Below are 72,089 nucleotides of genomic sequence, written 5' to 3' on the forward strand. Positions count from 1 at the left end.
ATCAATTAAAAGAAATAACAAGGTACAACAGTCCGTTATCATTCACTATATATACAAGCAAGTAAGCCAAAATGAAAGGTATGAAAATTTTGGATCCTCACAAAATGAATGGCCAGGCATCACCAAGAGCATTAAGCGACAAAGAAACTTGACGTCAGATTTGGCTAGGAGATGCTCTACTGTTCTCATAGATGGCTTTATTTCTCACCTTCCACATCTCCCAACTTATTAGTTAAGGTAATACGTGTGCTAAAGTGGCCGTCAACTATCCCTCCAATGGAGTGCAGCCACCAGCCTTGGAGATTCTGTATGAGCGAGTCTGCAGCAGCCATTCAAAGGTCGAGCATTTGCTAAAACCACTCCCAAACCTGGATCGCTACCAAGCAGTCAACAAAGCAATGCTGTAGAGTCTCTTCATTGTCACAAAAGGAGCATTTAGAAGGTAGATGAAACCCATAGCGCTGTGCAGAGGCCCCGTCCTGGGCCCACACACGTGGCAACCCAGGGGTGCCTGAGCTGGGCTTAGACCCTCAGGCCCACGGGAACCATCCCGTGACCCCCCGTCGCTAGGGCTCCAAGGGGCTCCAGAGAACAATCCCGCCTAGGTCGGGATTGCTCCCCCTCAGTGCGGGATTGAGGCAATTCTGGGCAGGTCCCGAAACGTACGAAGGTCGGACTCCCAAGCAAGTATAAATGGTAACACACATCAACTGCAGAAGGTACGCTCACTATTAGACAATTACTCCCGACCGTTTTTATTTCCCGTGGATCTCCCTCACCGGAAAACTAACTTGACCGTCGGAGTGCCCTCGGGGACGACCTCGGAACCCCCATGTCAGATCACATCCTTGTTCGTTTTTCAGGCTGAGGACGCGCCCTTCTCGCCAGCACGCCGAGCTCATCAGGTTAGCTCGGTCCGGGGAAGTACCGTGCTTCTTCAGTTGGCGCCGTCTGTGGGAACGAAGGTACGAGTAGTTGTGTTGATGGCGAGAACGCGTTCAAAGCGAACCATAGAGAACACCGATCCCGGAGCCGGCGAGGGGTCCCGGCGGGTGGAGACCGAGGCGGCTCGGGGCGCCGGGGGCCCAGCCCTTTCAGGGGAACGGAGACAGTAGATTTTTCAGTTCGTGACGGAGAACCTTCCCATGCTAGAAGACATAATTCGGCAAGCAAAGGAGGGGGGTGAAGCCGGGGGCGCCCAAATCTCCAAGGCGAAGAGGAAGGAGAGGGAATCACCTCCCGTTCCCTCGGAGGACGAGTCACGGGACCAGCCCCCCAGGAGGAAAAGACAACGAACTCCCTCTCGGCCGCGGGCCTCGGTGGTCGGGGACAGCGAGGGGTACTCTCGCGATCGGTCCGCTGGGGGCCGACCAAGGAATCCCTCCTCGTGGAAGCTTGCGCGGAAGGAGCCTGAGCGCTCCCCCGCCCGATCTATCAAGAGCCGGCCGCGGGACCACCCCCAGTGGAAGCCTGTCCGGGCCGTGCTTGAGCAGAATTTGCGGCCGCAGTTGTACGAGGACAACTCCACCACCTCGCCCTTTACCCGGGAGATAAAGGACTACCCACTACCCCGGAGGTTCAAGATCCCGAACATCGAACTGTACGACGGCTCGACCGATCCGGAGGATCACCTTTCGGTCTTCCTGACGCATATGCGCCTACAAACCGCCGCGAATGGGCTCCGCTGCAAAACCTTCCCCATGTTCCTGAAGGGAAAGGCCCGGCTCTGGTTCCAAGGTCTGGCGCCGGGGTCCATTCGGAGTTTCCCCGAGCTGGCCAGACAGTTCTCCGCCCAGTTTGTCTCCTCGAAGACTTACTCGAAAAACGCGACTCATCTGATGGCAATCAGGCAGAAGCCGGACGAGTCCCTGAGGAACTTCATGACCCGCTTCAACACGGAGAGCTTGCAGATCAGGGATAAGGATGAGAAGGTGGTCATGGCCGCCTTCATGAACGGGCTCAGGGTGGAAGAGCTCTTTTTCAAGCTCGCCGAAAAGCCTCCCGGAGACCTGGAGGAGCTCTTGACTAGGGCGCACGCAGCCGCTAATGCGGAGGAGGCTGCACGCCTGAAGAGAGAGTCAGATCGGGAGCTCGGAGATCGGAGAGAACGGGTAAACCCGTCCGAGAATAAGGACGGCCCGGTCAAGAAAAATGTGTTCGACCGGCTCGCGAAGAATAAAGCCCCCGCTCGGCCGCCGCTTCCAGAAAAGGACTACACCCCAATAACTCGGCCCAGAGCCCAAGTTCTGGCCGTCATGGAGGCGGAGGGCCTAGTGGGGCGGCCCCCTAAGATGGGGACACCCCGGAACAAGAGGAACCAGGACCGGTACTGTGCCTTCCACCGTGATGTTGGGCATGATACGAAGGGGTGCTGGGCCCTACGAAAGGAGATAGAGGATCTGATCCAGCGCGGCTTCCTGGGGCGATTCGTGCAGCAAGGTCGACCAGGCCAGGAGCCGGGGCGCACCTACCGCGGAGACAGGGGCGAGGGCCAGCGTCGCGACCGCCCCGAGCGGCGTGACGTCCCTCGGGCCCACTCCCCCGACCAAGACACCAGAACTTGGCAGGGGTAATAAACATCATCGCTGGGGGCCCCACGGGAGGAGACAGCCATACAGCTCGGAAGAACAGGCGACCTCCTCCGGAGGGGGATGACTCCTTGAAGCGCCTGCGTATAGACGAAAAAATCACCTTCGGACCAAGGGACGCGTTTCCCCTGGCGTCTGGAAACCACGAGGCCATCGTGATAGATGTCGTGACTAACAACTACCGGGTGAAAAAAGTGTACGTTGACCAGGGGAGCGCGGTGGACATCATGTTTTACCGGGTGTTCAAGGAGCTCGGCTTGGAGGACGGACAGCTAACCCCAGTTCGGACACCCCTGGTGGGCTTCACCGGACCGCCCATCACTCCGGAGGGGATGATCACTCTGATGGTCACGGTATGGCAGGCGCTCAAATGCCGGACCATTCCCGTCAACTTCGTGGTGATCAAACAACAATCCCCGTACAACGTGTTCTTGGGACGGCCCGCCTTGAATGCCCTCCGAGCTATCCCCTCGTCTCTACACCTCAGCGTCAAATTTTCCACCCCGGGAGGAATAGCTGAGGTGCGTAGGGATCTAGAGGTGGCCAGAGCCTGCTACCTGGCCGTGCTCCGGGGACATGAGAAGGTGGTCGCCCAGACGACCAGATTGAAGCCTTACATCCCGAGGGAGGAGGCCCGGCAGCTGGGCACCCAGGACCAGATCGAGGAGTTCCCATTGAGAGAGGACAGGCCTGACCAGGTCCTCCGCGTCGGTGCGTCGCTACCCCCCGAAGAGAAGGAGGGCTTGAAGGCTCTACTAAGGGAGTACGCCCAGGTTTTCGCGTGGACGGTAGAGGACATGCCTGGGATTCCGACCGACCTGACTGTCCACCACCTCAACGTACACCCCAGCTTCAAGCCAGTGAAGCAGAAGAAGAGGAGTTTCGCCCCAGAGAGGAATGAGGTGATCCGGAAGGAGGTGGGCAAGCTGTTGGAATCCAAAATCATCCTGGAGGTACACTACTCGACCTGGTTAGCCAACCCCGTTCTGGTGAAGAAGGAGGACCAGTCCTGGAGGATGTGCGTGGACTTCACGGATCTCAATAAAGCCTGCCCGAAGGACTGCTTCCCCCTGCCGAGGATCGACAGGTTAATAGACTCTACTGTTAGTTTTGACGTTTTGTGTTTCCTGGATGCTTTCAAGGAATACCATCAGATAGAAATGGCCGAAGAAAATCGGGAGAAGACCTCCTTCATCATCGAGGAAGGAACTTACTGCTACCGGACCATGCCGTTTGGGCTAAAGAACGCTGGAGCTACCTACCAACGTCTGGTCAACAAACTGTTCCAGAATCAGATCGGCAAGAGTATGGAGGTCTACGTGGACGATATGATCGTCAAGAGCCGGACTAGTCGGCAGCTCGTCCCCGACCTTAGGGGAATCTTGAACATTCTGCGGGAAAGCCGGATGCGGCTGAACCAAAAGAAATGTATTTTCGAGGTTAGGTCGGGAAAGTTCCTGGGCTTCCAGGTCTCCCGAGAGGGGATCCGGGCCAATCCGGATAAGCTCCAGGCCATCATGGACATGGCCCCCCCAAGGAGCGTGAATGAGGTCCAACGGCTCGCGGGGAGAATGGCCGCCCTGAACAGGTTCCTTTCGCGCTCCGCGATGAGGGGGCTGCCATTCTTTCGAATCCTGAAAGCACCAAAGGACTTCCAATGGACGGAGGAGTGCCAGACAGCCTTCACCGACCTAAAAGCATACTTGGCCGAGCCGCCAGCTCTGACCGCCCCGGAGCAGGGAGAGACCCTGTTCCTATACTTGTCTGCTTGCAACGAGGCCGTTAGCGCGGTTTTGGAGCGGGAGGACAGGGAGGGCTCAACGGCCAATATACTATGTTAGCCGAGCTTTAAAAGGGCCGGAGACGCGGTACACGCCGGCGGAAAAATTGGTCCTCGCCTTCGGAAGCTCCGACCTTACTTCCAGGCCCACAGCATTACTGTCCCGACAGATCAACCCTTGCGGCAGATACTCACAAAATCCGAGGTCTCGGGCCGAATGACCAAATGGGCCGTCGAACTAGCCGAGCACGGCATCGGCTATCAGCCTCGCACCGCTCAGGTCCTGGCAGACTTCCTCGCCGAGGGCGCCAGTTTGTCAGTGACTGAGCCGAGCTCTTTGACCAAGGAGGCACGGCCGGAAGAGCCGTGGGTACTATTCGTAGACGGGGGCCTCAAGTAAGGAAGGGAGCGGAGCTGGCTTGCTGCTCATCTCGCCCACCGGGGAGGAACTGACCTATGCTCTCAGATTTGACTTCCCAGCATCCAATAATGAGGCTGAATGCGAAGCGCTATTGACAGGGTTGCGGATAGCCCACCAGATGGGTATAACAGCGATCAGAGTACGGAGCGATTCTCAACTCGTAGTCTACCAAGTCCGCGGAGAGTACGAGGCTAAGGAAGAGGTCATGAAAAAGTATTTGGCTAAGGTGCAGGAGGCGATAAAGCTGTTCGACCTCTTCGAGATCAAACGGGTACCAAGGTCACAAAACAAGCGAGCGGACGCTCTGTCGAAACTGGCGTCCTCCTCGTTTGCCCACCTGAGCAAAGAAGTCTTAGTGGAGGTAGTTAAGCAGAAGAGCATTGGCCAGGCCCAGGTTCTGGCTATAGACAGCCCGGCCACTTGGATGACTCCCCTCGTGGACTTCCTCAGCTTGGGTGCCCTCCCAGTGAACAAGACCGAGGCTCGCGGACTCCAGCTCAGGGCTGCAAGGTACGCCTACGCTGGGGGGACCCTATACAGGAGGTCGTACTTATCCCCCTGGCTAAAGTGCGTAACTCCCGAGGAGGGTGACTATGTCCTCCGAGAAGTTCACGAAGGCCTGTGCGAGGCACATGTGGGGTCTCGAGTGTTGGCCAAAAAATGCCTGCTCCTAGGCTACTACTGGCCCTCAGTGTTTCGGGATGCCGCAACTCTAGTCCAGAAATGCCGAGCCTGCCAGGTGCACGCCCCGCTGCGCCACCAACCCACTCGGGAGATGGTCCCCATCCATAGCCCTTGGCCCTTTGCCCAGTGGGGGATTGACCTCCTGGGTCCCTTCCCCCGAGCTCCTGGAAGGTACGAACACCTCGTGGTAGCCATCGATTATTTCACAAAGTGGATGGAGGCCGAACCCCTGGCCACTATTTCCGGAAGGGCGATTCAAAAGTTCTTCTGGAAGAACATAGTCTGCCGCTTCGGGATCCCGCGTGTCTTGATATCTGACAACGGGCGACAGTTTGCTGAAAATCCCTTCAGGAGCTGGTGCGCCGAGCTCGGGATTAGCCAACACTTCACCTCGGTCGGACATCCCCAGGCCAACGGTCAAGCAGAGAATGCTAATCGAACCATTCTGCAAGGGCTTAAGACTAGGTTGGAATTAGCCCAGTCTAACTGGCTAGATGAACTCCCTAGCGTCCTCTGGGCTTACCGCACCACGCCAAGGACAGCCACTCATGAGACCCCGTTCTCCCTGACTTACGGGGCGGAGGCGGTGGTGCCCGCGGAGGTCGGTCTCCCCTCGCCTTGGACACAGAACTTCGTGGCGTCAGCCAACGAAGAAGAACTGAGGTGCAACTTAGACATGTTGGAGGCTAAGCGTGAGGAAGCGGCGATACTGATGGCTAGGTATAAAAGCCAACTCGCCCGCTATCATAACGCGAGGGTGAGGAATACGCAGTACCAGTCGGGAGACCTCGTCCTAAGAAAGAACTCAGTCAGCCAAGCTCATAGCTCCAACAAGCTTGGCCCGAACTGGGAGGGGCCGTACAGGGTCCTCGAGGCAAGCCGGGCTGGGTACTGTAAGCTGGCCAAATTAGATGGTGTAAAGGTACCCCGCACTTGGCACTTCTCGAATTTGCGATTGTTTGTAGGATAGATTGGTCCAGGGTGTCTTCCTGTATTCTTTGGAATCTTCGTACCAGTTCATTATTAAATAAATGTTCGGCTTTCCAGTTTTAAGTCCATTCTCATTATCAATGCCGTTTAACTTTTCACTTTTACACTAGCACACTCAGATAATGCTAAGTGTCCTAGTGGGGGGCCCTGAGAGATCGACGCTCGACCCAGGAGGTTGGCATGATTACATGACTACCTTCAAATTTGACGCTCGGCCCAGGAGGTCGGCATGAATGCTAACGGATGGAATGCCCTTCAAATCTGAGAAATCGGCGCTCGACCCAGGAGGTCGGCACGATTGTCTTTCCAATTTTGGTGCTCGACCCGGGAGGTCGGCGGCTAAGGGATGAATTCAGATGATGAATCAGTGGAAGGCCTTTGGAGTGTGAGAATTGACGCTCGACCCAGGAGGTCGGTAGGGATTAAAACCTTAAAAGTCTGAGAGTCCGATGCTCGGCCCAGGAGGTCGGCGGGACTGGCTTTAGAATTTTACTGCTCGACCCAGGAGGTCGGCGAGCTTAAAAAGAGCCTTGCGTCCGGTGCTCGACCCAAGAGGTCGGCACGCCGCCCAGGCTGGTGGAATTTGGTTGTTAGTTTAGCTTGGTCATCTGATGGGACCCCAGTTTGTCGCCCTTTGGCAAACTGTTTGTTGGCTTATGGTTAGGCGGATGCTCGACCCAAGAAACCGGCACGCTGCTCCAGTAAATCAGGACCGACGTTCGATCCAGGAGGTCGGCGTAACTTAAAGCCTAGAGGTGTGGTGTTTGGCCCAGGAGGTCGGCGCGTCACTCCGGTTATTAGAATTCGATTACTAAATCAGCCTGATGGTTTGGTGTCCCTGACAACTTAGTCGTTAGCTTAAAGGGCGATAGATGCTCGACCCAAGAGGTCGGCACGCCGCTCTGGTGGACCAATTTGGAGCTCGACCCGGGAGGTCGGCGTTCCTTTTCGGTTACTAGAGTTCGCTGCTAACAAGGAATTGAAAGTCATAATAGATAGCTTCATTCAAACTTCATCTCATGTATTCATTCAGACCCTATCTATTACAAAGCCTACCGAGCTATACAAGGAAGGGGAACCTAGCTATGCTTTCATCTTGCTGGCGACCTGCTTGAGGCAGGAGCTGAAGGTACACCTTAAGCATGTTGAGGGGCGTATGGTGAAGGCTATACTTTCATCTTGCTGGCGACCTGCTTGAGGCAGGAGCTGAAGGTACACCTTAATCATGTTGGGAGGTGGAGAAGGCTGTTAAAAGGGATCTGTGGAGATCATGAACGGCGGGGCATGGCCACATCCTTATAAGAGGATGGAAAGGGTTTCTGGAGTGGCCGCTGCCCTAAGCCACTGGCTCCTTCCCGGAAGCCCTGCCAGGAGTCTCCTCCTCCTCCAGGGGAAGCTCCGCCAGCTCGGTCCCCACATCGCTCCTGCCCACCAGGTCCTTCAGGGCATGCCCTTTGCAGTACCCTTCGAAGAGCCAGTCCAGCTTCCCCTCTGTTGCGGGGTTGTAGTCCTTGAAGTCAGCCAAGTTGAAGCCGGGCAGGTTGAGGCCCTTCACCTGGTCCAGGGCCCGCTTGACGCCGACCTGGAGGATGGGCTGGTTGAGGAAGGCCACGTCCTCGGCGAACTGGTCAGAGGAGATGAACTCCCGAACAGCCTTCTTGCGCTCCCGGCTGATGGTGCCGGAGAGTTCAATGGCGTGGCCCTCCCTCAGCTTCGCCGCGCCCTTCTTCTCCTGGTCCAGCTCGGACCGGGTGGCGGCAAGCTGGACTTGGGCCTCCTCTAGCCCCTTTTCGGCCTTGCCCAGTTTGGCCTTAAGGGAGTCCGCCCCCTTAAGGGCCTGGGCAAGCTTCTGCTCGGTCTCCCGATGCTTCTTCTACAACTTCTCCAAATCGGGAGACAACTCGGAGAAGCGGGTCAACAGGGCAGCACCGGCGGCGTTGGCCTAAGGAAAAGAAAGTAAGCATGAGCACTTAATCAAGGGAAAGAACAGGGGCCCAAGGGGCCTAAACGGAAAAGGGGCTTACTTGGGTCTGGGCGGTACAGTACACGTCCTGGAGCTCAGACGGGCTGGCCAGTTCCATCCACTTTCTGTCGCGTGGAAGGACCGAGCCCGTGACCAGCTCGCGAGGCACCTCGGGGAACTGGGCCCGGCCATTGATGGAGAGCTCCCAGGACGGGCAGAAGTGGCGGGGGTCGTGCATGGTGGGGGCTTGCCCCGGCTTCGTGGGGGCCACGTGGCGGAAGTGACACAATCTCGGGGGAGCGCTCTCTCGGGCGTGCTTCTCCGCGGAGCCAACCCCCAAGTGTACAAGGCCCCCCGACGTCAACAGGAGAGGGTGCTGTGCTGGGGCTGGCGTAGGCTTCTTCCCGGGCTGGGAAGGCTCGTCCTCCCGGCCCCTCTTCTGCCTTGGCGCTTTCTTTTTGCCGGCTGCCTGCTTGGAGGGGGATTGAGACTGGGAGGCCTCCTTCTGGGGGGCCGAGCTGCCCCCAGGGGTCGGGGAGGCCTCGGAGGCCTTCTTCGCTGCCTCAGGCTACTTGGTGGGAGTTACCTCCTCAATTGGCTCGCCCAGTAGCCTGGAGAGCTTCCTCACTGCGACAAACATAGCCAGGTCAGCCAAAAAAAGTCTGTAAGAAAAAAATGCAGTATATATGTAAATACAACGAGCTACAGGGACAGAGTCAGCGTTACAGGCTTCAAGGTCGGTATGGGAGGCCACCACCTCTCCAGGGGACCCGGACAACGTCCCCATCAGCCCGGCCGTAGAGATCTGCTCGATGGAGAACTTGGCGGCGAAGAGCTTCACCTTGGAGCTCATCAGCTGGCCGAGGGCCTCGGGGTCCAGGTCCTCCGGATAGGGGTCGGAGTCGACCTCCCCGATCTTCCACACGTTCGGGGGAAAGCTCGTGGATTTTACAAAGAGGAAGTCCCCCTTCCAATTTTTTATGGAAGAGGGGACCCCATAAAGTAGATCCTGGGTGCCCTTTTCCCCCCGGACTTGGCTAGCCCCTCGGCGGGAGAAGTAGTACCACCCGGGGAGGGATAGCTTGAGGATGTAAGAAGCCCGAAAGAGGGAAAGTGAGTAGGGAATGGAACAGATTTGGCAGTAGATCAGGAATCCAATGATGATCCTGATCGAGTTGGGATGGACTTGGGTGATCCGGAGTCCCCAGTAGCTCAGGATCTCCGCCAGGGCTGGAGGAATGGGGAGCCGGAGCCCAGCGAGCAGCTGCTCCCTATAAATGGCTACAAAACCAGGGGGAGGTCGGCAGGCTCGATCGGTGGGTCCGGCGGCTCGCGGCTCTAAGGCCGGAGGGATGGAAAAAGACCCGGCCAGCTCGGCCACCGCCCCGGGTGAGAGGGTGACCTCCTCCCGATCGGGGTGACCGTAGTTGAACTCAGAATCATCCCCCTGCTCGGAAGCAGGGGTCCCCTCGGAGGAGTCCCTGTCCTCCCCAGCTCCCCCCTGGGCTCCGCCAGGGGAGTCATGTGGAGACTTGGGGGGATAGAAGTGGATTGCTGCTCGATGAGAGCATCAAACTCGGCCACCTCCTCCAGGAGTCGGGCAGAAGGAGAATGGGCAGATGGAGAGCTCATGATGTCAATGGGTTTGAACAGGTCAGGAGTGAAGAAGTTGGGATTGGAAGCAGAGGAAGAAGAGAGAGGGGGAGGAGAAGGTGAAGATGAAGATGAGGACGAAGATGAAGAAGAAATGAGGATTCTGGGTGCTCTACGACGGGCCAAAATTTGGGAGGCGGTGGAAGTAACGCCGGAGCGATCCGACATAAAATTCAGAAAATGGCAAAGGAGGTAAAGAAAATGCGAAGGAGGAGGAAAAGAAGACTTACTGGTAAGTGGGGTGGAACAAAGGATGAAGGAGTCGCCGGAATCTGGGTGCTGGAAGCCGGAAGTCTTGTTGCTAGGAATTGAAAATGCACGAAGGAAGGAAAAATGGCAAATAGAGTCTGAGAAAGTTGGGGAATCCCTATTTATAGGGAGTGGAATGGGGGGAAAACGGTTGCTTGAATTTGAACCGCCTCATGTGAACGCATTTAAGAACGGTACGGAGACCAAGGGGACGCGACAACTGAAGGGACGCGGGCGCAGCTTTCCAATGACAGCACTCTGCCGGAGGTGACCGCGGCAGTGCGGTGCGAAGTTGGGCTCCCACGTGGCAAGGATGTAGATCAGGTCGGCCTGGAAGCCCTACCTAATCTAGGGGACTAGTGCAGAGGCCCCGTCCTGCGCCCACACACGTGGCAGCCCAGGGGTGCCTGAGCTGGGTTTAGACCCTCAGGCCCACAGGAACCATCCCGTGACCCCCCGCCGCTAGGGCTCCAAGGGGCTCCAGAGAGTAATCCCGCCTAGGTCGGGATTGCTCCCCCTCAGTGCGGGATTGAGGCTATTCTGGGCAGGTCCCGAAACGTACGGAGGTCGGACTCCCAAGCAGGTATAAATGGTAACACACATCAACTGCAGAAGGTACGCTCACTATTAGACAATTACTCCCGACCGTTTTTACTTCCCGTGGATCTCCCTCACCAGAAAACTAACTTGACCGTCGGAGTGCTCTCGGGGACGACCTCGGGGCCCCCCTGTCAGATCACATCCTTGTTCGTTTTTCAGGCTGAAGACGCGCTCTTCTCGCCAGAACGCCGAGCTCATCAGGTCAGCTCGGTCCGGGGAAGTTCCGTGCTTCTTCACGCTGCAATAATATATCAGGAAAGGGCAGCAAAGAATTCAACAATCTCCACATGAAGATTGAGATCTTGAGTGGCATGCGCTGGTCCCAAATGATCCTTCATGATATTAAAGGGTTGGCCGCCGGCCAAAGCTTTGCGAGAGCTGACGATAGCATGAAACCACCAATAGCAGAAGGCGTCCAAATTTGAAGATCTCTTCCACTTGACATGTGATTTTGGGAAGCGAGTATTTGCTGCTTTTCAGCCAGTGTGAGCGACTCTTGAACTGGGTTCAAATGCCATTTACCCCTCACAAACAGGTCTGCAATTCTAATTCCTGGCAATGAAACCGTGTCCTTGTCACTTGCCAGGGGGCCAGTCCCCAACCAGTTATCAAACTAGAAGTAGGAGCTGCCATCCCGTATCAATCTCCTCCATAAAGTCCTGTACCTGAAGTGGTTTGTCGAAGGCTGAGCTGGCGCAGTTGTCACATGTTCCTTCCCCCTATGACGTACTTAGATAACATGTACCGGCTCCAAAGTGTGTCACCTGTCCTCAGTTTCCACCACAACTTGCAACCCAAAGCCCTTACTATATCCTTTAGCTTGTTAACCCCGAGGCCGTCTTGCTCAATAGGGAAGCATAATGCACTCCAGTTACGCCAACGCTTTTTCACGCCGCCCTTCACGCATAAGCCACTCAATTTGACTCAATACGCCTTTGGGGGGCTCTAAAACCACGAAAGTGTATAAAGGCATAGCGGCCAATACATGCCTTATCAGTACTGGACGTCCTTCGGCAGTTAACATCCTCTTTTTCCAACCCACGAACTTGCCTTGCATTTTGGCAAGCGTTGGAAATTCTCTCGTTTGCTCTGACCCTTGAAGAGCTGAGTACCTAGATACACGAATGGCAATTTTTTATGCCGGATCCCTGTCAATCTGGTTATCAACCTATCCTTAGCAGTGGGGCACCTAGATGAGAGCACGCAAAAGCTCTTTTCTTTATTTACCTTTTGTCCCGAACCATCTTGATACACCTCTAGAAACTCTATTAATCCCTTCACCGACCGTAGGTCCCCCTGTGTGAAGATGATTATGTCATCTGCAAAGGCCAGACGTGATACCTGCAGAGCTCCTGTCGCCTGAGCATAAGGTTGAACCTTCCCCGAGGCGATGAGATTATTCAACCCACGACTAAGGGTCTCAGAGACCAGTATAAACAAAAGGGGATAAAAGGTCACTCTGCTTTAACCCGCGAGTTGGTTGGAAGAACCCGTTTGGCTTCCCATTAATGAGGACTGAGAACCACGAGGAGGTTAGATTGTTTATGATCAAGGCCACAAACTAGGGATGTAAGCCAAATGTGTGAAGCAACTGAGACAAGAAAACCCACGACACATGATCAAAGGCCTTCATCATATCTAGCTTGAGTACCATATTTTGGCCTCGAACATTTTTTATCTATTGCATGGATCAGCTCTTGTGCGAGAAAGATATTGTCTGAGATCTCGCGACCATTGACAAAAGCTAATTGCTCAGGGGAGATAATTGAAGGCAAAACAGTAAAATATTTTATCACAAAGAAAATTAAAGGCCAAAGTATGCTGACTAGAAAGATATTTTATCATTCAAGAAAGTTTGCTCTAGCATTAGAATAATATCTTTGATAATATCCTTAACCTATTTAAAAGGGAAAAATATGCCATTGATCACTTATCATTCACAACTCATTTTGGTCACTCATTTTTTTCCGTCTTAAGTTAGTTTGTCAATCTAACTTCATAAGTTTCATTTTTTATTCCATTTTGTCCAATTATTACTATTGCTTCCTCTAAATTATGACTTCACATCTACCTAGTACCTACATCAGGGGCATTTTTGTTAATGTAATATGCCCAGATACCCATATCTCACTTATGTGCCCTATTGCTATATAAAAATGGGTAATTTGATGAAGGGAACTACAAAAAATACCTCTAAATCATCATTAAATATTAAGATTGACAAAAGTGTATAAGGGAGGAAATATGATGAAAATAATAGAAGTTGGATGATCAATTTGGAAAGAATAAAAATTTAGTGACCAAGGGTTACCACCAGTGCATTTTGTTCTATACGAATAATCAAATTAAAAACTATAAGGTTTCATTTTGGATTGGTGAACTATAAAGTTCGGGACACTTGACTCACTACCCACTCTAATCTAATTATTAACAAAATATACAAAACAAATGGAATGACTGCCACTCTTTGTCACTCCATTAATGATTAGATTAAAGTGGGATAAGTTTCAAAACATTTCAAACTGAAATCTAAGGACCACAGCGAGACCCATGCAAAATGGAATCAATCTTTGGGGATATTATTGATAAGAACTGTATGAACTTGAGGTAGTCCATTTTTAGTAATACCTTATCAATATTGTACGTTCTGACACGTTAAATCGACAAGAGGATGATTTTTGAGGAAAACTTTCAAAATGAATGATAGCGTACAATTTAGAAGTAAAAAGGGAAAGAGCACACTTTACATTGATAAGATAATTGTTACAAGTAGTAACTGGTTGATCGAACTTTTTTTTTATAAACTCTACAATTTGAATGTTCTATGGCTTGAAAAATATCATACGAAGCATCGAGGTGCTATGCTTTAAGGTTTCAGAGTTTTCAACCTAATGAATTTAGAAAAATAATTCAAATCCATTTATAGGTTTTTAGGACCATAGTGTATGATAGTGTCACGGGTCATGCATTTGCATTGTCTCATAACTATCAACATAGCTTGGAGGCCACCATGCCAAAGGACGCATATAGCTCGCACACACTGAAGCTGGCGCCAAACCTCTACACAAGTTACGGAGTCTATTGATGTAATTCTTAGTTGCTAATTCGTCCCAATCCCTATTCTCCTTTAGTTTTGTTATATAGGTAGCATTGTGTGCATACCCGTTGTATTTTTTTTAGTAGATCTAGTTCTTAGTCGACAATACTAGCTCATATCTGATTGTTACTTTTTACATGAAAACCGTTTGTTATTCTTTTTGAATGCAAGTGCTACTTTCTCTTATTTTGCGGTGCCTCTATGAGCATTTCTTGCATTTAGTTTATTATTTACTTTAAGTATAATTGCAATGAACTCGGTAATTTGACGAAACGACTCTTGAAGAATTTGAGCCATATGATTGAGGCGGCCTGTAAGACACAAGCATGTTAGTTGTATTTTCCAAGATAAGAATTTCATTCCATACTAGTCATACACAACTGATTCAATACATACTCTATATATTTATTTGGATTAATCACATGTCCCCCATGTACTAGGGGATAATCACACTTTGCGCCCTTCAACTAAAACAATATACCGTTTGTAGAAAAAAAAAAAAAACTAAAACAACATACACTTTGCTCCTCTAACAGCCTCAAAACAGTAAAAGAATTTTCTTTCAATTTTCCTCTTAGCTTTGGTCATACTTTACCCACTTGAATTAAGAAAAAATCCCACTAAACAGAAAAATATAAACTTTACTTTAATAATATATTATTATATATAGGTTATAATGCAATTCATAATGCTTAGAACTAATATACTTTATTCCAAAAATTTATTGACCAAAAGAAACTTCCTATAATTTCAACATAGGTTTATGTCTTATGTTTATAATTTTCTTTCAAGTTTGAATTAGTGGTTTTTATAGTTTCTTTTTTTTCACAGTAAATTAGAACTAAAACACATCTATTTTCTTTTGAAATTTTAGCCTTAACTTTAAATCCTTGACCTCAAAGAAGAAAAAGGAAATAAGTTAATAAGAAATCAACAAATTTGCTTAGTTCACGTAAGATTCTGGTGGAGTTGAGTAACGCTTTATGAATTAGTTAGAGCTCTATGTTGAAAACATTAACTACCAACATAAAGCCATTGATAAGTTTCACTAACATTTTGGTAGAGAAAAGTTCGGAAATAGAGAAAGTAGGCCACCACCATTGGAAGCTCGAAACAGGTTTTTTAGAGTGCCTAACAACATTTTAAAAAAGAAAAAGAAAAAGAAACTAAGATTGATGATTATCCATTTCTGATTTGACTAGGTAAAATCTGCAACCTGCCAAAAACATGTAGTTGACTGCAGAAACTACATCATCATCTCTATGCTTAAAAAACTAACTGCAAGTTTGACAATTGTGGAAATTCACTTAGCGGATGAGGTATTAAGGGAGAGAGCTTAGCGATCTCAGTCCGCACTAGTTACAACTTCACCAGTTGTGCTTATAGCATGTACTTGATGTACCTATTACTTAATAGATAGGGATTTGAAATTCATGAAAAAATCGAAAACCCTAACATCCAACTATAATGGTTACTCATGTGAAGTCGCAGATACCCACCTTTAATGCATATTGTCTCTTTCTCAATTATTTCATCCTTTTCATGGTACTTAGCTCTTTTTGTACATTATAAATAGAGGGCGGGAAGGAGACTCTAAATTATCCCTCTTAAAACCTTTCTTCAGATATAGATAGCAAAATAACACTCAACAAATATGAAGTTTAAAGCTTGTCTATTCTTTGGTCTTCTCATTGCTGCAAATGTCCTGGCCGAGGTTGCTCAAGATGAAAAAAAGAGTTAGTATTAGAATTCAGTGCATCTTTCCATATATTTACCCAAAAACATTTTCGAAATGAACAGCTCCTACTCATGCCGGAAAATGAAGGGAGATTGATCAGTTAACCAATGGAAACATGCTACTGTGCTCACAAAACAAGCAAACTATTTTATATTGCACCATGAATATATATTTGCTTTTTGAACTTGTACGTTCCTGATTTGTGCAGATGATGAAGCAAACCAGATCAACAAGCTAAATGATGCAAAAGAAACACACCAGTATGGAGGCCACTGCAGGCATGGCTGCTATCTTGGGGGTCCCTATGGATGCAGAAGGTGCTGCACACCTGGTGAGGCTAAAATATGAAGTTCATCTAAATGCTAGGATGTTGTGATCTCTTATTTGATTTCCTCATTATGATACAGAAGTGCTGTTTTGTTGATATATGCAGTAGAGGCTGCCAGAGAAAACTATCAGGTAGCTGGAGATGGATACAGTGGTGGCTATGGGGGTATAGTTATGGTGGTGGATATGGTGGTGGCTGGGGTGGTCGAGGCGGGGGATGGGGCTGGGGTGGTGGCCGAGGTGGCGGCTGGGGAGGAGGTGGAGGTGGTTGCCGATTCGGCTGCTGCGGAAACAACAGGTGGGGAGGTTGCAGGAGCTGCTGGACCGCTGAAGAAGCCAAAGCCTACAAGGACAATGAAGCCAAACCTTGAAACATGGTTCCAAAAATTTGGTAGCACAAGACCAACCATGTATTTGTGTAGATAGACAAATAATATATACATGGAATAAGCGCCAGAGAAGAGAGAGAATAAAAAAGCTGGCAGGTTTTATTCCCACTTCTGTTCTAGGGTTAGATCCCTAGGTATTTAAGTTCATGAGTCCAACGTATTCCTGCAGTTGTCTGTGTGTATAAATAAAAACCTTTCTTTTCATGCAAAAGGCTTCAAAAAATTGAATGTTTATTTGGTGATAATTTTAGATGGTTTCAAACATACAGTTGAAAGATTTACAAGCCCCAAGCTTGTATATCATTGATACAAGACTACGGCATTATTTAAAAGAATAAGCACAGATTTCAAATGTAGCAACAGTCCCAAGTTCCTTTTAGGCATGGACCGAAGTCCGTATAAACAGACTGCCAGGTGTAAATTTAATGAGCAACATTTTAGCAATTATGGAAAAATCAGAATCCCCATCTCATCTTTGCAAATGCAATGGATGGTATTCTAGATATACAAGTTCCACAAAAGGAACGCACTGAACAGACAAATATCAAGCAGACAGCAAAGGAGTCATATATGATGAAATGACCTTGTTCATGAGAAGGAAACCCCAATGTTGTGTAAAAGGTGAAAATATAATAGGAAAAAACAATTATCACAAATTTCTGAACCCAAAGCAATAAGGGGTTTGCATGAGTTGCAACTGAACGTCGCCCACCTTTGTAGCCCTTAAGTTGCTAAATCAGTTTCGAGATGAATACACAAGAAGGAAATCAACAATGAATCTCCAATTTTTCTAGTTTCAGCAAAAGGCTTTGAAAAACCGTCAAGAACTTTCTTTTGGCGGTAAGTAGTTTGAAAAGGCATCTCATATAAACTATAATACCCTTGACAGCTGTACGTTTGTCGCGCCCCATTTTTTGAATAAAATAAAATTTTAAGTATTTAAATTTAGGTTTAGAAATTATTTAAACAATGATATAAACAAAGACACAATAAAAAATTAACAAAATTTTTTAAAGAAATTTGGTGTCTACAACGTTTATATAGTGATAGAAATAGGTGGCAAAAATCCATTAAGATTTATAGGAGACGTGGAAAGGATGTGTCGAATGCCCAAGCATTGATTTGGCATGCTTTTGATGACAAGAAACCAACTTGAGAGTTGGTTTGAATTCTATGGAGTTTATTTTCTGATTTTCGCCGGCAGCGGTATTTTAGTAATTTGAATTAGCTGCAGGAAATTTATGTTTATAGTAATTTTCTGTTTAGTAGTTATTTTTGGTAATTAGTATTTTAGTTGTTATAGAAAATAAAAAAGCTTAGCTTTCTAGCTTTCTACTAGAATTCTATTCTAGTTAGGAATCCTAATTAGGATTAGAATGAACTTTGTTCTAAGGTCTATAAATAACCACTTCTCCACAAAGAGAAGTCAGTTTTTGGTTATTAATAAAATTTTCCTGCAGACTTAACGTCTTCCTTAGGGCTGAGGCCTAAAGATTCCTAGGAGTGATTCCTAGAATTACCAATCAATTTTCACCTTATTAAACATATTCTACCATCCTATTCCACGTTGCTCTTATAAGTTCGGTGACATTCAATACCTAAGCTTTTCTACAAAGCTGTTGTGCCTACCAAGTTTTTGTGCTGCGTCATATAGTAAGATCATCATAAGAATAATTCTCTTTTTTTTTTCCTTCAAATTCCACTTTCACAACCCGTAGGCAGAAAAAACTAACTTTCAAATTAGTCTTACAGCTCAGAACTTGCAAGCTTAACTTTTAAGATCTAAGATTCTACAGAGTTCAAGGTGCTCGGATTATCAATTCCCCAGCATTCCAAAATGATAGGTTCTTGAGCTAGCAACACACTCAAGCCTGTTTAACTTCAACTGTGAGGGGTCTCATTTCTATTGCAACTCTGGTGTCAAACCATTCATATTTGAAACGAGATTATGAGCTCAGTGTTATCGAAAGCATAATTTAATTTGAGGCTCTAAATAGCTAAGCTTGCTTAGGCAAAAGGCAGAGTCCAACGCTCTCACCTCATTGAGTGAGACTGCAAAACACTTAAATCTACACATTTCCAGTCCAATTGCTCAAGGTGAGATTCATAATTATCCTTTGTCTGGGTGTACTACCTGACCAAACAAATGGAAGAAATTTCTTAAGGTTTGAAAGAAGGCACAGATGATAGAATTGAACAGAGGCTGGAAGACTATACATGTAATTCAAGACATTCACATGCAGAAAAGCCTGACTTAGATCATAGGGACTACTACATCAAACTTAGTTGTGGTAACAAGTCAATTCAGAACCAGAAAAAAAAAATGCCAAATATACATATCCAGGAAATCCAAAAAGGATTCCCAAAGAAGCTTGGGCATGGGCTGACGAGAGGCATTTCTGTCTGAAACCAACTTACCAAAAAACTGAGGTACATTTTAGGTATCTTATATGAACCTTGGTGCATAAGGTGCTTCCTTTAGACTACTGAGCTTGAGTTAATGGATATTCCTCATGAGTATTTCTTTGTTATATGCATCTTCATTTCTCTCAAGTCTTATTATGGATATTGGAGAATACCCCTTAAGCTACAAACTAGATCTGACATTTGTTTTTTAAACATTTTCTCGTCCTGCCTTCAAAAGTAAAGATTCCCAGTTGAAAAGTGTACAGCAGCTGAATGAAACAAAAATTGGAAAACAGAAGGGGACTATTATCAAGCTTGCTAGATGTCACAGATAAGCAAAAACATTTTGTAAATCAAATTTCAGGTGAAATCTGTTCAGAGGCATTAAAATGACGCAGGTGGCTAATCTATATATCACCTATCAATCCACATAAGAACATATTTGTCAGCCAGGGTCAAGGGCGACAATAAAGATTTCATTGTCAGCTCAATCCACTGTTAGATGAAACTCAACTTGCAATCTTCTTCAAATATATGAAATCACCTAGTTTGCTAAAAATTTAGGATAAACAGACGACAAGATGAACAATCATCATATAGACCAGCAAGAAAAATATGAGAAGAAATAAGCAAGAAAGGAACAATAAGGATTTCAGCAATTCTCTAAACAGAAATCTCCTAGTCTAGGGTCCTAGCTCCAACAGAAGCTGGGATCAAGTTTAGAAGGATAACTTAGTCCACTTGGGCGTTTGAAGCTGACTCAGACACCAACATTTCCAAATCACCATCTAAGAAACAAAAATTTGAAAACACAGGGGAGTATCAAGCTTTCCTATAGCCAGGATCCCAACAATTAAAGATTGGCATAATTTGCCTTCGTGACCAGCTTTTAGATTTTGGCTTCAGAGAAATCAACAATTTTATGTTGCAACTACCGTTTCACTCCGGCTTTTGGCTTTTGTGAAGCTAAAACAGCTGAACAGAAGGCGGTGTTGCTAGCTTTTCAGAACAACTTTCCCGCTGTTGTTTTACAACAGATACAGCAAATGTACATATGTCACATGCTAAACTTGAATACCCAGATTACACATAATAACTCCCTGCAAAATAGTTTGCTCGAATGACCAACAAAACCTCGGTACTGCAACTTAGAAAGAAAGACTGATAACCAGCAAAGCTTATCATTTAATAGACGGTAGAAGACCTAATACATAATAATAAAAAATTTCCCTTTGACCAAAAGTCTCTTTTAAGTGAAGTACTTGCTAGTCATAGTGAAGCAGCAACAAGCAGCACAAGAATTTCATAGGGTTTCAGATTTTTTATTGCATAAAAATTTTCTGAATCTGGTTGAAAGCTTTGAGAATCAAAAGATAGGAGAGGAAGAAGTAAGAATGTAGAAGCAAGAAGGAAAGAATGAATTCAGCGATTTTCTCTAAAGATTCAAATCAATAGCACAATTTCTATAATTCCACTCTTCTTCATGATGCTATAACATCAGACATCTGTATACACTTTTAAGGCTAAGATCCTCCTGTATCAAGAAAATTTAAAGATTAAGACAACTTAAAAATCTACAGCATGAAGTGGGAAGTTAAGTTGAATTCTACTACCTTAGGTTCGACAGCCAAAATTTGGATTAATACTAAAAGTTTGACTAATGTAGAAACCCTCACTTCGAGCAGCACCATCCCATTTTATTGATGGAATTTCAAAAATTCCTGCAGCATTGTGAACACCACCAAAATTCACCTTTATTTGACCATGAACACCTTTGTTTGACCAAAATCTTATTTTCAATGACGTGATGTCTTACATTTTCAGTAGGGTTGTGTCTTTCAGTGACGAGCTATACATACATATACATATATAATGATAGGTATCTCTTTCTCCAACACATACATATATGCATATAAATGTTCATCTATACAAGTAATTGGAGAAAGAGAGAGAGATGCAGATGCTCTTTGATTGCAACCACTACTCAGAGTCCCAAAAAGTAAAGTTGGCAACCATTGAGTTCACTGAATACGCAGCCGTTTGGTGGGATCAGATTCGCACCAGACAAATGAGAAATGAAGCACCACTCATTCGCACCTGGGAAGAACTCAAAAGGATCATGAGGAAAGCGCTTCATACCAGCGTATTACCACAGGGATTTGCACCATAAATTGCAAACTCTCACCCAAGGTAGTATGACTGTTGAGGATTACTTCAAGGAGATGGAGATGGCCATGTTGCGGGCTGATGTTCGGGAGGATATAGAGGCAACCATGGCACGTTTCCTGAGAGGACTACACGTTGAAATTGCAGATGTTGTGGAGCTCCAACATTATCTTGACATGGATGAATTATTGGACAAAGCTATCAAGGTGGAAAGGAGACTCAAGAGGAGGGGTATCCCCCACCAAAGCTCCAACGTCCAATCTGGAAATTGGAGAACTCAGTAGTATAAAGGCGAGATTACCCACACGAGTGAGCAAAAGTCAGCCAAGGCAAGTGGGGTTTCGAATGGAGCATGGGTGCCTCGTTCATCATCTTCAACACCGACCCAAAGGGCCGAATTTAAGGCTGATCTAGGGGCATCTAAACCTAGAAACCGCGACACTAAGTGCTTTAAGTGTCAAGGTTTCGGTCACATCGCGTCCCAATGCCCAAACCGAAGGACCATGCTCATGCTTCCAAGTGGTGAAGTGCTAACGGATGAGGAGGATGAGTATGAAGGCATGCCACCATTGGTTGAGGAAGAAGAGATAATTGCCCCTGACCAACCAGTTGGACTAGGCCTTGTTACAAGGTTGGCATTGAGTGCTCAACGCACAAATGAAGAAGAGCAGCGTACCAACATCTTCTATACCCGATGTCTAGTTAACGGGAAAGTGTGTAGCTTGATTATCGACGGAGGAAGTTGTACCAATGTCTCAAGTGCCTTATTTGTCAAGAAGTTACACCTACCTGTCCAAGATCACCCTACACCATATAAGCTTCAATGGTTTAGTGATTGCGGCGAAGTGCGAGTGTCCAAGCAGGTTTCTGTGAAGTTTAACATTGGGAGATATGAGGATGAGTTGGTGTGTGACGTGGTTCCTATGCAAGCTGCCCATCTTATTCTTGGAAGACCTTGGCAATTTGATCGCGAGGTTACTTATGAAGGTCATTCCAACAAATACTCGTTCATGCATAAAGGGATAAGGATCATACTTGTTCCACTCTCACCTACACAAGTTCGAGAGGACCAAAATATTTTACAGAGGGAATGGGAGTTGGATCGATTAGAAGACAAGGAAAAGAAAGGGCGAACATTGATCCTGCTCGCTAAGCCTGAGGACAACATCGGGCACTGGGAGCTGGATCGTTCCACCTTGGTGGTGTTTAACGTGTTTTCATTTGTGCAGGTTGTTCGTGGTCAGATATCCTTCATCTTGCAGTGTGCAATACCCGCAACCATACAGATCTGCGAAGAGAGTGCTGGTCAAGTAATTCCAACCAACACTAGTCGAGTTACATTGGCCTTTGTTGCAGTGTTTGCACGTCTTGATGCGCACAACTCGCAGCCCAACCAAACCTTGGTTAACCGGGCGTCCGCTCACGATCCACCCATAGGGTTGAGACGTCGCTTGTGTGACCATTGTCATGGAAATCTTGCTGTCCGCAACATGTATCTACCACCACCACGAGTTGTCCTTGTTCCACACACGGATGTCATGATCATTCTTCGCTTAAAAAGGCGACATGCAGGCTGCTTGGTGACTATACACATGCTCTCATCACTTTTGTTTTGTAAGAGAGTCATAATTTGGGGACAAATCGCCTTTAAGAGGAGGGGAATGATGAGAATATAAAGACCAAGACCCATTCAAGCACATGGGGAATTGGAAGATTCAAGTGAAAACCAGTTGATTGCACGAATACTTGAGTTTAGTAGGATTATTTGATTTTCCTCGTTGATTTTGGTTATTTCTCGCTTTAGAAAGTCTAGGTAATTAAGCTAGCTTAATTGCGGCCCATTTGTTAGTAAGTGAGGCCCAAAATCTTCCTTAAGTATGTAGGGTAGTTTGGTCAATTTTTGGATTAGGGTTAATGCTTGTAAGGGCTATAAATAGCCCCACTTCCTCTTTGTTTTGGGATCAGTTTTTGGCTATTAAATACAATTAGTGAGTTTTCACTTTCTCTTTGGCAAGAGAGTTTCCTTTGAATACTTGAGAATCTTCTCAAGTTATTCACCCGAACTTATCAATCGAGTATCTCCTTGATTGTGGCGTTCTACTACCTCCAATTTGGTTCGTTAATTCGAGTAGTTACGGGTTGAGATACTATCAAAATTGTTCGTGACTTCTAGGGATTAGTTGGGTCAAATTTTCGCTGCCTAAGCCAAGGTGTTTTGGTTGTCTAGATCGGGGTTTCACATCATGGTCATTGATGGAGAGCTCCCAGGACGGGCAGAAGTGGCGGGGGTCGTGCATGGTGGGGGCTTGCCCCGGCTTCGTGGGGGCCACGTGGCGGAAGTGACACAATCTCGGGGGAGCGCTCTCTCGGGCGTGCTTCTCCGCGGAGCCAACCCCCAAGTGTACAAGGCCCCCCCGACGTCAACAGGAGAGGGTGCTGTGCTGGGGCTGGCGTAGGCTTCTTCCCGGGCTGGGAAGGCTCGTCCTCCCGGCCCCTCTTCTGCCTTGGCGCTTTCTTTTTGCCGGCTGCCTGCTTGGAGGGGGATTGAGACTGGGAGGCCTCCTTCTGGGGGGCCGAGCTGCCCCCAGGGGTCGGGGAGGCCTCGGAGGCCTTCTTCGCTGCCTCAGGCTACTTGGTGGGAGTTACCTCCTCAATTGGCTCGCCCAGTAGCCTGGAGAGCTTCCTCACTGCGACAAACATAGCCAGGTCAGCCAAAAAAAGTCTGTAAGAAAAAAATGCAGTATATATGTAAATACAACGAGCTACAGGGACAGAGTCAGCGTTACAGGCCCAGGGCTGGAGGAATGGGGAGCCGGAGCCCAGCGAGCAGCTGCTCCCTATAAATGGCTACAAAACCAGGGGGAGGTCGGCAGGCTCGATCGGTGGGTCCGGCGGCTCGCGGCTCTAAGGCCGGAGGGATGGAAAAAGACCCGGCCAGCTCGGCCACCGCCCCGGGTGAGAGGGTGACCTCCTCCCGATCGGGGTGACCGTAGTTGAACTCAGAATCATCCCCCTGCTCGGAAGCAGGGGTCCCCTCGGAGGAGTCCCTGTCCTCCCCAGCTCCCCCCTGGGCTCCGCCAGGGGAGTCATGTGGAGACTTGGGGGGATAGAAGTGGATTGCTGCTCGATGAGAGCATCAAACTCGGCCACCTCCTCCAGGAGTCGGGCAGAAGGAGAATGGGCAGATGGAGAGCTCATGATGTCAATGGGTTTGAACAGGTCAGGAGTGAAGAAGTTGGGATTGGAAGCAGAGGAAGAAGAGAGAGGGGGAGGAGAAGGTGAAGATGAAGATGAGGACGAAGATGAAGAAGAAATGAGGATTCTGGGTGCTCTACGACGGGCCAAAATTTGGGAGGCGGTGGAAGTAACGCCGGAGCGATCCGACATAAAATTCAGAAAATGGCAAAGGAGGTAAAGAAAATGCGAAGGAGGAGGAAAAGAAGACTTACTGGTAAGTGGGGTGGAACAAAGGATGAAGGAGTCGCCGGAATCTGGGTGCTGGAAGCCGGAAGTCTTGTTGCTAGGAATTGAAAATGCACGAAGGAAGGAAAAATGGCAAATAGAGTCTGAGAAAGTTGGGGAATCCCTATTTATAGGGAGTGGAATGGGGGGAAAACGGTTGCTTGAATTTGAACCGCCTCATGTGAACGCATTTAAGAACGGTACGGAGACCAAGGGGACGCGACAACTGAAGGGACGCGGGCGCAGCTTTCCAATGACAGCACTCTGCCGGAGGTGACCGCGGCAGTGCGGTGCGAAGTTGGGCTCCCACGTGGCAAGGATGTAGATCAGGTCGGCCTGGAAGCCCTACCTAATCTAGGGGACTAGTGCAGAGGCCCCGTCCTGCGCCCACACACGTGGCAGCCCAGGGGTGCCTGAGCTGGGTTTAGACCCTCAGGCCCACAGGAACCATCCCGTGACCCCCCGCCGCTAGGGCTCCAAGGGGCTCCAGAGAGTAATCCCGCCTAGGTCGGGATTGCTCCCCCTCAGTGCGGGATTGAGGCTATTCTGGGCAGGTCCCGAAACGTACGGAGGTCGGACTCCCAAGCAGGTATAAATGGTAACACACATCAACTGCAGAAGGTACGCTCACTATTAGACAATTACTCCCGACCGTTTTTACTTCCCGTGGATCTCCCTCACCAGAAAACTAACTTGACCGTCGGAGTGCTCTCGGGGACGACCTCGGGGCCCCCCTGTCAGATCACATCCTTGTTCGTTTTTCAGGCTGAAGACGCGCTCTTCTCGCCAGAACGCCGAGCTCATCAGGTCAGCTCGGTCCGGGGAAGTTCCGTGCTTCTTCACGCTGCAATAATATATCAGGAAAGGGCAGCAAAGAATTCAACAATCTCCACATGAAGATTGAGATCTTGAGTGGCATGCGCTGGTCCCAAATGATCCTTCATGATATTAAAGGGTTGGCCGCCGGCCAAAGCTTTGCGAGAGCTGACGATAGCATGAAACCACCAATAGCAGAAGGCGTCCAAATTTGAAGATCTCTTCCACTTGACATGTGATTTTGGGAAGCGAGTATTTGCTGCTTTTCAGCCAGTGTGAGCGACTCTTGAACTGGGTTCAAATGCCATTTACCCCTCACAAACAGGTCTGCAATTCTAATTCCTGGCAATGAAACCGTGTCCTTGTCACTTGCCAGGGGGCCAGTCCCCAACCAGTTATCAAACTAGAAGTAGGAGCTGCCATCCCGTATCAATCTCCTCCATAAAGTCCTGTACCTGAAGTGGTTTGTCGAAGGCTGAGCTGGCGCAGTTGTCACATGTTCCTTCCCCCTATGACGTACTTAGATAACATGTACCGGCTCCAAAGTGTGTCACCTGTCCTCAGTTTCCACCACAACTTGCAACCCAAAGCCCTTACTATATCCTTTAGCTTGTTAACCCCGAGGCCGTCTTGCTCAATAGGGAAGCATAATGCACTCCAGTTACGCCAACGCTTTTTCACGCCGCCCTTCACGCATAAGCCACTCAATTTGACTCAATACGCCTTTGGGGGGCTCTAAAACCACGAAAGTGTATAAAGGCATAGCGGCCAATACATGCCTTATCAGTACTGGACGTCCTTCGGCAGTTAACATCCTCTTTTTCCAACCCACGAACTTGCCTTGCATTTTGGCAAGCGTTGGAAATTCTCTCGTTTGCTCTGACCCTTGAAGAGCTGAGTACCTAGATACACGAATGGCAATTTTTTATGCCGGATCCCTGTCAATCTGGTTATCAACCTATCCTTAGCAGTGGGGCACCTAGATGAGAGCACGCAAAAGCTCTTTTCTTTATTTACCTTTTGTCCCGAACCATCTTGATACACCTCTAGAAACTCTATTAATCCCTTCACCGACCGTAGGTCCCCCTGTGTGAAGATGATTATGTCATCTGCAAAGGCCAGACGTGATACCTGCAGAGCTCCTGTCGCCTGAGCATAAGGTTGAACCTTCCCCGAGGCGATGAGATTATTCAACCCACGACTAAGGGTCTCAGAGACCAGTATAAACAAAAGGGGATAAAAGGTCACTCTGCTTTAACCCGCGAGTTGGTTGGAAGAACCCGTTTGGCTTCCCATTAATGAGGACTGAGAACCACGAGGAGGTTAGATTGTTTATGATCAAGGCCACAAACTAGGGATGTAAGCCAAATGTGTGAAGCAACTGAGACAAGAAAACCCACGACACATGATCAAAGGCCTTCATCATATCTAGCTTGAGTACCATATTTTGGCCTCGAACATTTTTTATCTATTGCATGGATCAGCTCTTGTGCGAGAAAGATATTGTCTGAGATCTCGCGACCATTGACAAAAGCTAATTGCTCAGGGGAGATAATTGAAGGCAAAACAGTAAAATATTTTATCACAAAGAAAATTAAAGGCCAAAGTATGCTGACTAGAAAGATATTTTATCATTCAAGAAAGTTTGCTCTAGCATTAGAATAATATCTTTGATAATATCCTTAACCTATTTAAAAGGGAAAAATATGCCATTGATCACTTATCATTCACAACTCATTTTGGTCACTCATTTTTTTCCGTCTTAAGTTAGTTTGTCAATCTAACTTCATAAGTTTCATTTTTTATTCCATTTTGTCCAATTATTACTATTGCTTCCTCTAAATTATGACTTCACATCTACCTAGTACCTACATCAGGGGCATTTTTGTTAATGTAATATGCCCAGATACCCATATCTCACTTATGTGCCCTATTGCTATATAAAAATGGGTAATTTGATGAAGGGAACTACAAAAAATACCTCTAAATCATCATTAAATATTAAGATTGACAAAAGTGTATAAGGGAGGAAATATGATGAAAATAATAGAAGTTGGATGATCAATTTGGAAAGAATAAAAATTTAGTGACCAAGGGTTACCACCAGTGCATTTTGTTCTATACGAATAATCAAATTAAAAACTATAAGGTTTCATTTTGGATTGGTGAACTATAAAGTTCGGGACACTTGACTCACTACCCACTCTAATCTAATTATTAACAAAATATACAAAACAAATGGAATGACTGCCACTCTTTGTCACTCCATTAATGATTAGATTAAAGTGGGATAAGTTTCAAAACATTTCAAACTGAAATCTAAGGACCACAGCGAGACCCATGCAAAATGGAATCAATCTTTGGGGATATTATTGATAAGAACTGTATGAACTTGAGGTAGTCCATTTTTAGTAATACCTTATCAATATTGTACGTTCTGACACGTTAAATCGACAAGAGGATGATTTTTGAGGAAAACTTTCAAAATGAATGATAGCGTACAATTTAGAAGTAAAAAGGGAAAGAGCACACTTTACATTGATAAGATAATTGTTACAAGTAGTAACTGGTTGATCGAACTTTTTTTTTATAAACTCTACAATTTGAATGTTCTATGGCTTGAAAAATATCATACGAAGCATCGAGGTGCTATGCTTTAAGGTTTCAGAGTTTTCAACCTAATGAATTTAGAAAAATAATTCAAATCCATTTATAGGTTTTTAGGACCATAGTGTATGATAGTGTCACGGGTCATGCATTTGCATTGTCTCATAACTATCAACATAGCTTGGAGGCCACCATGCCAAAGGACGCATATAGCTCGCACACACTGAAGCTGGCGCCAAACCTCTACACAAGTTACGGAGTCTATTGATGTAATTCTTAGTTGCTAATTCGTCCCAATCCCTATTCTCCTTTAGTTTTGTTATATAGGTAGCATTGTGTGCATACCCGTTGTATTTTTTTTAGTAGATCTAGTTCTTAGTCGACAATACTAGCTCATATCTGATTGTTACTTTTTACATGAAAACCGTTTGTTATTCTTTTTGAATGCAAGTGCTACTTTCTCTTATTTTGCGGTGCCTCTATGAGCATTTCTTGCATTTAGTTTATTATTTACTTTAAGTATAATTGCAATGAACTCGGTAATTTGACGAAACGACTCTTGAAGAATTTGAGCCATATGATTGAGGCGGCCTGTAAGACACAAGCATGTTAGTTGTATTTTCCAAGATAAGAATTTCATTCCATACTAGTCATACACAACTGATTCAATACATACTCTATATATTTATTTGGATTAATCACATGTCCCCCATGTACTAGGGGATAATCACACTTTGCGCCCTTCAACTAAAACAATATACCGTTTGTAGAAAAAAAAAAAAAACTAAAACAACATACACTTTGCTCCTCTAACAGCCTCAAAACAGTAAAAGAATTTTCTTTCAATTTTCCTCTTAGCTTTGGTCATACTTTACCCACTTGAATTAAGAAAAAATCCCACTAAACAGAAAAATATAAACTTTACTTTAATAATATATTATTATATATAGGTTATAATGCAATTCATAATGCTTAGAACTAATATACTTTATTCCAAAAATTTATTGACCAAAAGAAACTTCCTATAATTTCAACATAGGTTTATGTCTTATGTTTATAATTTTCTTTCAAGTTTGAATTAGTGGTTTTTATAGTTTCTTTTTTTTCACAGTAAATTAGAACTAAAACACATCTATTTTCTTTTGAAATTTTAGCCTTAACTTTAAATCCTTGACCTCAAAGAAGAAAAAGGAAATAAGTTAATAAGAAATCAACAAATTTGCTTAGTTCACGTAAGATTCTGGTGGAGTTGAGTAACGCTTTATGAATTAGTTAGAGCTCTATGTTGAAAACATTAACTACCAACATAAAGCCATTGATAAGTTTCACTAACATTTTGGTAGAGAAAAGTTCGGAAATAGAGAAAGTAGGCCACCACCATTGGAAGCTCGAAACAGGTTTTTTAGAGTGCCTAACAACATTTTAAAAAAGAAAAAGAAAAAGAAACTAAGATTGATGATTATCCATTTCTGATTTGACTAGGTAAAATCTGCAACCTGCCAAAAACATGTAGTTGACTGCAGAAACTACATCATCATCTCTATGCTTAAAAAACTAACTGCAAGTTTGACAATTGTGGAAATTCACTTAGCGGATGAGGTATTAAGGGAGAGAGCTTAGCGATCTCAGTCCGCACTAGTTACAACTTCACCAGTTGTGCTTATAGCATGTACTTGATGTACCTATTACTTAATAGATAGGGATTTGAAATTCATGAAAAAATCGAAAACCCTAACATCCAACTATAATGGTTACTCATGTGAAGTCGCAGATACCCACCTTTAATGCATATTGTCTCTTTCTCAATTATTTCATCCTTTTCATGGTACTTAGCTCTTTTTGTACATTATAAATAGAGGGCGGGAAGGAGACTCTAAATTATCCCTCTTAAAACCTTTCTTCAGATATAGATAGCAAAATAACACTCAACAAATATGAAGTTTAAAGCTTGTCTATTCTTTGGTCTTCTCATTGCTGCAAATGTCCTGGCCGAGGTTGCTCAAGATGAAAAAAAGAGTTAGTATTAGAATTCAGTGCATCTTTCCATATATTTACCCAAAAACATTTTCGAAATGAACAGCTCCTACTCATGCCGGAAAATGAAGGGAGATTGATCAGTTAACCAATGGAAACATGCTACTGTGCTCACAAAACAAGCAAACTATTTTATATTGCACCATGAATATATATTTGCTTTTTGAACTTGTACGTTCCTGATTTGTGCAGATGATGAAGCAAACCAGATCAACAAGCTAAATGATGCAAAAGAAACACACCAGTATGGAGGCCACTGCAGGCATGGCTGCTATCTTGGGGGTCCCTATGGATGCAGAAGGTGCTGCACACCTGGTGAGGCTAAAATATGAAGTTCATCTAAATGCTAGGATGTTGTGATCTCTTATTTGATTTCCTCATTATGATACAGAAGTGCTGTTTTGTTGATATATGCAGTAGAGGCTGCCAGAGAAAACTATCAGGTAGCTGGAGATGGATACAGTGGTGGCTATGGGGGTATAGTTATGGTGGTGGATATGGTGGTGGCTGGGGTGGTCGAGGCGGGGGATGGGGCTGGGGTGGTGGCCGAGGTGGCGGCTGGGGAGGAGGTGGAGGTGGTTGCCGATTCGGCTGCTGCGGAAACAACAGGTGGGGAGGTTGCAGGAGCTGCTGGACCGCTGAAGAAGCCAAAGCCTACAAGGACAATGAAGCCAAACCTTGAAACATGGTTCCAAAAATTTGGTAGCACAAGACCAACCATGTATTTGTGTAGATAGACAAATAATATATACATGGAATAAGCGCCAGAGAAGAGAGAGAATAAAAAAGCTGGCAGGTTTTATTCCCACTTCTGTTCTAGGGTTAGATCCCTAGGTATTTAAGTTCATGAGTCCAACGTATTCCTGCAGTTGTCTGTGTGTATAAATAAAAACCTTTCTTTTCATGCAAAAGGCTTCAAAAAATTGAATGTTTATTTGGTGATAATTTTAGATGGTTTCAAACATACAGTTGAAAGATTTACAAGCCCCAAGCTTGTATATCATTGATACAAGACTACGGCATTATTTAAAAGAATAAGCACAGATTTCAAATGTAGCAACAGTCCCAAGTTCCTTTTAGGCATGGACCGAAGTCCGTATAAACAGACTGCCAGGTGTAAATTTAATGAGCAACATTTTAGCAATTATGGAAAAATCAGAATCCCCATCTCATCTTTGCAAATGCAATGGATGGTATTCTAGATATACAAGTTCCACAAAAGGAACGCACTGAACAGACAAATATCAAGCAGACAGCAAAGGAGTCATATATGATGAAATGACCTTGTTCATGAGAAGGAAACCCCAATGTTGTGTAAAAGGTGAAAATATAATAGGAAAAAACAATTATCACAAATTTCTGAACCCAAAGCAATAAGGGGTTTGCATGAGTTGCAACTGAACGTCGCCCACCTTTGTAGCCCTTAAGTTGCTAAATCAGTTTCGAGATGAATACACAAGAAGGAAATCAACAATGAATCTCCAATTTTTCTAGTTTCAGCAAAAGGCTTTGAAAAACCGTCAAGAACTTTCTTTTGGCGGTAAGTAGTTTGAAAAGGCATCTCATATAAACTATAATACCCTTGACAGCTGTACGTTTGTCGCGCCCCATTTTTTGAATAAAATAAAATTTTAAGTATTTAAATTTAGGTTTAGAAATTATTTAAACAATGATATAAACAAAGACACAATAAAAAATTAACAAAATTTTTTAAAGAAATTTGGTGTCTACAACGTTTATATAGTGATAGAAATAGGTGGCAAAAATCCATTAAGATTTATAGGAGACGTGGAAAGGATGTGTCGAATGCCCAAGCATTGATTTGGCATGCTTTTGATGACAAGAAACCAACTTGAGAGTTGGTTTGAATTCTATGGAGTTTATTTTCTGATTTTCGCCGGCAGCGGTATTTTAGTAATTTGAATTAGCTGCAGGAAATTTATGTTTATAGTAATTTTCTGTTTAGTAGTTATTTTTGGTAATTAGTATTTTAGTTGTTATAGAAAATAAAAAAGCTTAGCTTTCTAGCTTTCTACTAGAATTCTATTCTAGTTAGGAATCCTAATTAGGATTAGAATGAACTTTGTTCTAAGGTCTATAAATAACCACTTCTCCACAAAGAGAAGTCAGTTTTTGGTTATTAATAAAATTTTCCTGCAGACTTAACGTCTTCCTTAGGGCTGAGGCCTAAAGATTCCTAGGAGTGATTCCTAGAATTACCAATCAATTTTCACCTTATTAAACATATTCTACCATCCTATTCCACGTTGCTCTTATAAGTTCGGTGACATTCAATACCTAAGCTTTTCTACAAAGCTGTTGTGCCTACCAAGTTTTTGTGCTGCGTCATATAGTAAGATCATCATAAGAATAATTCTCTTTTTTTTTTCCTTCAAATTCCACTTTCACAACCCGTAGGCAGAAAAAACTAACTTTCAAATTAGTCTTACAGCTCAGAACTTGCAAGCTTAACTTTTAAGATCTAAGATTCTACAGAGTTCAAGGTGCTCGGATTATCAATTCCCCAGCATTCCAAAATGATAGGTTCTTGAGCTAGCAACACACTCAAGCCTGTTTAACTTCAACTGTGAGGGGTCTCATTTCTATTGCAACTCTGGTGTCAAACCATTCATATTTGAAACGAGATTATGAGCTCAGTGTTATCGAAAGCATAATTTAATTTGAGGCTCTAAATAGCTAAGCTTGCTTAGGCAAAAGGCAGAGTCCAACGCTCTCACCTCATTGAGTGAGACTGCAAAACACTTAAATCTACACATTTCCAGTCCAATTGCTCAAGGTGAGATTCATAATTATCCTTTGTCTGGGTGTACTACCTGACCAAACAAATGGAAGAAATTTCTTAAGGTTTGAAAGAAGGCACAGATGATAGAATTGAACAGAGGCTGGAAGACTATACATGTAATTCAAGACATTCACATGCAGAAAAGCCTGACTTAGATCATAGGGACTACTACATCAAACTTAGTTGTGGTAACAAGTCAATTCAGAACCAGAAAAAAAAAATGCCAAATATACATATCCAGGAAATCCAAAAAGGATTCCCAAAGAAGCTTGGGCATGGGCTGACGAGAGGCATTTCTGTCTGAAACCAACTTACCAAAAAACTGAGGTACATTTTAGGTATCTTATATGAACCTTGGTGCATAAGGTGCTTCCTTTAGACTACTGAGCTTGAGTTAATGGATATTCCTCATGAGTATTTCTTTGTTATATGCATCTTCATTTCTCTCAAGTCTTATTATGGATATTGGAGAATACCCCTTAAGCTACAAACTAGATCTGACATTTGTTTTTTAAACATTTTCTCGTCCTGCCTTCAAAAGTAAAGATTCCCAGTTGAAAAGTGTACAGCAGCTGAATGAAACAAAAATTGGAAAACAGAAGGGGACTATTATCAAGCTTGCTAGATGTCACAGATAAGCAAAAACATTTTGTAAATCAAATTTCAGGTGAAATCTGTTCAGAGGCATTAAAATGACGCAGGTGGCTAATCTATATATCACCTATCAATCCACATAAGAACATATTTGTCAGCCAGGGTCAAGGGCGACAATAAAGATTTCATTGTCAGCTCAATCCACTGTTAGATGAAACTCAACTTGCAATCTTCTTCAAATATATGAAATCACCTAGTTTGCTAAAAATTTAGGATAAACAGACGACAAGATGAACAATCATCATATAGACCAGCAAGAAAAATATGAGAAGAAATAAGCAAGAAAGGAACAATAAGGATTTCAGCAATTCTCTAAACAGAAATCTCCTAGTCTAGGGTCCTAGCTCCAACAGAAGCTGGGATCAAGTTTAGAAGGATAACTTAGTCCACTTGGGCGTTTGAAGCTGACTCAGACACCAACATTTCCAAATCACCATCTAAGAAACAAAAATTTGAAAACACAGGGGAGTATCAAGCTTTCCTATAGCCAGGATCCCAACAATTAAAGATTGGCATAATTTGCCTTCGTGACCAGCTTTTAGATTTTGGCTTCAGAGAAATCAACAATTTTATGTTGCAACTACCGTTTCACTCCGGCTTTTGGCTTTTGTGAAGCTAAAACAGCTGAACAGAAGGCGGTGTTGCTAGCTTTTCAGAACAACTTTCCCGCTGTTGTTTTACAACAGATACAGCAAATGTACATATGTCACATGCTAAACTTGAATACCCAGATTACACATAATAACTCCCTGCAAAATAGTTTGCTCGAATGACCAACAAAACCTCGGTACTGCAACTTAGAAAGAAAGACTGATAACCAGCAAAGCTTATCATTTAATAGACGGTAGAAGACCTAATACATAATAATAAAAAATTTCCCTTTGACCAAAAGTCTCTTTTAAGTGAAGTACTTGCTAGTCATAGTGAAGCAGCAACAAGCAGCACAAGAATTTCATAGGGTTTCAGATTTTTTATTGCATAAAAATTTTCTGAATCTGGTTGAAAGCTTTGAGAATCAAAAGATAGGAGAGGAAGAAGTAAGAATGTAGAAGCAAGAAGGAAAGAATGAATTCAGCGATTTTCTCTAAAGATTCAAATCAATAGCACAATTTCTATAATTCCACTCTTCTTCATGATGCTATAACATCAGACATCTGTATACACTTTTAAGGCTAAGATCCTCCTGTATCAAGAAAATTTAAAGATTAAGACAACTTAAAAATCTACAGCATGAAGTGGGAAGTTAAGTTGAATTCTACTACCTTAGGTTCGACAGCCAAAATTTGGATTAATACTAAAAGTTTGACTAATGTAGAAACCCTCACTTCGAGCAGCACCATCCCATTTTATTGATGGAATTTCAAAAATTCCTGCAGCATTGTGAACACCACCAAAATTCACCTTTATTTGACCATGAACACCTTTGTTTGACCAAAATCTTATTTTCAATGACGTGATGTCTTACATTTTCAGTAGGGTTGTGTCTTTCAGTGACGAGCTATACATACATATACATATATAATGATAGGTATCTCTTTCTCCAACACATACATATATGCATATAAATGTTCATCTATACAAGTAATTGGAGAAAGAGAGAGAGATGCCTATGCATTAATATTAGCATCACGAGTGGTATTCACATAGTACCATAAATCTCAATGCAACAAATTTTGAAGCTATTGCCTCAAAAAAAATACCAGATCTCTTACTTTTTGGGGCTTTCTAACTCCAAGATCAGGAAATACTAAATCTAGAAGTATGGCCCCACATGAGTGAAATTTTATGCTTATCTCAATGTAGTTTACTGGTTTATGTCCAGCCTTATGGAGAACTATGAAGAACTTGTGAAAACTTCAGATGTCTATGCTGCATTTCAATAGCTTGTTTAGCAGCAAATCCTAGTTCTTGTTACAAAAAATAATTGCACAAATGTAACTCACATCGTATCTATAAATTAAAAGTTTCATTCTGGTTAATTATTTGTCATCACTAGCATAAAGCTTTCAGTAAGACATTTATAAAACTAAAGAACAAGGAAGATTTTGCAATCATTGATGATAAGAAAACATGTAATAAATTACTATGATCAACCAAGCATGAGTACAAATCCATGCTTTATTCATCGGCATAGTAAAAGATAAGGATCTGAATCCACTAAGACTGTAAAATTGAGGTGCATCATGTCTATGTATCCACTTTCAGGATTTAAAAAAAAAATAGATAAGAAAATTAAAAAGGAATGACTTGATTTATCACTGAACATACGAGTAAAATGAGGGATGGAAAAATAAAAAAGCTGCACATTAAATCCCAAGATGTGTATTACTTATTCCCTGATTACAGAATAAACACAGAAACATTATTCTGAGCTCTGCATTTCTGCAGCATATTATCTAAAGATCATATGAATTAGGTTTCCAAGGTCAAACTGCTCCTTCTTCGATGGGGGAAAATAACAGACTGCAACTACTGGAAGTACAACTAAGAATTAATTTATTAAATGCAATAATCATTACAATATGTTGTCAAATTAATGAATCTCTGAAATCAAACTCGTAGTATTCTGTTCAGTTTTCTTCATTTTCTTGTGATTTTTTCTGTCACTTTAGATGTTGAAAATGCCAATAGGATGCAGGGTGTAGCCTTTAGACTGATTTCCTAGCCCCGTTGAATGTGATAAAGGTAAGTTTATTGCCAAAATTACGAGTTATACAAATGTCAAGTATAAGACTTTAATTCAATTTGAATTTTATACAGTCTTCACTACCACACACGTTGTACAGTTAAGTTCAATACAGTTACAAGTTTCACAATATCAGATAATTCCAGCTGGAATGACATGTATGCATATGATGAGCTAGGATAAATAGTATGTATCTCTTCATTCTAAAGAAATCACAGTCCTTTTAGTTAGAAAATAAAAGCCAGAGAGCTAGAGGAGACAGGATATTGAAACTGAATAAATTCCACCCGAGGAAACACCTAACATTTGTCCAGTTAAACTTACCACTACAAGTATTCAGTTTATACCAGTCATACTCAAAAATGCATATGGCTTTTTGCAAAACAAATTTATTTTGCTACCTTTTGCTCCTAAGCAAGAAGTATCTCATTTGCTTTTGTTTGTCCACCAGTTTAATTATCAACTCAAATCATCATTTTTGGTGCAATTTCCTCCATATGTATGTTTTGGAGTATAACAAAGAATGAACCAACAAAAACAAGACCATTGCTTAAAACTACCATACCTGTAAATCTCACTTTCACAATGACAATGAGCAATTATAGAATTCTGAAACAAATTGAAAACCAAAGTACATTATGAGCAAAATCACCATGATACATTTCATCACTCGGTTTGTTAAAGCACTCAACAGTTAAACCTTCTTCTGCTCAAAGGATTATGCTATGCTTTCTTTTTCTTTTGCTCCTTTTTATATTGAAGGTTAAAGGTGGTACTGCAATATGGTATGAGTAAACAGGACAATGCAGACTGACAGAAATGCCAAATTGAGTTGTAGATTACTAACCTGGATTTGTTCCTAGCATATATCCCGAACAAAGCCCAGGTTTCAGGCTAAATTGAAGAATTTGAGGCACACGAGCCCTAAATTGAAAAAATTCAATATCCCAGAGACACACGAGCCCAAACTTCAGCAAGCTGCCATGGCCTAGCTTGTAATAATAATGGGGGGAACTCTGGATAAAAAAATGCCTTATCCCATTTTTTCATAACTAAGAGGTAATCTTTTCATACGTCAGCTCAAACATTTCACCAAGAACATATATAAATGTCAAAGTTATGTAATTAATATTCCATAAAAGAAGCCAAAGGATGTCTTTGACGCTTCCTGTATATGTGGCGCCATTCCAGGAGCAAAGCACCCAGGACTCTGCTCCTATTCTACATCGTTGAGTCATCCAGGTCCAGAACTGGAAAGAGCGGTATTTTTTGAAGGAGTTGGGAGTGTCGTACAAGTATTTAGAGAACAAGACCGTGCCCTCTCAAAGAGCAGCACTCTACTAAATGGCCCAATGTCCTCTACATAGCAGATCTGGTTGTTGCAGGAAAAGGGTTGTCCAAGAACTTCATACTTTAAATACTCTGTTCATAACAACCCGGTACACTGATGCCAACTAGCATTTGCATACTAAGATAATCATACATTAAATTTTACATCTTAATCACGCGACATCACATCTGTGCCATATCATGGCCATGCAATCTGTCTATCTTCTTGCTTCTCAAATACTCTTAGCAGAGATAATGTTTCATATCTTTAATTGGAGATCACAAAATTCTTACCTCTACTAAAAAAGTTAAACCATGAGGAACAACAATTAGACCAGACAATCATTGTATTACAGTAAGACAAATGTCAGACTGTTACATGTTGCTTCATCTTCCTTCTGTGAAAAGGCTATTTCGTTGTCAAGGATAAGCAACAGGAATTCCTCAAAATGGAAAGAAAAACAAAAAGTTGAACAAAGACCATTTATGAAAAGAGGAGACAATATATCAGCTTTCAACATATCCAACGGTTTCTCGCTGTTACCAGGATCAAAGTCGAGAGAAAAGGTGTTCACGCAAAACCAAGCAATCAGAACGAGAGACAAGCTGTTTGATTGAAGATTATTCTATTATGCCTTACCTCTTTGGCATCCCAGTAAATTCAACATTATACTTACACCTATTCACTAGGATTGGAGCACTTACAATCTGATTAACTTCAATCCTGTGTAAAAATGATGCACATGCCATAGCCTACTCCTCAAAACTCCCTATGAAAACTATACATTTCAATAGCTCTAACTAACCAATCAATTAAACAGTGGGTGCATCGTAGTAAGATAATGTACATGTCGATAATTAGCAAAATATTAGTTGACAAACAGTAGCCAATCTTAAAAGTTTTGAGCTTTTTGATAACCATCAGTAACTTCCTGTCAAGTTCATCCTTGTCATTGTTATTTAGTCATCCATATAAAATACTTCTCTTCTAAATTAAGCTTTTTAATCTTCAGTAAAGAACAAGTTGTTTTCCTCTCCACAACTGTCCATAAGACCACCTATAAGTATTTTCAGACTAAAGCCCTGTTTGATAACCCAGTTCAGCACTTAAAGTTAATAGATTCAAATCTTAACATATTCAGACTGTTTGATAACCAAAAATTGAACATTTGAATTAATTAAGTGGCACTGAATTTCCTAGGCAAAACTTGCTCCCACAATTAAGTGATAAACTATTCACTTATTACTGAATGTAATATACACTCAAATATATTAGATTTAATACTTAACAACTCAATAACTTGATGGATTCATATTTCAAACTTCAGTTTTCAAACTTCAATTTTATCAAACACACCCTAAATACTAGTACCATCCCATAGTTGAGGTACAATAAGTTAGTTTCTATCCGTATGGGACTAAATTTTGTGGCGATAACTGTTTCTCATGGAAAAGGTAATATAGAAATAAAACAGCCAAAAGCGACAAGAAGAATCAGAAAAACAACTATAGAAATATAGAAAAGTGCTCTTTCTTGCATATTATGCCATACTGAGTCCTTATATGCCGAAATAACAGAATCATGAACTATATTTCAGCAGCAGAAACTAGTTTAGATCAGCTTAGATTACAGATCAAACCTGTAAATTAGTCAATTTACAATTTGGGACATGACTACCACGCTGCAGCAATGCATATCTTCCGTCCAGTCAAAGCTTGACGTGATGAAGTTACTGAAGTTCAAATCCATATATGTTCAGAAAGTAAACTTAAGAAATGATGTCCTAGATTACTACAGAGTTCCTCAATCCTTACAGCTGTCATATCCAAAACCCAAGTACATCAGAACATCATCAGATTTGATGAAGTCCCAACTACAAAGGGCTCCATTAACAACCGCGTCAAAAAGTAAAATATGACCCCCAAAGCAATCGAAATTGGAAGCGCTGGCAAAGCATGACGACAAACAGCCAACAATATCAATGTGCAGCCAAGTCCTGATATAATAGCGAGATAACAAGCATAAACTGTCATCAGATCATACATGGCTGCCCTTCCTACCAATACACTGTAGAACACAAAGTCCCCTAACCCAAGCTTAATTCCCCTACCATTCATTACCTCAATCATCTCATCACCATCTCTTTCCCTACGCGGTCTCATCATTTCTGCAACTGCTACTTCATTCAATCGCCTACTACTGTTATCAGTACTCTCATACATCATTGGAGATCTCGACCTTTCCCTTGAATTACCAGCCATCAAGGGCGAAGTCTCCTCTTGATCTTCTCTCACAACTTCAACCTCCTCCTCATCATCATTGTCCATATTTATAACCATATGCCCACTCTCACTCGCAATCTCATTCTCATAATTCCCAATATTCGTTCTTGGTGATGCTGACACAGCCTGAAGCTCAACTCCATGATCACTACCATCATTCTGCGACATCCCAGCAACAAGAAGGCCAGCCAAAGTAGATCCTCCTCGAGACCCCGAAATGTTAGCATTAGTTGTAGGCCTAGCCTCATAAACCAAAGCTGGGAGCTCCTCCTGCCGTCTAGACGCCAATTCAACCAAAATTTTCAAAGGCCCACCGGGCGCCAAAACTGCAACCAAGTCATACAATGCCAGTGCCACCAGTAAAACCCAAGTAGTCCACTCGGGCAATCTCGTAAACCAAGCAGCCACAACAATTCCCAAAGCAACCATGTAAGACTGCCTAATTAAGATCGGGACCCCATTTGAAAAAACCGACAAAACCCCAAGAATTGAGAAATTGAAAAGTAGTATAAAGCAAGTTACTGAATCGACTGGGATGTTGAAATGTTGAATGATAGTGAGAAATATAGGCCCACCCATAAAGGAGAGGACAAAGAAGGCGGAGAAGCGAGTATAGTGCTTGAGAAAACTTGTGCAACGGTAGTAGTAGAGAAGGACTAAGACGAAAGTGACAAAGGCAATGAGGATCACAAAAACGAGAGCGTTCAAGAGTGCACCTTCGAGTTTCTCAGCAGGGGTATCGGTGGGGGACTCGAGGTAGACGAGATTGGCGGCCGTACGGACGGCGGAGGAGGCGGAGGTGTTGGTGAGGGAGTAGACTAGCAGAACTACTAAGAACATGCAGATTGACACTGGAGACATTACTCCGATTATTTCCGAGCCGATTGATTCTAGTATGCTGCCGCCGCCGCCGTCTTCCATTTCCGATTTGGAGATTTCTTCTTCTGTTTCTTTCTTTCTTTCTTTTAGTTAAATTGCCATATTGGGAAGAAATGAATTTTGGGAAAGAAAAGTCGCGGAAAATTCTACTGTTTGATGTTAAGCAATATTGGGTTCAGCGCGTGCGATTCGCTCCCACGGGCCGGTTGGAGTTGCGTAACTTATTGAAAAGCACTGGTACAAGTTTTAATAAAATTTAGGGTTATTATCACTTTACCCCCTCGACTATATTACTATTATCAGTTTATCCCCTAAACGTTATTTTTTATTTACTTCACCCCATAAGTAATTCAACTCAACATGTTAAGAAATTTTGAACAAAAATATTCTTTTATTCTATAGCATTACTATATTGTTATTATTACTTTATTCTTTTAAATTATAGTGATATAATCGCTTTAATTCTTAACATTATTTTTTAGGCATTTTACTTCATCGTTAATCTAATTAGTATGGTTAAATTTTTTTAAATATATTGACTTTCTATAGATATAATTAAAAATAAAAGAGTTGAAATGATTATTCTTCTTTTTTTCACTTTAAGAGATCCAAAAATATAAAATTAAAAGGATTTTCTCAAATTTCTTTTTTCACACTTATTAATACTAGGAAAAGAAAAAGAAATACAAAAGAAGGAGACAGAAAATTAGATTTTGTAAAGAAAATAATGAAGAAAAATCTAACATTGTCGTATTAATTTAAGGTTATTGGGATTAGGATTGAAATTTAGTGGTAAACAGTAAAATAAAATAATTTTAAAATAATAAAAGTATTTAATTCTTTCTTATTTATATTTAATAAAAAAGAATTGAACTCTCTCTCTCTCTCTCTATCTCTCTCTCCCCCTCTCCCTCCCCCTCCCAATCTTTGTATTTGTTTTAATATTAATAAGATTGCTAAGAAGAAAGAGATTAATGCTTTGACTTTTTTTCTTGATACTAAAGATGAAAAGAGCCACTTTAAATTTTTTTTATTGTTTTTATTATACAAAGAGGAGGGTACTTTCTCTAAAGTTTTTTAACTTGTTAAGTTGGTTTAATGGTGGGATTAATTGCCTAAAAAATAACTTTATGGGGTAAATTAATAATGAGACTATAGTTTATGGGGGTAAAGTGATAATAATTTTTAGGGCTAAACTTGTCCTTTTACTTTAATTAATAAACTCCGTTAAGTTTGACCATTAGTCTTGGGGGTAAAGTGACTAAAAAATAACGTTAAGGGGGAAATTGATAGTGACACCAAACGTTAAGGGGGTAAAGTGATAATAACCCTAAAAATAATTATAAACTGTTTTTAAATATATTGTTTAGAGATATAATTCAATAAAATACATATTATATTAGATAATATGTAATTTGAAAATTGTTAAAAGTGTTTATCTCTTTATTTGGTTCATAATACAGGATGATTAAATTTGATGTTTTAATTTTTGTGCTTAAAAAAAATTTAATTACAAAATCTACTCTAAAAGCACCAAATTTGAGCTTTTACTAATGTGTTTTTAATGCCAAAAACTCTACTCCTAATTTTATGGGATGATGTTTACCAAACACTTTAAAAGTACTTTAACACCTAAAAGTGCTTTTTTACCAAAAGTACCGCAACCCCAAACGGGGCCTTAATCTGTAGTCTTTTTGACAAGTACTCGAATTAGATTAACAAGTTAATTGGATGTTTTGGATATCAAATTTTTTTTTCTAAATATTACTTTGCATCCATCACAAACACCTTTTTTAATCATATTTCTATCTTTTCAACCATCTTTTTCATGTATATCACATTACAAAAATGGATACAATACTTATTTTAAATAATCTCATGTCCAAACACATCGATTTTCACTCAAACTAGCCGAGAAAAGGGAGGAACAATGGAGACAGCGTTTAAACAAACTATAACTCATTATGAGTTTGTTTGGATAGGAGTTTATTTGAGATAATTACTGTAGCACTTTTTGTGATGTGATATATGTGAGATAAAAAGGTGATTGGAATTTGTGAAGTAAATTATTTTATTTCAAATCTTGTTAATCCAAACACACCCATTGTTAACTAATTGTATAACTTGACAAAAGAGGGGTGATATTCAGTTACTATTCACTTGTACACATTAACTTCATCTTTATCATGAATAATTGTCTACAAAATTTTGTTGAACGCCTCCTCAACCTTAGCACATGGTATACATTCAATCGGTGCATTTAGCAGAGGTGGAGTAGTCGAGACATGCAATTTTTTCATGTTTGAGAATAATATTGAAGTTGCATTGTCAATCCAAGAAATTATGACCATTAAACTTGCACAAATCAAGGATAGTACGCAAATTCAAATTATTCATTCTACAACAAAAGTAAAGATAAACAAAAAGAGTAAATATTTTATGAACTAATAGTGTATACATATGCAGGTTCAGATACATGTCACATATATAAAATTTGATGTTTAAATTCAAATTCAGATGATATGACGGTAGGGTTTCTCACCCAATCGTCGCTCGGAAGTCTTTTTCAGAACTATTCTCGTCCTAATCATCTCAACCTAGTTTTTCGATTAGGTTGCGTCTACCACTCATAAGGGGGAGTGATGCGAATGAGCAAGCCTCAAAGGGAGGATTGGGCCTGATTAAGTAGCTCTTGTTGAGCTTAGCTTCGGCCATGTGGGCTTTAGGTCCAATAGTACTTTAGTTAGTCATTAAGTTAGTTAATTAGTAGGTTAGCTTTCGGCCAAGAGAGACCCAATGAGCTGGCCGATTTTGTGATGCCCCCACTTCTCCCAAGGGCGAACCCAAGGGTATCGGCGGGACGCCTGCCCAACTCTCGTCAGGATTCGGTACAATTCATAATTCAAAACTAGGAATACTTCAAATAACTTCAATATATATATTTAAAGTACTCCAAAACACTTCATACTTACAATTAGTCAGCTCTCAAGCTTAATACAACCCAAAAGAATATTTACTACAGCCATCTGCTATAATACAACTTAAAGTTTTCCCCAAAAGAAAATAATCTAATACTATTCACGAGCACTTTTGGTCTTGAATCCTGTTAAGGAAAACAAAAACGTGGAATGACCTATACAGCCCAGCGAGATTCCAAAACACTCTAGTAATTCTAATAAATCAAGTAATTTGAGCATACTCAATGTATGATTTAAGGTTGCACATTGGCACATTAACATAAGACAGTTATCATTGTACGAGTAATTTGAGCATATCACAGGTATGGCTCAGGGTCGTACGTTGGCACATTAGTATGAAACAGTTATCATTATGTAAAATAAACACACATTGAAGGATACGGTGTTCCAGTGGAACCATTTCGGTCAACTACACCTTATAACTTCAGAATCCCCTCGGTTTGTCTGGTCATCACCTTATCCCTCCAGTGGTAGTACTTATATATACCGAAACAGTGTTCCAGGGTTCCAACCTACCCGATCGATCCCAATCCTAACTCGAGTAGGTCAGTAACCAAGGGCAGGGCCCAGTTCAGCTTAGAGCTTACAACATGCACAAGTAATCAAGTAAATCGGGTAAACAGTAAAAATTTATCAATTTTGTAGGTCGAGTGAGATGAAGTACACACTCGCCGTAAAACTGTGAAAAAGTTCATGTGAACACGTAATTTACGGTAATCACATAATCAAGTAGTCAAGTAGTCAAGTAAGCAGGTAATCAAGTAAATTGGTAAACAGTGAATGGCAAACAGTGAACAGTAGACGGTAAATAATCTCGGTTAACGGTAAGATTTATCATTTTAGTAGGTCGAGTGAGATAAAGTATACACTCGCCTTAAAACAGTGGAAAAGTTCATAGGAGCAATTATCGGTAACACTTAACAGTTAAACACATAATGACCATGGAGTAAACATGTCGTAAAACTATTCAAGTAATGTACTCCTATATGGAACACTCACCAATTCGAAACAAGTGAATAAGTGCTCAAACAAGTATTTAGGCATCCACTTCGAGTTCCTCTTGAAGGTTCCCTTGAGCGCCTGAGTAAATAACAATTAACTATAACACACTATCGCTTAAAACCCCTACTTATCGAGAAAGATTGCACCCGTGTACAATCTAAGAAAATATCACAAAAATGAGTCTCAATTATTCGTAAATCGAGATTCAAAGGTGAGGTTTCAAACTCAAGTAAAAATCTGATTTTTATCTTTAAAATCATTGGATGGAAACAAGTATGTTTGAAACCATGTAAATAAATTTCCAGACGAACGATCGAAGTCAGACGTGAAGATGCCACGTCATAATCCGGCCAAGAACTAGCCGGATATCCGGCCGAATTTCTGGCCGGATTCGAGGCAGTGAAGAAACCCAATTTTTTTTCAAATCTCACTATCAATCCGGCCAACTATCCGACCAAGAACTGGCCGGATATACGGCCGGATTCTATAAAATTATTCCCGCACGGATTCTTTTCAAAATGGCCAAAATTTATCAAGTTTAGGGTATTCTTTGGAAAATCATAACTCACTCTTTGAAAGTCCAAAATTGAAAAATTTGGTACCGTTGAAACTACTTCCAAAGTACTAAAAGTTCCAAGAAAACACTTTTCCATGATTCCAATTGGAAGACATTCAAATTTTGGGTCCAAGATGTTGTCTTGGAATACCAAGACAGATTTGGGTTGATTTTCGGCAAAATTAGGAAATTCGGCAAAATTCACACAATGTGAACTAGTCTCTGAAATTTGGAACTCAATTAAAGTTACAATCAAAGTTAAAACACAACAAGCAGAACAAGATTCGGAGTTTTGAGTACCAAGATATAGCGGCTCAAAGTTGCTGAAAAGTGAGACTGTTAGGCAAATTTCCAGGTTTAAATCACAAACTTTGGGACTTTGGTTGGGCATCGAAATGGACTCGGAATGGCACCAAATGTGGTAGTATTACACTACCATATAAGGGCTATTCATCTGTAAATTTTCATAGAAAAATCGGTTCGGGAAGTGGGTTAACAAAGTCACTAAAGTTCCAATTTTCCAAGGCAAAACTGCCTTGTACTTCCATTTCCCTTTTTTTTTTTTAAAACATTTGGCCAACGAATCTTTTCAAACATGGTCCATTTATGAATACAAATGTCTAAAAAATATCCAAGATACATTTGGTAGGTGATTAACACCAAGAATTTCAAGATCACAAGTCCCAATTCAAAAAGAGTCATTCAACTAGCCAAAGAGAGGGTTTTTCATCACTGAGTCAGTTTCGAAATTCAGCCACAACTCACTTAATTCAACTTGGAATTGAGCGTGTTGGTGGCATTGAAAACTACATTCATAAGGGTACAATTTCACAGAAGAAATTGTTTTAAAATTCTGTCCACAACTAGCTCATAATTGAGCATCAAGTCGCAGCTCAAAACAGGGCTTCCAGTACAGATGAGAAACAGAACAGGCAATTTTACAAGGTTTGTACATCTCACTCAGGTGGAATCAAGGCATGAATTTTATACCATTGGAAAACTGGAAATGTCTAGTTTCTAATGCCACAAACGGCACTCGATTTCGACGTCGGAGAAAAGATTTATAGCTGTTTGAAAATCACTGCCAGAGCAGTATGGGACACAATTCCAGTTTTGCTACATTTTTCGAGATCTCAACATTCACTCATCCAAATCACATAAATTTTTTAGGAAACTTTATACACAACCTATATTACACATTTACATAAAAAAAAGTCAATTGGACCACCAAAAATTGCACCAAAGTGCACGGCAATGGCAGGGGCAGAAACGGTAAAATTTTCCTTTTCACTTCCTTTGTGCTATCTTTCACAACACCACTTATTTTCACTAGATTAAGCACTAATCCAACATAAATAACATCAAATCTCATCAAATCAGTTCATCAAGCCATTGTGGGATTTCATAGAGCCCACTCACAAGATTTCCAACAATATAAAGCTACCCATGTGAATCTATGAGCTCATAAGTGCAATATAACTTCCATAAATCAAGAATTAAGAGATTGATCGTTGTATACCTTCTTAGATGATTAAGGCAGAAAATTTCGGTCACTTTAAGCTCAAGAAAAACTGTGAGATGAAGCTCCTTTCCTAGCTTAGGTTGATCACCAAGTGATTTGCAAGTTGTGTGTAAATTTTGGAGGGATTTGATGAAGAAATGAAGCAAGAAAAATGAAGAACTTTGGCTCCTTCTTCCTCCTATGGGTGGCCGGCCAACATGAGTGAAGAGAGAGAGAGTGTTTGATGAAAATGAAGCTTCCTTGAGAAGCTAAAGTGTGTGGTTCAAATTGTCTCAAAAGTCAACTCTCTCCCCGCGCACACACGCGCGCATTTCAAGCTCGATTCCTCTCGAGTTTGTTTCACTAGTGCACTAAACCTCTAATGCACTTCCATTCATACTATTATTATTTACTCTTAATAGTCTAAAAATAAGTCTCCAAAGTCCCTCAATTAATCGCGCGTGCAAAAATGTGTACTTCCGTTTTATGCGCGATAGCGTGAAATTTCCAATAAATTCTTATAACGATAGTATAACTAACTAACACTTGAGTACTTAAACATAAAAATACCTATTTCAAGACTAATGTACAAGTCTCCAATTTTTCAAACTTATTGTATTCTCGAATCGATTATTGTCTCCAAACGCGCATCCACTATTCACTCTAAACAAGCTTTCAGAAATAAATTTTTGAATCAAGGCACTTTTAAAATACTTGTAGGTCATAGTTCCATGTAATTGAGTATAAAGAGGTTGGAATAAAATATTCAGAGAAAACGGGTGAGTAAATAATTAATTAAGCCAAAAAAATAAAATAAAAATAAGAAAATTCGAGTCCTCACAGATTTTCCCTTAATGTTTTCCAAGCTTTATTAGGTTTAGTCAAGATTGTAAATAACCCTAAAGCTGATGGTACATTTAGTTTTTGCGATATTATTACTAAAATTCCAAAATTTTGTCTTCCATTAAGGCAAATTCCTCTAGCTTGTGAAAGCTAAGTTGAACATCCTAACGTGGTTCCTAAGTTGTTTATTGACTTATCAATCAAGCAAACACACTTGATTGTGGCGTTCTCTACCGTTGAATTCGTTCTTGAGTGGTCCGAGTTTGGGTTCAACTCCGTCAATTCCGCAACGTGTCCTCTAAAATCCTAAGTTGCTTCCGCGCTCACATCAGTACTTGACCAAGGTTAATAAGAAAAACATTTTCTCGCTACCCACTCTCAAGGTCACAAGTTCAAGTCAAATTAAAGGAGCTTTTCTCGCTAAATCATTGAAATAATGCTCAAAGAGAAATCAGAGGTTGTTTTTTATTTAAGTCGTGGTAAATAAATCTCAATTCCAAAAGAAAGTACCATATTTATTTTTGGCACGAAAATCGAGAAAAAGGGTAGATGGTTTCCATCTCTCAAACTTCTAATCTCATGTCCAAACTTTGGAATATAAAGAGCATTCACATTTTCCAAACTAATAGAGTCAAAATTCATCCAAAACTCCACTCATTTTCAAAGTAAATGTCAAAGCTAAAGGTTCCAAGTTTTGAGTATAAAATTAGTGAAATTCACCAATAATTACTCTGGTCAAAATGCTCCCTTTTTAAAGTTCATACTCATGGAAATCGAGGGCATAAGACTAGGGTTTGAAGTCCATTTCTCAAGTATGAAATGAGGTGCCATTAGCCAAGAAAGTTAGGCAACCAAGAAGAATCATCAAAAGTGGATTAATCCTTTGGAAACTAAGATTCAAGATGAAGGTTTAAAGTTCAAAGAGACATTGTATCCAACTATGAAATTAAACTTAAAATGGACCCACAATCGCAAAGGAAGGTTGAAAGTACTTAAAAGAGTACTTTGTTTGAAACTAGAAAATTTCTAGCTTGGTATGATACTACTTGGAAAAATCATATCTCGAGTTTCGTAAGTCCAAAAATTATAAACTTTATACCGTTGAAAACTAGACTCAATGTACTAAAACTCTCTAGAAGACACTTTTCCTAGACTCCAATCCAAAATCATTCAAATTAACTCAAAATCACTGTTCTAGACAGGACAGAGCAAAGCAGGCTTGTAATTTCAGTAAAATTTGGAAATTCGGCAAAATTCATAGAAATAGAATCAGCCCTTTAAATTTATACCACAAATAGAACTCCAAATATAGTTTCAAATGCAACAAATGGAACTCAATTCGGACCTTTCTACACCCAGATACAACAGTTTTAAGAAAACTAATTTTTGGAACCTGTTTCACGAAATTTCCAGTTCTGACGTACTTGATAGAGTTTCAAAATCTCATCTTAACTAGAGCTACATAACTCAAAATTTAGCTTGATTTGTGGCGTTGAAAACTAGGTTCAAAATTCTAAAAATCATTAGAAGGAACTGTCTTAAAATTCGTTTTGCAAGATAGGTGAAATTGAGCTACAAACTGCAGCTATGACTGTTTCTCGGATGAAAGCAGTGAGAAAAATCAGTCATCTTTGCTGGTTCACTGCGACTCATATAAAATGAACTAGGGGGTGTATTTTATACTGTTGGAAAACCCTCAAAATCTAGTTTCAAATGCCACAAACGGAACTTGATTTCAATTCCCATACGAAAAGTTATGGGTCAAAACGTGAACAGTGGTAGGGTCTCCTGATCAGAAAAGTTTTCAGATTTGCAACCTCACTTTCCCCTACTTTAACTCAAGCAATTGTAAAGCTTTTTGGGAGATATTTAACACACATAAACACCATCATATAACAAACATTATAGCACCAAAACAACAACAAAATTTGAAATTAACATGAGAGATTCATCCAGCCAAAATTCGGACAGCAAGCCTCTTTCTTTCCTCTAGTTTTCCTTTCAACTTTCCAACCAAAACTAAGCCATAATTCCTCAAAACAAGCACCAAACAAACAAGTAAACACACAATAACCCTCAAGGCCTCTACCTATGAAGCCACCTCGAGTCCTCTACCTAGTGTCAAGGTTCTTGTGAACCCATCAACAACCCAAAGATTAATTAGATAGAACTAACTAACTACTATAAGTTGGGAGGAAAAGATGAGAGCTTTGGAGGATTACCTTGCTTCCAAGAATGAAGACCAACCACTAGTGTATAAGCTCTTAAACCACCAAAGTTTCTTCCTCCTTCAAGTCACCCTTCAAGCTTGTGTGATGAACCAAGGAAAGAAGCAAGTTTGGAGTGTCTTCTTGGAGCAAAAATGGAAGAAAGCTAGCTGAAATTTTATTGAGAAATGGTGGAGGGAGAGTCGGCCAAGAGGGAAGGAGAAGAAAGGGTTTGTGTGGTTAGGTGGTAAAGTGATGGGGTGAAGGAAAGTGATGTGAGCGCAGAAGCTATCTTAGGATCTTAGAGGACACGTTGCAAGACGAATGGAGTTGAACCCAAACTCGGACCACTCAAGAATGGATTCAAAGGTAGAGGGCCCCACAATCAAGTGTGTTTGCTTGATTGATAAGTCAATAAACAATCTAGGATCAACTCTAGGATGTTCAAACTAGCTTTTACAAGCTAAAGGAATTTACCACAATCAATTGACGAAATTCTGGAAGCCTCAAAGGGAGGATGCCTCGAATAAGTAGCTCTTGTTGAGCTTAGCTTCGGCCATGTGGGCCTTAGGTCCATTAATACTTTAGTTAGTCATTAAGTTAGTTAATTAGTAGGTTAGCTTTCGGCCAAGAGAGACCCAATGGGCTGGCCGATTTTCCCTTAATGTTTTCCAAGCTTTATTAGGTTTAGTCAAGGCTATAAATAGCCCTAAAGCTGATGTTACATTTAGTTTTTCGATATTATTCAATAAAAATTCCAGAATTTCGTCCATTGATCGTGGCAAATTCCTTTAGCTTGTGAAAGCTAGTTTGAACATCCTAGAGTTGATCCTAGGTTGTTTATTTACTTATCAATCAATTAAACACACTTGATTGGGACGTCCTCTACCGTTGAATCCATTCTTGAGTGGTCCGAGTTTGGTTCCACTCCATTTGTCTTGCAACGTGTCCTCTAAGATCCTAAGATAGCTTCCGCGCTCACATCAGAAAGAAATGACATAAAGGTGATTTGGTACCCCAAAAGTCAACAAATGAATAGGAGGCCATTAGTGCTCCTAATTGAGTTTAACTTAACTCATTCACATCTAATCCTTCAATTAACTTTTCTTAGTCTACTATAGATCATCCTTAATTCTCCAAGATCAATGCACTCTCGGACCGAATTTTGCCTCGAAAAACATGTATTTGTTATTTCTTACTAAACGAGTCATAGCAAAATTAAATTTACTAGTGAAACGTTTTAAAATATAAAATGAGACATTGTTCCATGCAAATGAAATTAAAATGGATGAAATGAATTAATTGGAGTAAACGAATAAATAAATAATTAAATAAGGCAGTAAAATAAGATAAAAATACATAAAATAAAAATTTGGGTCCTTACAGTATGGTTTTTATGAGCGGCTTGTGATGCCTTTTGGCTTAACAAACGTTCCAAGTACTTTCATGAGATTAATGAACCATGTTTTGAGGCATTTTCTTGGAAAGTTTGTTGTTGTTTATTTTGATGATATATTGATCTTTATCAAGTCTTTAGATGAGCATGTTGAGCATTTAAAACTTGTTTTAAGTGCCTTGCATGAAAATAGACTATTTGCTAACATGGAAAAATGTATCTTTTGCACTCATGAAGTTACCTTTCTTGGGTATATTGTTGGTGCAAATGGCATAAGTGTTGATCCAGCCAAGGTAAAGGCCATCTTAGAGTGGCCGACTCCAACCAATGTGTCTCAGGTAAGGTCTTTTCATGGTCTTGCAAGTTTCTATAGGAGATTTGTTAAAGACTTTAGTACTATTGCGGCGCCTTTGAATGAGATAATTAAAAAGAATGTGGGGTTTCAATGGAAAAAAGAGCAAGAAGAGTCATTTAATAAGTTTAAGAATTTGTTGACTTCAGCACCTATTCTTGCTTTGCCTAATTTTGAGTTGACTTTTGAAGTTGAATGTGATGCTAGTGGAATAGGTATAGGGGTTGTCTTACATCAAAATAATAGACCATTGGCATATTTTAGTGAGAAGTTGAGTAGGGGAGCTCTTAATTACCCTACTTATGATAAAGATTTGTATGCTGTTGTGCGTGCTCTTGAAGTGTGGCAACATCATCTTATGCCTAAGGAATTTGTGATACCTTCTGATCATGAATCAATTAAATTCCTGAAGGGTCAAGGTAAGTTGCATAAAAGACATGCTAAATGGATTGCATTTATTGATCCTTTCCATATATCATTAAGTATAAGAAGGGAAAAGATAATGTCGTTGCAGATGCATTGTCTAGGAGGTATATTTTGATCACTAACATGAGCACTAAGTTACTTGATTTTGAGCACATTAAAGACTTGTATGCGCATGATGCCGATTTTTCTAATGTGTTTAAAGCTTGTGAACATGCTGCATTTCAAAAGTTTTATAGGCATGAAGGTTTCTTGTTCAAAGAAAATCGCCTATGTATTCCCAACTGTTCACTTAGGGAATTACTTGTTAGAGAAGCTCATGGCGGAGGGTTGATGAGACATTTTGGCATTGATCAAACTCTTGACATTTTGCATGAACACTTTTATTGGCCTAAAATAAGGCATAACATTGCTAACATTTGTGATAAGTGTTTAAAGTGTAAACAGGCAAAGTCAAGGAGTAATCCTCATGGATTGTACACTCCTCTACCCGTACCTCATGCTCATTGGACAGAATTATTCATGGATTTTGTGCTTGGTTTACCAAGATCTTCTAGAGGTATGGATAGTATCTTTGTTATAGTGGATCGATTTTCTAAAATGGCTCGCTTTATCCCTTGTAGGAAAACAAGGGATGCTTGCCATGTTGCTGATTTATTCTTTAAGAAAGTGGTCAGATTGCATGGAGTACCACGTACTATTGTAAGTGATAGGGATGTGAAATTCTTAAGCTATTTCTGGAAATCACTTTGGGAAAAGTTGGGAACTAAGTTGTTATTTTCTACTTCTAGTCATCCTCAAACGGATGGTCAAACTGAGGTAACCAATCGAACCCTTGGTGCTTTACTTCAAGCCATTGTTCAAAAGAATTTGAAGAAGTGGGAAGAATATTTGCCTATTGCCGAGTTTGCATCTAATCGAACCACTCATTCTACTACTAATCATTCTCCTTTTGAAATTGTTTATGGGTTTCAACCTCTAACTCCTCTAGATTTGTCACCTATTCCTGTTGATGAGTGTTTAAGCGCAGATGGTGTCACAAAAGCAGAGGCTGTTCGGACCTTGCATGAGAGAGTTCGAGCCAAAATTGAGAAGAAAAATGCACAATATGTAAAACATGTTAATAAGGGTAGAAAACATGTTGTATTCGAACCTGGTGATTGGGTTTGGGTGCACATGAGGAAGGAAAGGTTTCCAGCATCTCGACGGACCAAGTTACATCCAAGAGGAGATGGACATTTTCGTATCCTGGAGAGGATAAACGACAATGCCTACAAATTGGAACTTCCAAGTGAGTATGGCATAAGCGCATCTTTTAATGTGTCTGACCTATCTCCTTTTGACTTTGATACAGACTTTGAAGATTCGAGAACAAATCCTTTCGAGGAGAGAGGGAATGATGCGGATACGGGTGTGCAACAACTTCAACCTTGGGTCAAGGATCCTTTGGTCAATATTGATGGTCCGATGATAAGATCAAGATCCAAGAAGGTGGAGGAAGCTTTACGAGCCTTGATCATTCACCATACAAGCAAGGAGCAAGCTAAGTTTGAAGATTTAGTGGACCATGAAGTCACCTTGTTCACTTGTACGTTTGAAGTGAAAGAATGATCTCATACTTGTTAGCTTAGTTAGTAGTTGTTTTAAAGCTGCCTAGTTTAGTAGTTTGTTAATCGCACAAAGGACATGTTGTCCTCTAGTTTTAATCCTTAAAGTAGCTTATCTAGTTGGTCATAAGCTTGCTTTAGTCAAGCACCAACGTTATTATTCGTGTTAAGTTGATTAGGGTTTTCCTAGTTGCCCTTGGACTTGAGCCGAGTTTAGCAAGGGAAATTCCAAGTCGGATTAGGTTTTGTTGGTAGCTTAGTTTATGTCTTTTACATGCCTATATAAGGCTTCTTGTCTTTTTGAATAAGGGACGGCAAATTACAACTAGAAATCGTGAGGATTTTTCCTTCAAGTTCTTGATCGAACTTACTCTTGAATTCTTGAGTTCATAGCTTAGGATTCAAATCGGACTTTATCGATTAGTTTGTTCCCTAATCGTGGTGTCTCTTCATCCATCATTATTTGCTTAAGGTTGCTGATTACCTTCGTGTGTCAGAGGTCTTGAGTTCATGAGAACAATCAAGTTCAATTTCTATTGGGAGAAAAGGTCCAACTCTGATATTACCAAGTTGGGAGGTTCTAGGAGGGTCTTCCCCTAGGGTTGCTCATCATATATCAAGATCATTCATAGAAAGGTGAAATCATGTACTTGAATATTTTCATCATTGAGTGGTCATGATACATTACTAGATGTCAATCTTAATTTATAGAATAAATGAATTGATTAGTTGAATCAATGATGAATTAAATGTTTTTTTTAAATGTATCTAACTCTAATATATTAAGAGTTATAATTTGTACTCATTGTTGATGGGTATGAGAATCTAATGGGTCATATACATTAAGAACATTTTTAGTTAGATTAAAAAAAATTTCAAGCAGGGACCTGAATGATAAGTTTTAATAATTTATAGTTTAATATGTAAGACAAGTTATATTCTTAAACATGAGTTGTATTAAAAGATAGAAACTGAATCTATATAGAAATAGGTTCTCCAATTTCTGTATGGATTTAGTTAACTTATTTGTCTATAAATCTTCTCATAACTTAAACTAACATGACATATAACATCAGTTTAAGTTGTGCGAGGTTTTAGAGTAAATCTAGAGCGAGAAAGGAAAAGGAATTAGGCCAATTCAAGAGAGCTCAAGTCAACTCTCTCTCCTCCTCTTGTGGCCTAACCCTAGGTTCTTCACGAATTAGGGTCTTTCTTCATCCATTCTTCTATTAGCTTGTGTGTTAGATCTTAGTAGCAAATTAGTATTTTTCTAATTTAAGCAATTTTTTCTTTTAAGTTCAAGTTAAGGAAGTTTGTGTAGATTACTATTAGAAACTAAACACATAAGCAATTTCAAGTGAATTTTGCTAAGGACTTCACTCATGTTCTTGCATTAATGTTTAGAAAGATTTGTTGCAACCTATGACATAATCTTTTAAAATTAACTCTAGTCATATGAAATTAATCAAAAGAGGATATACTAAAGGAATAAAAAATGTTAAAATTGTCCCTGTGCTTACCTAGCTGTATTATTTATTGTAGTGGTATCAGAGCCAATTTTGATTTATTTATGTGACAAATTTATTAATTTTCATGAATGTTGATTTGATCAAGTTTATATGTTGATCTTGAAGAAGAGAATTGATTTTTTCTTGATCAAAGATTTTGTAAAAATCATTTTACAAATTTTTGAAAGTATTAATTTTTCTTCTCAAATATGACTTTTTCATGGCTGGAAATTATAATTATATTATACAAAAATAACACAAATTTTCCATCAAGGTTCTAGATAAGTTTTTGACAAAAATCTTGAACATAACCTAGTTTTTGAGCATCACATGGTTTTTAATTTATACCAAAATTTTGGCTACCATTCTTCATGTAATTTTCCTTTAATTTGTCTTCAATATGTTGTAAATCTTTGATGAAAATATTAGATAATTAAATCTTTCAAAATCATTTGAAAAATTCAAGAAAAATTACATGCTTCACGAGATGTGAGAGTCCTTTCTTCACAAGACTATTTTAATTATTATTGGGGCTGATTTGATATTGTTTTCTCATTATGAGATGATTATAATATATTTTTTTTGTTATTAGAAATATTTTTAAAAATTTGGTGCTAAAAGAACAAAATTGAAAAACTAATGAAAGTTTCATAGGAAACTAGTTTCCTTGTGGAGTGAGGTCTCTAATTTGGATTCAATTGGTTTTGGTGACTCAATAGAATTTGGAAACTACTAAACATTTTAATATAGTTAAAATTAAGAAAGTTTTTGAATACTTTGTTATCCAAAAATTTTTAAAAAGTTTTTAAATAAACAAAATTTCAATTGCCTAGAATTAAAATGATCTTGTGCCAAATCCATCTAGATTAAGGCTGGATCTAACACCAAATCATGGGCAGAATGGTACCCTAGTCACCCAACGTTATGAATTGATGTAGGATGTGTTGAACTCTGGTTGGATTCTTGAATGGATCCACTGCAAGATGTATATGAGGCTAGATCATCTGAGGAATCAAAACTATATCTAGGGTAGGATCCATCCTTAATTTTGAACTTCCAAAAATGGAAACTTTAAACAGTTTAAAGTTTGACCATCTAATGATTAGAATTAGATAAATATTTTATTACGTTTTCATTTATTGTTCTACTATATGAATGCAAGATGGATGGTTATGCACTTGGATAAATGCGATTGTGAATAGTTGAATGTATAAATGACTTTATTGGTTTGTTATTGGTACCTGTGAAATATGGTCTGCGTGTTTGCCTTCTCTAAAACTTCTTAATATAAATTCTCTTTGCATCTCACTCCCCTTGAATATAATTCAAAGTTTTTCTCATGATTATTTAACGTATTTTATTAGGGGTAGGGAGAGGGTGATAATCTAAATTGTTGACACTAGATGATGAGGAGGTCGATAGAGCTATCCACGTCGAGCAAGTGAAGGTGCCATTGGGGCCTATGACACGAGCCCGCGTGAAGAGACTGAATGAGGCACTACAAATATTGGTTTGTGCGGCCCAAGAGTCCAGTGGAGAGCCAAAGGCCATCGAGGGCCTCAACAAAGCTAGGCTTGTTGTCCTAGTTTCGGCCATCTCTGAAGATTAGAAGCCCATGATTCGGCTAAGGGGTCCATGGCCCATTATTAGTTTAGTGGAGTGTAATATAGAGGTCCAACTAACTTGTGGTTTGGACCTTAGTCGTTGTTAGTCCTTGGGTCAATGGGCTAGGCCATGTGGGCCACATTAATGAGTCACTTGGCCCATTAGTCTTTATTACTAGTTTAGTATTTAAGGAAGAAATTTCGGTTGTAATGACTTAGTTTTTTATGATTAATAAAAAAATACTTGAGAGTTCTCTCAAAGCTTCATTGAAGCATCCTTGAATATCTTAGAATCATTTCTTAGGTATTCAATTCGACTTATCAATCTAGGACCACGCTAGATTGTGGCGTCTTCTACCAATACCGAGGTTCGTTGACCACGTGATCAACGGGTTTAGGTGATTCCGCTGCGTTCGTTTGTCATCAACGTGAGTCCCTGCGTTCTAGATCCTAGCCTTTCTGTACGGGTTGCATCACAAGGTTGGTGCCGTTCGTATCAGCTGGCATCAGAGCTAGTTGAAGGTATCACGTATATCCCTTGTTTCTTGTTCCTTTGTGTCATTAGTTGTGTCTCTTGTGGTGTCGTTTTCTTTTCTTGTTTTTGGTGTCAAAATTTCTGTCCAAGCGTCTACAATCTGTCCAAGTAAGTCCGCATTTGTTTACTCTTGTTCTTGCGTTGAAAAATTCTGTTTTGTGGTTCTTGTTGCGTCATTCATTGTGCGTGTGTCATAACCTGTCCGCTTTCGTTTTCGTTTGTGTGTTGTGGTTCGTGTCTCTTCATCGTGTTTCTTATTGTTGTGTCGCATGCTTGGGGCTGCCGCACTTTGTGGTGAAGCCGTGAGCCTTTAGGGTTTCTAGGGTTTCTTGAGTCAAAAAAAAAGACAAAAGAAGAAGCGGCTGCCGTACCTATTCTCTTGTTGTCCGAATTAGGGTTTGCCATCCTTGTTTGGGAGAAAATTGTGGGCTGTTCGAAAAATTGTCCTTGCTACCTTTGCGACCGTGTGGACTGTTTTGGAGTTGTAAGCCGTTGTTTGGGGAGTATACCACAAGTTTTGGTGAATCTTGAAGTTCTTGATTGATTCTAGCATCAATCTTGAATTTCTTGAAGCACTAGAGTGGAAACTTGACAAATCTTGAATTCTTGAAACAACCAAGTGTATCGTGAATACGTTTGGCAAGTAAGGTAATCTGATTTGTTTTCCTTTTCGGCCATACCAAAAATTCAGTTGCGGCCAATCTAGGTCAAAACCCTAGCAGCCGCACCTTGTGTTTCGTTGTTAAAAAAAAAAAAAAAAACAGCGAGCAACATTGATTCGGCCAAGTTAGAAATTTCCAAAATTTTATTACCAATTTATTCGAAGCTTACATAGTGTGTCCGAAACTACAAAGCAAAAACAAAATCAAAAGTTTTGGTCCACTACTTCTTGAAATTCTTGAACCTTTTGAGGCTTGGGAAGTTGTTTCATTCGTCTAGTGAAAAATTTCTTGTACTCCCGAGCTGTGGTGAAGGGTTTTCTTGGAGTCTTTGTGTCTTTCTTTGGAATATCTTGGGTAACCCGTTAGGGGGAGCCTGAGAAGGGTTAGTTGCACCATCTTGATTGTCCATAACTCGTTGTCCTTGTCTTGAGCCAAAGTCGAATTGCCAAGTTGCCTTGAGACCAGAATTGTCGAGCTTAATTGATGTCTTGTGGGTTGAGTTTCACGAGAATTGTGCTTTAATAGCACACAGCCAGCCGTGATCCTTGATTTGGATTCCAAATCTTGACTAGTTTCCTAATCTTGGTTGGTTCCCTAGTCTTGAATTGGGTCCCTATATTCTAGCCGCCCTTTCCCCTACTTTTTAGGGGTTCCAGTCCTACATTTTAGCAATCACCTTCTCCTATTTTTTTTAGGGTTTTCCACTCCTACTTTTTAGCCTAGAATTTTGCCACCCTTTTTCCTACAATTGAGGGTTTCCTTAGCCTTTTTCTTTCCTTTTCTTTTCGGCCACCTTTCCTACATTTTGGTAGATTGCCGCTGCCATCCCTTCCTTTAGAAGGCCATTCAGACCTACTAAACAAGTAAAGGCAGCTTGCGTCTAAAAAAAAAAAGAGTATTTTTTCTCTTTTTTGGTCGCGTCTTTGTTTTCATTGCTGTCTGTGTCTTAGTCATCCCTTTATTGTCATTTGAGTCTTTCCATTTCATTGTGTCCCTCGAGTCAATCGTCCCTATTCCATTGAGGATTGCCACGTTCTCGCGACCCAAAATTGGAAGTTGATTGTTTGCCTGGGAGGAGTTCTATTTTCTTCAAGGTAAGCTATCAAGAGGTTTTAAGAGCATTGGTGAGATTATTAGAATGCCCTGTGAGTGACATACACGAGAGTTGAGTGTAAGACATGCGAGGGAGTGAGTGAAGCAAATATATATTTGTTTTCTACTAACCTTTTTGCAGGATACATATATTATGTCGGACGGAGGTGACACATCCAAATTTGACCCCAAATTGAACAACCTAACATTGATGGCGGAGTTTAAACGCATGCTTAGGGAGTCTATGGAGTCCATACACCAAAGGATGGACCAATTGGAGCTTTCTCATGCTCGGTCCAACACTGCCCATCGAGCTGCGAGGAGTTGGCATGACTTCATCCGTCGGCCAAAGCAGGACTACCGGAGGACAGACGACGGATTAAAAGGGGTCAAGATCAAGATTCCCTCATTCCAAGGCAAGTCTAGTCCAAAGGCTTACCTAGAATGGGAACAGCGAATCGAGATGGTATTCGAGTGCCAGGACTACACCGATGAATAAAAAGTCAAACCGACAACTCTCGAATTCACCGATTACGTTATCGTCTAGTGGGAGCAGGAGCGCACTAGCAGGCACCGCAATAGAGAACGGCCAATTAGTACATGGGAGGAGTTACGTACCACTATGAGAAAATGGTTCGTACCCAACCATTACTACCGTGATCTATACCAGAGGCTCCAGACATTAGTTCAAGGAAGCCACAATGTGGAGGACTACTACAAGGAGATGGAGATCACCATGCTTCAAGCAGACATTGTGGAGGATAGAGAGGCTACCATGGCGAGATTTCTTAACGGCTTGAGGCCTGAGATCGCTAAGTTGGTGGAATTACAAAACTACGTGGATATGCCTGAATTGATTGATAAGGCATCCAAGATTGAGCGGAGGCTTAAGAGGAGGGGTAACCCCCGCAACCCTAGCTTTTAGGCCACGCCTCTTTGGAGAGGCAATCCGACCTTTGAGCGGGATCGACCCAGTGCCGGGGTGTCTAAGTTTACTCCTAAGACCGAGCCACCCAAGCAAGCACCAAAGGCAACTCCAAAGCCTTCATTCGACTCCACCAAACCACGAAGCCGCGACAAGTGCTTCAAATGCCAAGGATTTGGGTACATTACTTCCCAATGTCCCAATAGGCGTACCATGATTGTCCTACCGAGCGGAGATGTCGTATTTGATGACGAGGATGAGTTCGCTGAGATGCCTCCACTGATTGATGAAGGTGAAGATTCCAAGGTCGAGGTTGAGACCACCAGTGAGTAAGTAGGCGTTGCTCTGGTAGCTCGCCGGGCTCTTATGACCCAAGTCAAAAAGTGGATGAGGCCCAACGCGACAACATTTTCTACACATGATGTCACGTCAAAGGAAGGGTATGTAGCCTCATCATTGACGCGGGTAGTTGTACCAAATTGGCAAGTACTCTCATGGTGGATCATCTTTCTTTGCCCACGTTGAGGCACCCTAGCCCATACCGCTTGCAATGGCTCAATGAGAGTGGCGATATCAAAGTCACCAAGCAAGTGGTGGTGCCTTTCCGGATTGGGAAGTATCAGGATGAGGTCCTTTGCGACGTCGTTCCCATGCAAGCTTCTCACATTTTGTTGAGACGGCCATGGCAATATAACAAGAAGACCACTCATGATGGCTATACCAACAAATACTCCTTCTTGCACCACAACAAGAAGATGACACATGTTCCTCTCACACCTCAGCAGGTGCATGAAGACCAACTGCGATTGCAACAGGAACATGACCGAGAGGTGGCAAAAAAGTCACCCGATTCTAAGGCAATCATTAAAGCACCGGCCGAGAGGACATCCACCCCTGGTACATCTGGTCGATTGGACAAACACCCTAGCTTGCTTGCAAAGAACAGGGAAGTTCGCAAATTACTTTTGTCCAAGCAAGTTGTTTATGTCTTATATTACAAAGAAGTGATTTTACTCTCTCATGAGGCACTCAATGACTTACCTCCTGAAATCTCTTCTTTGTTGCAGGAATTTGAGGACGTTTTTCCAGATGAGATCCCAAGTGGCCTACCACCACTCAGAGGGATCGAGCACCAGATTGACTTCGTCCCTGGAGCATCCTTGCCAAACAGACCGGCCTACAAGATGGGTCCTAAGGAGACTAAGGAGATCCAATGGCAAGTAGATGAGCTCTTAGAAAAAGGTTGGGCTCGCGAGAGCATGAGCCCATGTGCAGTTCCAGTCATCCTCGTCCCAAAGAAAGAGGGCACTTGGAGGATGTGTGTAGACTGTCGCGCCGTTAATGCCATCATAGTTAAGTATCGTCACCCTATCCCTCGCTTAGATGATATGCTTGACGAATTGTATGATGCAGTCATTTTCACTAAGATTGATCTTAAGAGTGGCTACCACCAAATCCGCATGAAGAAAGGTGACGAATGGAAAACGACGTTCAAGACCAAGTATGGTCTGTATGAGTGGTTATGCCATTGGTTTAACTAACGCTCCAAGTACATTTATGCGCCTTATGAACTATGTGCTTCGACCTTTCTTAGGTAAATTTGTTGTTGTGTATTTTGACGATATTTTGATATACAGCAAGAGCTCTGAGGAACATGTAGCACATGTACGAGCTGTTCTTGACGTATTGCACAAGGAGAGGTTATTCGCTAACCTTAACAAATGTACTTTCTGCACTAATGAGCTTGTTTTCCTTGGTTATAAGGTTATTGCACAGGGCATCCGAGTGGACGAGAGCAAAGTTCAGGCCATCAATGAGTGGCCCGTGCCCAAGACCATGAGTGAAGTTCGGAGTTTCCACGGCCTTGCGAGTTTCTATCGTCGGTTCGTGAAGGATTTCAGTACTATTGCTGCCCCTCTGACCACCATTATCAAGAAGGATGTGAAATTCGAGTGGGGGGAAGCTCAGGAGAAGGCGTTCCAACTCCTTAAATACAAGCTCACACATGCACCCTTATTGCCTTTACCTAGCTTTGATAAAACTTTTGAGGTTGAGTGTGACGCTTCTAGTGTAGGAATTGGAGTTGTGTTGATCCAAGAGGGAAGGCCGATCCCGTACTTTAGCGAGAAGTTGAATGGTACTGCTTTGAACTACTCCACCTACGATAAGGAGTTCTATGCTTTGATTCGTGCACTGGAGACATGGCAACATTACCTGCGGCCGAAAGAGCTTGTCATCCACACTAACCACGAGGCGTTAAAGCATCTCAAGTCTCAACACAAGTTGAGTAAGAGACATGTGCGGTAGGTCAACTTTATGGAGTCATTTCCCTATGTGATCAAGTACAAAGCTGGCAAGACCAACGTCGTTGCCGATGCACTATCTAGGAGGTATGCCTTGATTGCTCTACTTGATGCTAAACTCCTTGGATTTGATCTCATCAAAGAGCTCTATGATACCGACACTGATTTTTCTGCTATCTATAAGTCTTGTGCTAAGTCGGGTCAGGGTAAGTTCTTCATACATGATGGATTTATGTATTGTAATGATAAATTGTGCATTCCGTCATGTTCTATTCGTAAGTTACTAACCCGTGAAACTCACGGAGGTGGGTTGATGGGACACTTTGGTGTCACCAACACTTTGAGTGCTTTATAGGAACATTTCTATTGGCCAACACTTTGAGGCGGGATGTGGAGCGAGTAGTGTCATGCTGCATTACCTGTCACCGTGCCAAGTCCAAGCTCCAACCCTTCGGTTTGTATATACCTCTACCTATTCCTTCGGAACCTTGGGTTGACATTTCAATGGATTTTGTGCTTGGTCTGCCTAGGAGTAAAAGGGGTCATGATAGTATTTTTGTCATTATTGATAGATTTTCTAAAATGACTCATTTCATTCCATGTCATAAGACGGACGATGCCACTCACATAACTGATCTTTTCTGTCGCGCCCCATTTTAAAAATAAAAATTAACATGTTTTGTAGAAAATGGATTTTTGATTTATTTTTAGTGAAAAATGAATTTTGAATCTAGACAATGAATAAAGAGATTAATTTTGATTAAAAATGATTTTTGATTTTTAGTAAATGAATAAAGAAAATGATGAGGGCCTAAAATGGGGTTTAAAATGCGATGATTTTGGTCCAAATTGATAGTTTAAAAAGGGTTTTGAATAAAAAATCAGAGTCGCCATTTGGTATCGAGTTAAGGTGTACCAAGTCACCTAAAAATTAAATTTTTAAAGAAAAAAAATAATAAACGACTCCAAGTCTACGAAAATCAAAGAAAAAGGTTTGGGAGTCACATTTGAAGAAAGGGAAGGCAAGGATAAAAATCCGAGGCACCCTTTTGACCTAGCCAAGGCTAGTTGCGTGGTTTAGTCAAAGATTTTCTTATTTTAATCTAAAAATTTTCACATTTGGATGTGCTATATGAATGCAAACCCTAAACCTAAGAGGGTATCGATGGGTCAAAATATCTCTTCAAAGCTTAATTGATGCCAATCACATTAATTGTGATGCCCATTACAGACTCTTTGAAGAGGTTACGAATAATGTAAAAATATGAGACTCTAAGAAAAGAAAAAGGAAAATGATAATATACAAATATACATGACCTAAAGGGATGCATCATAGCGGGTACGGGGAACTAATATTCGTGACTCAATTTTCCCTTTCGTAGAGGGAATATGAGCGTGCTAAAGCTAGAAAGTCAAACTCGTCCATATCCCATACTCAAGGGGTTTTTCCTAGTCTAATCAAGCAAATGTACTAACCTAGTTCTAAGACTTATATGAAATGCAAGTCTAATGTCATGTTTTTATACAAAGGGGTAAAGAATATACATATAAGGGGAAATACGTGACAAGGGATACACATATAAGGGGAACATGGGATAAGGGATATACGTATAAGGGAAATTCATGCAAAAGTGGTAAAAACCCTAAAAAATGAAAAAGATGCATGAGATGAAATGATTTTATCACACAATCATGTTCTAACGCATGGATGGGCCCTAAGGGTCTAGTGTTGGACTAACCCACATCTATGAGTCCTCACTAGCGTTAGACTAATGGGAAATCGAAACAAAGGACCACAACTAGCGTTGGACTAGTGTAGTGACGTCACACATCGATTATAACTAAACAAATGATATAAAGTATAATAAAGCAAGTAAACATATAATATCACATAAACACGTAACACATAATCATGATATCTAAATGCAAGACCCTAAGAAAGCGGATAACACATAACACCTAAGCATGCAAAACATACCAAGCAAATAAAGCAAACAAGCCCTAACTATTACATTAGGGGGCCCTACTACAATCTAAGGGGAAAAACGAAATAAATACAATAAATACCTAACTATTACATATTCTATCTAAATACAGGTCTTGAACCCCTAACTATTGCAACTTGCCATTTAAATGCCTTCCCAAATAATTACAAATTAAATTAAAATAAATATATAAAATTAAAAACAAATAAAGTAACTAAATGAATAAATAAATGAGAATATTCAAAAAGCATGCAATTTCACACAAAAGTCACATAGGGGCACGTAGGGTCAAATAAATTAGAAATAAGGGATAGAGTGTACCTCCCTTGAGTTGGGGCCCTAATGAAACGAATTTATTTATTTACCCTCCAAAATAATAAAAAGGGTCAAGGCATCACTTTAATTAACAATTAATTACATGAAATGAAAATTAAACACAAAAGTGAAAATTAAACACGAAATGAAAATTAAACACGGAATAAAGCAAACACGGTCCCAAATAAAAAAGTTTTAAGAATTTAAAAATGAAATACTAAAATTTAATGGCTTAAGATGGGACCTATCACAATCACATGCTAAAACTTTGCAAAAGATGAATGGAAACCAATTGATTAGGATTAAACGACAAAATTATCTAAAATTTGAATCGAATGGAAATTCAAACTATAAATTCTTCAAAATGATTAAACTTTCACTGTTTCATCCTAAAATTCATGAAGAATCTGTCCACAAATCACATGAAAGCATACCAAGAAAAAAATAACATGTTAAAGGGATAAAAGTGATTAAATTAACCAAGAAACAAGGGACTAGAATACAATTTTTGGAACATTTCATGCAAGTTTTCATGCAAACTACGAAGACAACAAGCTTCTGCAACTACTTTCTATTAAGCTTCAGCAACCGAAACTGAAACCTGCTGCACTTTGTTTTCAAACTCAGATTTCCGATTCAAATACACAACTTTGATTAGATATTTTCAACCCAACATCACAACTTTAGACTAAGCAACAAACTACATAACCACCACAATCCAAACAAGCGAAAACTTAGAAAGATATCATGCAAAATTTTGGAAAAACATTCATGCAAAAATGGTTCGGCAACCTGGTTGTTTATTTTCCAGCAAATATTCGAACATGATTCAAGTGTTTTTTTAGACCCAAACATGTAGACTCAACACCACTCATCCAACCTCCCCTTTGCAGAACAAGATTAACTAGCAAATTAGATGATGAAACTCACTTAAAGGGCTGCTAGGGAGAAGAAAACAGCAGATACATAAGGATAAACACATCAGCTTTTTACTTCTTTCTACCTCAACTTAGATATGTTTACATGCAAATACTCAAACAAATTCTACTAATCTAACATTCAAACCAAAATGCCAAGCTTCAATTCATTGTCATTAACATCCCCAAGCATAATCTGTCCTTGAAGATTCAAACAAAGCAATTGGATAAAAAAAAAATGCAGCAAAGAAGAGAGTGAAACTTGCGGTAAAAAGACTCATACAACTACTTTGAACCAACCATGGCTCAAGACCTCTTAACAAACGAGTCAAACACTTCAAACAACCAAAACATCAGCAACTAAAGGCAAGGAAAGGAATCTATTAACACCGCTGCAACAAGGCAGAGGGTTTCCGCCATATTGCAGCAAAATTTCTCTTCCCCGCGAACAAACCTTCTGTAGTTCTAAAATTTTGATTTTCAGCAACCCAGGAAACTCGCATAAAGTTCTAAACAAAGACCAAGCATTCTATACAACCATCATTGACACAAGGCTGACCATGCAAGCAAAGGAGAACTATAGTAAAGATGGGCCAAAACATGCATTTTCCAACATTTCACGTAGCCCAGGCTGGGAATTCATCTTATTTTGCTTATTTTCTCAAACATAGCAGGCCAGCAAGATAGTGTACGTGAATCGCCACTTTCTATACCATAAAACAAAAAGGAACCAGAGCATTGCTTGCAAGAAACCAATGACTTCAAGCAAACTAAGAACTTCAATTTAAATAGTAAGACCACTGGAATTTAACATATAAACATGCAAAAGGAAACTTAGAATAGGACCATGAAGCTTTTGTAGCTTTCTGCTTTCTGGTTTTCTTTTACTGTAACATGCGGCATTCACAAACGCAGCTTGCAAATAGGGTCGAATCCCATTTGAACTAAAACAAACAAAATCACCACCTAAGCTTCTCACTTTGCAACATGAAATTTCTGGATTTAAACACGAAGATTGAACAAAAAGGGCATGCAAGCATCGAAATAACATTCTGAAATTTTCCCTGCTACAATTCTCTACCCTCGCTGTGTTCATGCTTTTCATCCAAACCCAACTAACATCTTTACCAAGCATCAAAGCCTCGATCTTAAGCCAGAAAAACAACAACCTTCAACGTCTAAACATACAAAAATCAGTCCCAAAATGCAATCTTTTCTCAAAAATTTTATTCTTCAGTTCATGGGTTTGTAATATAATCACTTTCTGGGTTCATTCATTCAGCATACGTACACCAGTCATGAACTCAAGCAAGAGACCATGATACAATCTTATAGAAGTCCTAAATTTCTGCCTCAAAACCCCAGTCCAAACCCAACCAGATTCATGAATGGCAGCAAGTATGACAAGAAGCATCGCAAAACAACTTCAACTTTCTGATGCAGACCCAACAACATATGCGTGAAAAAAGAAGAAGAAAGAAACTACCTTTTTTCAGATTTTTCCTCCCTTCCTTTCTCAGCCGAATGTGACGCCCCCACTTCTCCCTAAGGCGAATCAAAGGGTATCCGCATGACTCCTGCCCAGCTCTTGCCAGGACTCGAGACAAATCCAATTCAAACCTAGTCTAATACTAACAATGAAAGTCGGAATAAAGGTACGAAGTCATTTCCATACATAAATATCCAGTCTTACATCACAATTTCAAATTTACAATCACTTTCCCCAAAATATACAACCTCCAAAATGTCTAGTCGATTACAATTACAACACCAATACAAAAGTGCGTCAAGTCGGCATTTGCTTAACTCCTTCCAATCGAGTTCCTGTTAAGGAAAACAAACTAATGGGATGAGCCAATACTCAGTGAGGCCAAGAAACACACATGCAAACATGTAATCCAATAGCCACAAATTACATAGTAAGTAAAACTATAAGTCCGAATAATTTACATTTCGAATAGGAAAAATAAACAGAAACAATTCAAGGATACTGTAACTCTCAGGAGCTAAATTCCACGTAGTCGAGTCGAAGTCTTGATCACATCTCATGTTGACACTCCGTCAACCACATAAGTATAAAATCCGTAGATACACCACTTTACTTCGAATCCCGTCACCGTTACACCCCCTTACCGGGCCCGCTCATCAAAGTTTTTGATAATACTCGAGTATATCATGGCAATACTGCGCGAGTAATGCCGAGCAAGATCTCTCCAATAGATCATGCTCTACGAATATCTCATGGTTTGCTAAGCTTATCGACCAAGCCCATGCTGGCTCGATTCGCAAAGTTAGCCAACGAGTTTGGGCGTCCCCCGAATACGAATACGAATATAAGTTGATGAGCAACGCTCAAATCGACGATTCCAAATAGGAATCATAAATAGGAATCACGTATGCGAATCACAAATACGAATCACATCCACATTACTAAGTACAAGTCGAATATGAATTCACATAGCCAAATGCGAATATAATTTCATTTGAAGAAGAATGAGTGCGGTAAAGTACACATTCGTCTCACAAAGTTCAAATTCGTATAACGGATAAGAAACAGTTAACCACTTAGCAACAAATTCATGCACTTGACACTCACCAATCGAAACAAGGGAGTAAGTGCGTCAACGAGCCTTTAGGTGTTCCCCTCGAGATCCTCTTGAAGGTCTCCTTGAGCACCTGAGAAAACAGTAATTGTCTATTACACACTATCGCTTGAAACCCTTAATTATCGAGAAACATTGTACACTTGTACAATCTAAGAAAATTTCACGAAAATGAGCCTTAATTACTCGTAAATCGAGACTCAAAAATGAGGTTTTAAAACACAAGCAAAATCTGATTTTCATCTTTGAAATCAAGTGTAAAACGGTCTAGCAAAATCGAAGGAAAATAGAGGGTTCGCAACCCTCAATTTCCTTCAAGTTCGGAAATTTCAGATTTGTCACCCATACTTTGAAAAATCGTATCTCATTCTCTACAAGTCTACAATTAGAAAACTTGGTGCCATTGGAAACTACTTCCAAAGTACTAAAAGTTCCTAGAAGACACTTTTCCATGATTCCAGTTGGAAGATATTTGAAATTTAGCCCAATTTGCTATTTTAGAAAGTCAAGACAGATTTGGGTTGATTTTCGACAAAGTTTGAAAATTTGGAAAAATTCATACAATTCAAGCTAGACTCTGAAATTTGGAAATCAATTAGAGTTACAATTAAAGTTTAAAACACAACAAGCGGAACAAGAAATGGAGTTTTGAGCACCAAGATATAGTAGTTCAAAGTTGCTGGAAATTTGAGACAATGATGCAATTTCCAGGTTTAAAGTACCAACTTTGGGATTTTGTTCGAGTTTCGAAATGGACTCGGATTGGCACCAAAATTATCAGTATTACACTACCATATAAGGGCTATTCCTCTACCAAATTTCATAGGAAAATTCTTTCATAAAGTTGGTTAACAAAACCATCAAAGTTTCTAAATCTTCAAGGCAAAGCTGCCTTGCACCACTAGTTTTCTTTTTCTCAAACCTTTGGCCAATAAAATGCTTAAAACATGTCTCATTTATGCTAACCAGGTCTAATAAGGATCCATGATACATTTGGTAGGTGATTTAAACCAAGAATTTCGAAGAGCAAGTCTCAAATCAAAATTGGTTACAAATCTGTCCAACATGAGGGTTTTCTCCCACAAAGTCAGTTTCGAATTCTGGTCATAAATCACTCAATTCAACTCGAAATTGAGCATGGTTGGTGGCATTGAAAACTAGATTCATAAGGCTACAATTTATTAGAAGAAATAATTTTCAAAATTTGTCCACAACTAGCTCACATTTGAGCATCAATTCGCTGCTCAAAACAGAGCTCCCAGTGTAGACGTGAAACAGGACAGTCATGTTTAAACTATTGGTATGGGTGACTCAGGTGGAACCAGAATGTACATTTTATACTGTTGGAAAGCTGGGAATGTCTAGTTTCCAGTGCCATAAATGGCACTCAATTTCTACATCGGACTAAAAAGTTATAGCTAAAACAAGAACACTGCCAGGGCAGTTACGGGAAAAATTTCCAGTTTTGCTGATTTCCGAAAACACATTATTTGGCCAATCAAATCACGTTATTTTTTGATGAAACTTTCTACACAACCCACACAACATATATACATTATAACCAAGTCACTAGAACCCACAAAAAATTACTCTAAAGGTCACGGACAACACAGGGGCAAAAATAGAAAATTTTCACCTTCACTCCCATTTGAGTTTCCACCAACAACACAACATTATTCCACTAAATTAAGCACTAAACCAATATTAATATCATCAAAACATAACAAATCAGTCCATCCAACCATAGTGGGAGTTCATAGAGTCCACACACCAAATTTCCAACATAAATAAAGCTACCCATAAGAAATTATGAACTCATAAGTGCTAAACAACTTCCATAAGTCGAGATTTGCAAGGTTGATCGTCACTTACTTTCCTAGATGTTCAAGGCATAAATTTCGGTCCTCCTTAGCTCAAGAAAAACCATGGATTTGAAGCTCTTTTGTAGCTTGAGTTGCTCTCCAAGTAGATTGCAAAGTGTGGTTAAAGTTTGAGGTGATTTGGAGTAAGATTTGAGGTAGAAATGAAGAGTTTTCTTTCCTTTCTTTTCTTTCTTGTTTTGGCCTGCTCTTGAGGTGAGAAAATGAGAGTTTCAGCCGTGCACTTGAGGTGAGAAAAGAAGGGTTTGATCTGGTGTGATGCTTCCATGAGAAGCTTAAGAATGTGTGGCCAAAATTCGTTCAAAAGTCAACCCTCTCCCAGCGCGCGCACGCGCGCGTTTCGTGCTCGATTCCTCTCGAATTTGTTTCACTTGAGCAATATACCTCTAATGCACTTATTTTCATACTATTATTATTCACTCTCAATGGTCTAAAAATAATGGTCTTAAATCCCTCAATTAATCGCGCGCGTGAAAACGCGTACCTCCGATTTGTGCGCGATAAAGCGAAACTTTCAAAAAATTCTTATAACGATAGCTTCACTAACTAATAATCGAACACTTAAACATAAAAATACCTATTTCAAGACTAATGTACAAGTCTCCAATTTTTCAAGCTTATTGTATCCTCGAATCGATTATTGTTTCCAAACACGTATTCACTAATCTCACTTAACGAGCTTTCAAAAATTAAATTTTGAAACGAGTCATTTTAAAAATATAAGTAAGTCATTGTTCCATGTAATTGGGTCTAAAAAGATTGAAATAAATTATTCAGAGAAAATGGGTGAATAAATACTTAATTAAGCTAGTAGAATAATATAAAATAAGAAAATTTCAGGTTCTCACACCGAACCCTTCTTGCAACTTTAGATCCTCTCTTCACTCTCTTCCCAGTTTTCTTCTCCTCTAGCCCTACCCGAAGCTTTCTTCTTTTTGTTCTCAGTCGTCTCTTCTTTTCAGCTCCTAAACTCTCTAGCTCTTGCTCGCTCTTTTTCTCTCAATTTTTTCTTCTTCACTTTTTGCTTCTGCCGTCACTCTATATCTCTCTACCACCCTCTTCTCTTCTAAACCCTCGCTACATTTGCCTTTTAAACCCTCCAACCCTTGGCTGGACGATGCGGATGAAGCCCCTTCTTCATCTGTTTTTAGAACCGTTTGATGGTTCTTGATGCCCAAGACAATTGAGTCTTCTAGATTAAAGCCATATGGCTTGTACTACAACAATCCAGCGGAGCCAAAAATAAGAAAATTGATGAGAAAGAGCTGGAAAAAGAACGCAGCTGCCATTCCGTTTCTGTACTGGCCGAAGCCAAAAGTTGAAGGAAATGGCGCGGGTGCATCGCACGCGCGCATGGACCTCTCCTTTTTTTTTCTTCAAAAATCAATTTAAGTAATGATTAAAACAATTTTTGTGGAAATTTTCTTTTTCTGAAATTTAATACAAAATATCTTGGCAATAAAAATGAAAACAACGAACCCAATTTGTAAATAAATAAATAAATAAATAATAATAATAATAATTAAAAACCCTTACTATCATTTAATCAATTACAATAAAAATAAGAAAAATAAATAATAGTAGAATAAGGCTAAAAATAAAAATTTGATGCCTACAGCTTGCCCCTCTTTGTCTGAGTTTCGAAGAGACTCAAGACAAAGACGTAGACACTAAATACCTACCTGTAGTTATTCTGCCTTGAACTGAAACATGAAAACATAAAAAGGTGAGTTGGTGGGGTAAAACCCGATCCCAACGTGATATAAACGGTCAACAGGATAAAACCCGGTTCCGTCGATATTCCAAATAGAATATAATAGAATGGTCAGTGGAACACACCCAAGCCTGCCAAAATTCCAAGTCCAATATGATAGAACGGTTAGTGGGACACACCCAAGCCTGCCAAAATTCTAACTCCAATTCGATAAAGCGGTCAGTGAGATACTCCCAAACCTACCGATATTCCAACCTCAATAATCAAATCCAACACGATAAACGGTCAGTGGGATACTCCCAAGCCTACCAAAATTTTAACTCCAACTGAGATTCCAATTCGATAAAACGGTTAGTGGGATGCTCCCAAGCCTACCGACATCCCAAATCCAACTCCATAAACAACGGTCAGCGGGATACTCCCAAACCTGCCGATATCTCAACTCCAACTGAGATTCCAACTCGATAAAACGGTTAGTGGGATACTCCCAACGCTACCGAGATTCCAACCTCAATAATCAAATCCAACACAATAAACGGTCAGTGGGATACTCCCAAGCCTACCAAAATTTTAACTC

The 72,089-nt window shown here is 40.9% G+C and overlaps 1 protein-coding gene across 1 annotated transcript; it reads right to left on the reverse strand.

Annotated features, from left to right (window-relative positions):
- Positions 1–38,957: 38,957 nt before the first annotated feature.
- Positions 38,958–40,797, reverse strand: LOC113694975 (presenilin-like protein At1g08700). Its single transcript, XM_027213918.2, has one exon. It carries the CDS (start codon positions 40,644–40,646, stop codon positions 39,285–39,287), a length of 1,362 nt encoding a protein of 453 aa, XP_027069719.1. The 5' UTR covers positions 40,647–40,797; the 3' UTR covers positions 38,958–39,284.
- Between the last annotated feature and the right edge of the window lie 31,292 nt (positions 40,798–72,089).

Source organism: Coffea arabica, chromosome 6e (assembly GCF_036785885.1).
Source record: "Coffea arabica cultivar ET-39 chromosome 6e, Coffea Arabica ET-39 HiFi, whole genome shotgun sequence".
Taxonomy (NCBI): domain Eukaryota; kingdom Viridiplantae; phylum Streptophyta; class Magnoliopsida; order Gentianales; family Rubiaceae; genus Coffea; species Coffea arabica.

What these genes read in the sequence shown, in the direction of transcription:
- LOC113694975 (XM_027213918.2), bottom strand. Translation starts at nt 40,646, where the DNA reads ATGGAAGACGGCGGCGGCGGCAGCATACTAGAATCAATCGGCTCGGAA.